The sequence below is a fragment of the Vigna unguiculata genome, chromosome 8, assembly GCF_037176805.1.
Source record: "Vigna unguiculata cultivar grain cowpea cultivar isolate G323 ecotype 2 chromosome 8, ASM3717680v1, whole genome shotgun sequence".
Taxonomy (NCBI): Eukaryota; Viridiplantae; Streptophyta; class Magnoliopsida; order Fabales; family Fabaceae; genus Vigna; species Vigna unguiculata.
In genome coordinates this window covers 7,790,158-7,862,246 of record NC_140799.1, presented here as the reverse complement: position 1 = coordinate 7,862,246, position 72,089 = coordinate 7,790,158, and the positions used below count along the sequence as shown (strand labels likewise).

The window sequence follows — 72,089 nt, the reverse complement described above, 5'->3', positions numbered from 1 at the left end:
CTAAAACTCACATCTGGGAAGACTTTGGCCTTGAGTGATGTGCTACATGTGCCCTCTATCAAAGTTAATCTAATCTCTGTAGTACTACTGGGAAAAGTGGGGGTTAAAGTGTCATTCGTATCTGACAAGATTGTAATGACAAAAAATAATGTTTTGTGGGCGTCGCGATTTAGGTTGCAATCAAGGTCTCTTTGTACTCAATATTTTAGAAATTATAAATGAATCATGTTCTTCTGCTTATATCGTTGACTCATATGATATGTGTCATGCTAGATTAGGACATGTAAACTCCTCGTATGTTATGAAATTGCAATGACTTGGATTAATTAATATGCATGATAAACAAAGTGGTAAATGTGATGTATGTGTAAAATCCAAAATAACTAAGAAAACATGTTATCCCGTAGAACGTCAAACAAAATTGTTAGGGTTAATTCATACTAATCTAGCTGATTTAAAACAAACCATGTCTAGAGGTGGTAAAAATTATTTTGTAACCTTTATAGATGATTATTCTAGATACACCAAAGTGTACTTAATCAAACATAAGGATGAAGCCTTTGATTTGTTTTTAACTTATAAAGCAGAAGTAGAAAATCAATTGAATAAGAAAATTAAGAGGATTAGATCAGATAGAGGTGGTGAATATGTTTTATTTAATGACTTTTGCATAAAAGAAGGTATTATCCATGAAGTAACCTCACCATATTCACCTGAGTCTAATGGAGTAGCTGAAAGGAAATATAGAACTCTTAAGGAAATGATGAATGCTATGCTTATTAGTTCTAATGCACCTGATAACCTTTGGGGAGAAGCCATTCTTACTGCATGTTTTTAACAAAATAGGATACCTCATAAGAAAACGTGTAAAACTCCCTATGAGTTATGGAGAGGGTATCAACCTAATCTTAAATATCTGAGAGTGTGGGGGTGCATAGCTAAAGTAATGTTACCTGATCCTAAGAAAAGGAAAATAGGCTTTAAAACCTCTGATTGTATGTTCTTGGGTTATGCTGAACATAGTGTTGCCTATAGGTTTCTTGTTCTTAAAATTGATGTGATTGAACATAATACTATTGTGGAGGCAAAAAATGTTGAGTTTTTTGAACATATATTTCCTTTAAAGGTTAGTGATACATCTAAACAACCTATAGATACTTATAGTAATGCCATGAGTGAGGGTTTAAGAAGAAGTAAAAGGCAAAGGAAAGAAACTTCTTTTGGAGATGACTTTTATACTTATCTAGTTGAAAATGATCAAACAAGTTTTTTAGAGGCTACTAGTGCTCTTGATGCAAAACAATGGAATAAGGCTATTAAGACTGAAATTGAATCAATTGAGAAAAATAATACTTGGACCTTAGTAGATTTGCCTAAAGGAGCAAAACCCATTGGTTATAAGTGGATCTTTAAGAAAAAGTATCACCCTGATGGATCCATAGATAAATATAAGGCAATATTAGTAGCGAAAGGTTTTACTCAGAAACCCAACATAGATTATTTTGATACCTCTGTCCCTATGACTAGGATTTCCTCTATTCAAGTTTTGTTAGCTCTAGCGGCTACCCATAAGCTAGTGATACATCAGATGGATGTTAAGACTGCTTTTCTGAATGGTGAATTAGAGGAGGAAATTTATATGACTCAACCTGAAGGGTGTGTTGTCCCTGGTCAAGAAAATAGGGTGTGCAAAATTTTAAAACCTTTGTATGGGTTAAAACAAGCACCAAAACAATGGCATGAAAAACTAGATAATGATACTTTAAAGGTTAGTGATACATTTGAACAACCTATGGATACTTATAGTTATGCCATGAGTGAGGGTTTAAGAAGAAGTAAAAGTCAAAGGAAAGAAACTTCTTTTGGAGATGACTTTTATACTTATCTAGTTCAAAATGATCCAACAAGGTTTTTAGAGGCTACTAGTGCTCTTGATGCCAAAAAAATGGAATAAGGCTATTAAGACTGAAATTGAATCAATTGAGAAAAATTATACTTGGACCTTAGTAGATTTTCCTAAAGGAGCAAAACCCATTGGTTGTAAGTGGATCTTTAAGAAAAAGTATCACCCTGATGGATCCATAGATAAATATAAGGCAAGGTTAGTAGCGAAAGATTTTACTCAGAAACCCAACATAGATTATTTTGATACCTTTGCCCTTGTGACTAGGATTTCCTCTATTCGAGTTTTGTTAGCTCTAGCGGCTACCCATAAGCTAGTGATACATCAGATGGATGTTAAGACTGCTTTTCTGAATGGTGAATTAGAGGAGGAAATTTATATGACTCAACCTGAAGGGTGTGTTGTCCCTGGTCAAGAAAATAAGGTGTGCAAACTTTAAAATCTTTGTATGAGTTAAAATAAGCACCAAAATAGTGGCATGAAAAACTAGATAATGTGTTACTTTGTGATGGGTTTTCACCTAATGATGCTGATAAATGTGTGTACTCTAAATCTGAAAATGGTGAATGTGTCATTATATGTTTGTATGTGGATGACATGTTAATTTTTGGTACATGCATTGATATAGTCTCTAGAACTAAATTGTTTCTAGGATCTAAGTTTGAAATGAAAGACATGGGTGAAGCCAATGTGATTTTAGGTGTTAGAATCATAAGGAATGGAGATAGTATATTACTATCCCAGGAACAATACATTGAGAAACTTCTTAGGAAGTTTGGATATTATGACTCTAAACCAATGAGTACCCCTTATGATGCTAACTCTAAATTAATGAAAAATAGAGGAGAATCTATTTCTCAACCTCAGTATGCCCAGATAAATGGGAGCTTACTGCACTTAATGAGCTTTTCAAGACCTTATATTGCTTATGCAGTAGGTAGACTAAGTAGATACACTCAATGTCCTAATAAAGAGCATTGTGATGCACTTGGAAGGCTTATGAGATACTTAAGAGGTTCAATGGATTATGTCATTGAATATAGTGGATTTCACGCTGTACTAGAAGGGTACAGTGATGCTAACTGGATCTTTGATTCAAATGAGACAAAGTCCACTAGTGATTATGTATTCACACTTGGGGGTGGTGCGATTACATGGAGATCAGCCAGGCAAACAATTATTGCAAGATCAACAATGGAAACTGACTTTGTTGCTCTCGAAATGGCTGGTAGTGAGGCTGAGTGGTTAAAAAAGTTCATAGCAAACATTCCTTTAGGAATGAAACCAACCCCATCTGTATCTATACATTGTGATTGCCAATCGACAATAGATATAGCTAAAAACAAAAACTATAATGGAAAGAATAGACATATACAATTGAGACATAATCTGGTTAAGCAGCTGCTAAAGAGTGGAACTATTTCCATTGATTATGTGAAGTCAGAACGAAATCTAGCAGATCCCCTGACAAAACCCTAGGAAGAAATATGATTTTAGAAACATCGCGGGGAGTGGGACTTAAGCCACTTGCAAACAAACAAGTGATGGTAACCCAACCTTTGTGATTGGAGATCCCATGAATAAGGTTCATATGGGTAAAAAACAAGTCATTTGTTAGTTCTGATAGCACTAAATTGATTTTTAAATCAATTATGTTCATTCCTATGGTGTATGTGAAAGTGCTAGAGACTGCATTATTGAGAGGTTAAACTTTGTAAATTAAAATTCGTTGTGGTATAAGAAGTTTTAGTTTAAACAAAGTTTTAATGATTTTCTTATCCCTTACGGGTGGTGTATGATTTGCAGCATACACTTGATGAAATCACCTATATGAGTGTCAAGTGGGGCCGCTTGTATGAGATCTTGGCATGATCTCTAGAGCACTCATGAACACCGGGCACGCGCATGGCCTAGTAAGTGCAACACAGCGTTAACAGCAAGGATTATGGGGGTGTATTGTGATTGATAAACCACTAACACACATCAAGTGTCTTTGGTTCATATAGCTTGTTATACCAACTACACTGTGTTAAGTTTATCTGTCTAGGACTGGTTCATATAGCTTGCTATACCAGCTCCGATGCATTTAAGTCTTATGAGACCCAAAATTTCTTCTTTCTTTCTTTTCTTATCTTTTGCAATATGTGGGGGGTTGTTATAAAATAATTTGTTTATTGCAAAGATTATAAACGTTGCATGCCATAATTATCTCAGCTACAGTTTCAAGTTTATGATAGAGCTGCATCTGTTTTGATTCTTAAACTTGAAAGCTAGGCTGCCAATTGTGTACGTTGCAGGGAAATTATTTTACCGTTGTCGTGCATTGAATTTCTCTCCATAAATGCTATGGATTTCAGCCCTTCACTTTTCATCACTCACACCTATAAATAGGTGGTTTTGGTGCTCTCTAAAACACACCATCTCTCAATCTTTTCCTTCATTCTTCTAGCTCTCTTCTCTCTCATATTTCTTTCTTCTACTATCTGGGTTATTTACTCTTTTAAGAGTACTTTCTTGCTAGTTCTGAGATCCTCGGAAGATCCGAGAAGTTTCTGTTGTATCCTGGGGGCTTGCGCAACACACCGCGGATAAGTCCTTAAGAGTAGTGAATATACACGCCTCAGGAAGTGCTTTTTTGTTTGTGTTTTTGTCAGTTCTTTACAACACTTTCAAGAGTATTTTCTTGCTAGTTCTGAGATCCTCGAAATATCAAGGAAGTTCATGTTATATCTTTGGGGGCTTTCGCAACATATTGCGGATAAGTCCTTAAGGACAATGAATATACACGCCTCAAGAAGTGCTCTAATGTTCGTGTTTTATCAGCTTCTACAACAATCTTAAGGACTTATGGTTGACATCAACAACAACTATACTTCGGAGAATCGAAAGATTTCAAGAACTCATACTGTCTTTGCGAAACCATTTCCAGATGTATAAAAAATCGAGGTATTCTCTGGATAGAACTTCCAACACTAGCAAGAACGTGTGTGTACTCTTTTAGACATGTATGGAGTAGCTACGACTCTCTCAACTTTAAAACCTGATGAATCCAGTACTTTTGCCAAACAAATTGAAGATTTGATGCAAACAAGGTATGCCGACACACCTTACTTAGCACCTTGTCTAATGATTTGTTCGATGTGTGCTGCTCATATAAGGAAGCGAAAGAAATTTGGGATTCATTGATTCTCAAATATACTACTAAGGACGTCGTCCGACAAAGGTTCGTCATAGGAAATTACTACCGGTGAGAGATGATCGAAGATAAAGACATCAAGATACAAATCAACGAATATCACAAGCTACTTAAAAATATCAAAGCAGAGAACATACTTCTACTTGATCAGTTTGTCTCGGAACTTTTGATCAAGAAATTGTCGTCATTCTGGACTACCTATAAACAACAGTTGAAACACAGGCACAAGTAAATGACACTTCAAGAGCTCATTACACACACTAATAGAAGATACCAACAGGAAGGAGAGTATTACTGCAAGGGCCAAAGCATTCATCTACAAAGGCAAACGTGGTAGAAGACAAACCTGCTTCAAAAAGGTACGAGAACAAACCTGATCATAGAAGAAAAAACAACTTTTGAAATTCCCTTCCTAGTGATCTAACCCCACCTTTAAGAAAAAGGGCAATTGTTTCATATGTGGGAAGTCAGGCCATCATACACCTTAGTGCAAGCGTAGAGCAAGAAACGACAATCCTCCTAGGGCAAATGTAGCCCAAGGGAAAGATACTATAGTTAAGGTCGTTTCACAAGTAAATTTGATGACCAATATGAGCAAGTGGGTGGTAGACTCTAGTACTACCAAGCACATTTGCACAAACATAAGAGCTTTTACCTCCTACACTAGTGTAAGGGATGGAAAAGAACATGTTTATCTTGGTAATTATAGGACAATTCCAGTCCTAGGAAAGGGAAAGGTTCTTCTAAAACTCACATCTGGGAAGACTTTGGCCTTGAGTGATGTGCTACATGTGCCCTCTATCAGAGTTAATCTAATCTTTGTAGCACTGTTGGGAAAAGTGAGGGTTAAAGTGTAATTCGAGTCTGACATGATTGTAATGACAAAAAATAATAGTTTTGTGGGGAAGGGATATTGTAATCAAGGTCTCTTTGTACTCAATATTTCAGAAATTATAAACCAATCATGTTCTTCAGCTTATATCGTTGACTCATATGATATCTGACATGCTAGATTAGGACATGTGAACTCCTCGTATGTTATGAAATTGCAACGACTTGGATTAATTAATATGCATGATAAACAAAGTGGTAAATGTGATGTATGTGTAGAATCCAAAATAACTAAGAAAACATGTTATCCCGTAGAACGTCAAACAGAATTGTTAGGGTTAATTCATACTAATCTAGCTGATTTAAAACAAACCATGTTTAGAGGTGGTAAAAATTATTTTGTAACCTTTATAGATTATTATTCTAGATACACCAAAGTGTATTTAATCAAACGTAAGGATGAAGCCTTTGATGTGTTTTTAACCTATAAAACAGAAGTAGAAAATCAATTGAATAAGAAAATTAAGAGGATCAGATAAGATAGAGGTGGTGAATATGTTTTATTTAATGACTTTTGTATAAATAAGGTATTATCCATGAAGTAACCCCACCATATTCACCTAAGTCTAATGGAGTAGCTGAAAGGAAAAATAAAACTCTTAAGGAAATGATGAATGTCATGCTTATTAGTTCTAATACACCTGATAACCTTTGGGGAAAAGACCTTCTTACTGCATGCTTTTTACTAAATAGGATACCTCATAAGAAAACGGGTAAAACTCCCTATGAGTTGTGGAGAGGGTATGAACCTAATCTTCAATATCTAAGAGTGTAGGGGTGCCGAACTAAAGTAATGTTACTCGATCCAAGAAAAGGAAAATAGGCTCTAAAACCTCTGATTGTATGTTCTTAGGCTATATTGAACATAGTGTTGCCTATAGGTTTCTTGTTCTTAAAAATGATGTGATTGAACATAATACTATTGTAGAGACAAAAAATGTTGAGTTTTTTGAACATATATTTCCTTTAAAGATTCGTGATACATTTGAACAACCTATAGATAATAATAATGATGTCATATGTGAGGGTTTAGAAGTAAAAGACAAAGGAAGGAAACTTCTTTTGGAGATGACTTTTATCCTATCTAGTTGAAAATTATCCAACAAGTTTTTTAGAGGCTACTAGTGCTCCTAATGCAAAACAGTGGGATAAGGGTATTAGGACTGAAATTGAATCAATTGAGAAAAATAATACTTGGATCTTAGTAGATTTGCCTAAATGAGCAAAACCCATTAGTTGTAAGTGGATCTTTAAGAAAAAGTATCATCCTGATGGATCCATAGATAAATATAAGGCAAGATTAGTAGCAAAAGGTTTTACTCAAAAACTCAACATAGATTACTTTGATACCTTTGCCCTTGTGACTAGGATTTCCTCTATTCGAGTTTTGTTAGCTCTAGCAGCTACCCATAAGCTAGTGATACACTAGATAGATGTTAAGACTTTTTCTTTTGAATGGTGAATTAGAGGAGGATATTTATATGACTCAACCTGAAGGGTGTGTTGTCGATGGTCAAGAAAATAAGGTGTGCAAACTTTTAAAATCTTTGTATGGGTTAAAATAAGCACCAAAATAGTGGCATGAAAAAACTAGATAATGTGTTACTTTGTGATGATTTTTCACCTAATGATGCTGATAAATGTGTGTACCCTAAATCTGAAAATGGTGAATGTGTCGTTATATGTTTGTATGTGGATGACATGTTAATATTTGGTACATGCATTGATATAGTCTCTAGAACTAAATTTTTTCTAGGATGTAAATTTGAAATGAAAGACATGGGTGAAGCCAATGTGATTTTAGGTGTTAGAATCATAAGGAAGGGAGATAGTATATTACTATCTCAAGAACAATGCATTGAGAAACTTCTTAGGAAGTTTGGATATTATGACTTTAAACTAGTGAGTACCCCTTATGATGCTAACTCTAAATTAATGAAAAATATAGGAGAATTTGTTTCTCAACCTTAGTATGCCCAGATAATTGGGAGCTTACTACACTTAATAAGCTTTTCAAGACCTGATATTGCTTATGTAGTAGGTAGACTGAGTAGATACACTCAATGTCTTAATCAAGAACATTGGGATGCACTCGCGAGACTTATGAGATACTTAAGAGATTCAATGGATTATGCCATTGAATATAGTGGATTTCCCACTGTACTATAAGGGTACAATCATGCTAACTGGATCTCTGATTCAGATGAGACAAATTCCACTAGTGGTTATGTATTCACACTTGGGGGTGGTGCGATTACATGGAGATCAATCCGGCAAACAATTATTTCAAGATTAACAATGGAATCTGAGTTTGTTGCTCTCGAAATGGTTGGTAGTAAGGTTGAGTGGTTGAAAAACTTCTTAGGAAACATTCCTTTAGGAATAAAACCAACCTCGTATGTATCTATACATTGTGATTTCCAATCGGCAATAGCTATAGCGAAACAAAATCTATAATGGAAAGAATAGACATATACAATTGAGACATAATCTGATTAAGTAGATGCTAAAGAGTGGAACTATTTCCATTGATTATGTGAGTCAGAACGGAATGTATCCTTTGACCAAACCCTTGGGAAGAAATATGATTTTAGCGACATCGAGTGGAATGAGACTTAAGCCACTTGCAAACAAACAAGTGATGGCAACCCAACCTTTGTGATTGGAGATCCCATGAATAAGGTTCATAGGGTAAAAAATGTCACTTGTTAGTTCTGATAGAACTAAATTAATTTTAAATCAATTATGTTCATTCCTATGGTGCATGAAAGTGCTAGACGCTGCATTATTGAGAGGTTTAACTTTGTAAATTAAAATTTTATATGGTGTAAGAATTTTAGTTTAAACAAAGTTTTAATGATTTTCATATCCCTTAGGGGTGGTGTATGATTTGCAGCATACACTTGATGAAATCACCTAAATGAGTGTAAAGTGGAGCCGCTTGTATGAGATATTGGAATGATCTCTAGAGCACTCATGAATATCGGCCACGCGCATGGCCTAGTAAGCGCAACACAGCGTTAACAACAAGAATTGTGCGGGGGGTGTTGTGATTGATAAACCACTAACATACATCAAGTGTCTTTGGTTCATATAGCTTGTTATACCAAGTACACAGTGTGTTAAGTTTCTCAGTCTAGGACTAGTTCATATAGCTAGCTATACCAGCTCTGACGCATTACATCTTATATGAGACCCAGGATTTTCTTCTTTCAATTTTTCTTATCTTTTACAATATGTGAGGGATTGTTATAGAACAAGCATTTATTGCAAAACATTTGAATGTTGCCTCCAACCTTTATTTCTCCGCTGTAGTTTTTATTTTGATGCAATGATGGCATCCGTTTGGATTTCACTTTAAATGCAAGATTTTTGAACGTTGGTGGACTATTGATTTCAGCCCATTCCTTCACACCTATAAATAGGTGGCTTTGGTGCTTTCCTAAACATACAACACTTCTCATTCTTTTCTCTTCTTTCAAGCTCTCTTCTCTCTCAAAATTTTTCTTCTATCTGGATTATTGGGTTACTTACTCTTTCAATAGTGTTTTTTTGCTAGTTCTGATATCCTCGAAAAATCTGGGAAGTTCCTATTGTATCCTAGGGGGCTTACGCAACATATTGTAGATAAGTCCTTAAGGACAGTGAATATAGACGCCTTAGGAAGTGCTCCATTGTTCGTGTTTTGTCAACTTCTACAACATTTTTTTCATAGTAGGAAAATATGCCTCCTTTATTACGAAAATAGGCAGACTTTAAAAAAATTACGAAAATAGGCAAATCGTATAGCCCCACATGTTTTCTTAATGAAGAAATCATCCACTCCAATGACATTCCTTGATTTCAGATGGTCAAACGGTCAAATGAAGAAATCATGTGGGAGCACACGTTTTTGGACCTGAAGTCGTGTGGGAGGAAGACTTTTTTCTTGTGTAATCGTTTACGATGTGTTGTAATCGATTGCTAACGTTTTTCGCAGCTATTATCCAAGTATCTATATTATTGTCTTAGTGGCAAGTTTTTACCCAATTGCCTCATGGTTTTTTGAACAATGAAACAGTGATCCTCCAAATTCCAAGTTTCAGGGTTGCATCAGGTTTGGTGACATCAAAGCCAAGTGGAATGAGTTTGAGTCAAACGAATTTAGTTTCTCGTTCAACCAATCAGTCTAGGCCTAGTTTTAAAACACAAGATAGAACAGTACTTTCATCGAGTTTACATTTGTGACAAGATTAACAATAAAAGCCTCTAAATATGATGGTCCGCCTTCAATTTTTTCATACCAAGACAAAAAATTGTATGCTTTTTTCTATCAAACTTCATATATGGATAAGAAAGAGCAGGGCTGAATTAGGCAACTACCAAGAGCCAATATAAAACCTTTTTGAATCTTTTATATATGGAACAAACAAAAAATCAATTACAATTGTAGAATAACATCTAAAACCATACGAAAATAATATTTAATAGAAGATGTTGTTCAATATAAATTTATTGAAAAATTGATAGTTCATAAAATCCATTCATGACTAAAACATGTAACAAACTTACCTAGTACTAGTAAGATACGATTTAATGTTGTCGGACAGAGAAGCACACATCACTATAATCATATGAATAACAATACACTTGTTTAACAAGTCACTCACTTGTTTTGATTGATTACTAAATAGGTGTAATCGATTACAAAAACTCGGAATTACAAAATACACATTAGTAATCGATTACAACACATTGTAATTGATTACACAAGCAAAAACGTCTTTCCTTCACACGACTTCAAGATCAAAAACGTGTGCCCCCACATGATTTCTTCATTTGACCCTTTGACCATCTGAAATCAAAGAAAACGTCATAGGATGGACGATTTCTTCATAAAAAGTGTTAGAACTACACGATTTGCCTACTTTCATATTTTTTTTAAATCTGTTTATTTTCGTAATAAAAAAGACAGATTTACTTACTATGAAAAAAAAAACACAAAGACTAAGTTATTTTTACTTCGAATAATTAAAAAAGAAGTGAAATGAAAAGTTCCATCATAAAATAATTTTATTTCTAATAATAAATGTTTCTATAATGCTTAAAATATGTCAATTATTTAAAAATCTTAAGGAAATATAATATTTTTTTTAAAATTATATTGAGTAGTATAATTGTTACCCAACATAGATATTTGTTTAGATATTTGTTGACTAGTCTTATGGATTCTACTAAATATATATATATATATATATATATATATATATATATATATATATATATATATATATATATATATATATATATATATATATATATATATATATATATATATCAATCACTCGTATTTATTATTTTTCAATTCTCCATGAAATTGAGAACACTGTTCTTTATTGTTACTTCACACAATGAATTTAATTATTTGAAACTTTGGTCAAACAAATATGTTGTTAACTAAACAAAATTCGAATACTGAAGGTTGTATTTCCTCCATCGGTCTTCAAGTGTAAATATAGATACAATACAAGTATATTTGAACAAAATATATTTGATTGGATTTGTTTATATTTTTCAAAATCATGTATTTTCTTGTTAGGAAGATAACTCATTGAATGTCACCCCACCCCACCCCACCCCCACCCCCCAAAAAAAAAAAAAACATTGAGATTAATACAACTTCTTAAGGAACAATTGTAGAAGTTGTTGATAAAGGTTGGTTTTTTCTTTTACTAGAATTAGATTATAACTTGCTTATTCAAGATTTTACGTATTCAAACTTGGTTCATTGGTACCTTCAAAATCGTTGGTTGAACTATATTCATTCTACAATTTCTTTCAATTTTAGACTTACTCACATTTATTGTGAAGGTAATTCCTACACAAGCTACCATTTTTTTTTTTTTTTGTGTGTACATAATCATCATTAAATTAGATTAATATGCTCATTTAAATCATGGTCAAGAAAGGGGACCAATCAATAAACAATCATTAAAAAAAAGGAAAGAACAAACAGGTATTATACACAAAAATCTAAGTTCAATTATATAATATCTCTAATATGAAATATATCATGTGCACTCACAATCTTAAGGACCATTTAAAATCTAACTTAACATAGTATGAGAAGGGTGAGAGAGGAAAAAGAAACAACATAATTATTATATGTGAGGAATTAAGAAGATAATAAGAGAATTGTCAATCTAATGAAACATGAAGATGTGTTCTGGGTTTGGTATCATCTCATTATGTTTAATCAATTAATTATATTCTTTATATTGTATTTAAACATTATAATTTTCTTATATGTTTATAATTTACTTTTAGTATATTATTTTATACTAATTATAATATTTCAAAAGATATCACAAAATTATTCTATCTTTAAAATGATTGATATATATATATATATATATGAGAATATTTTCAGATAAAAATAATAATCAGTACTCACTTTTTTCTCAACATCAACTGACATCATGATTCCTCATGTAGCTCCCCATCTAATATCATCTTTTGTTCCAAACTTCAAATCACTGCAAAACATTCTTAGTTGGTCATGTCTTCAAATCCATGCTTTGGACATTTTCTAAGCAAAAATTTGAATCACTATGAGAGACTTCACAAAATGGTTCATATAGTCTTTGCCTAAACGTGGGTGGAGATATAACATTTTGCACTAATATATGTAGATGGAGGAAAGAAATTGTTAAAGAAATTTTTTTTCTTAAACAATGCTTCAGTTAATAAATCTCTGATATAGGTGAGATTGTAACTAGACTTCGACTTTCCCAGTGAGAAAAAATGGAAAAGGCCTAATATATACAACTTCACCAAGTGGAATTCCCATTGTACACATAGCCCATTGAATGTTGACAAATATATGTAAGGGTATTCATTACCTTTTCTAACAGATTGATGAGCACTAATTATGCTAAGAAAAGCATGTTTCATCTTCATTGTCTTAGTAATGGGAGGAGCAACAATGTTGGAGAAGTTTTGGATTGTTGTGTGGCATAATCTCCCAAGGTCTATCTGGTTGGATTTTTCTTTTTGCATTGTTATTTTCTTTAAGTGTAAGTTTGATGCAACTCTAGTTTTTTTTCCTTTCCTGTCTTTGCACGTTTTTCCTAGTTGTCTTTTCTATTTCCAGGTTACAAAGTAAAACTCAGTTTGTTTTGGTTTCCCATATAATGTTCTACAGTTGTAAGATTAGAAGTAATAACAAGAATTTTCAAATTTGACAATTCATAAACAAGTATACAAAGTGGCATTGTAGTTGCCGATAATGACACTAGAAAACTTGACGAGATTGTGGTATAAATAATCCTTTTGCTTAACTAGTGTACCAAGATCTTATAGTTTTCAAAACATTAAGTAGAATATAGTATATACAAGGAATTACTAATCAATTTCTATAATGGTAAACTTCTAATTGAATAATGTGTTTTCCAGTATTTATAATCACAGATTTGAGCAGTGGCAGTGGTAAAAACTGAATGGAAGGATCAATTGAGGAACACACACTACTCCACTATTATCTCAAACCTATGAAAGAAACAGTACTATTCGCAATTCAAACTGGTGTTGTATTATTGGCCGATTTCTATTTTTATCTTGAATGTTTGAAACTGAGACGAGGGAGGGAATCTGTACAAATATAGGTAGACAGTCAAAAATTCATAGACCTGTTCACCATGCAGATCAGTGCTACAGTTATTCTCTGAACTGAGCTCATCTCAAGCTGGACAAAAGTTTCTAGTAGACAGAGGGAGTTGCAGCATGCAACAACAACAGAATCTCCCCCTCACTGAACCCGATTCTCGTGAATTTGAGTTCTCTATTGAACACCCGAATAATGGAAAGAAGGCCAGAACTCTTGACCAAGTAAAACCAAAGGCCAAATGATTTGCTAGATTAGTACTCCGAAGCTTCTTTCATTTCACTAAGTGAGTCCAAAGAAGCATTCATTGCTTCTGCAATCATTAGAGCTGTAATGGCCTTGTGAATTGCTACATCTGCTTTATACAGCAATCTTTTAGCCCTATCTCTCTTCAACTTAGCCACGTGCCGTTTAAAACGAGCCTCAGCCACGGCATCTCGTAGCCTTAACTCCTCAAGGACAGAAGCATCCAACTGTTCAATCCCTTGCCTCTTAGGGCCAGCAAGCAGGTGATGCCTGTTATGAGGCGCATCATATCTAGACTGGTGAAATTTTGGGACATGATTTCTGTATTTCAAGCTGCCAGCATCACGTGGTACGAACATCCTTGGTGAGGTCAGAGGCAATGGTGATTCATCAAAAGAATCGTAATAATGGCCTTGGTATAGGAACTTTTCATCGCCAAAAGGTAAGGCATTATGTCTTCTTCCTGAGATCACAACAATTAGATGTTAAGCTGAATGTTAATATTTTGTTTAAAAAATGTAGAAACAAGCTTGTAAATCAAATACTCACGGAAGCCATCCTGATACAGATTACTGTTTGCGTGCCCAGATACTGAAATCTTCTTTTGGGATCGATGCTTCAATCCCTTGTTCACTGATTCCAGACCCCTAGGCTTCAAACAAAAAGCAAACATGGCCGGCTTCTCCAAACACGCATTGGAAGGGGTATTGTTCTTAGTCATGGCTACCTCCCACTCTCTCACTTGTTTTTGATACCTTTCCCATAGAGGGGGCTGAAAAGTACATAAAAATTCAGTGATGAAATTTCAGAAATGTTGTAAAAGTTCATTCCCTCCTAACATGTTTCATTATGTGGCAGCATTAATACAGCATAAGTGATGTTTATATTTTCTGTTAAGTTAGTACTTGTCAGAATCAAAAAACTTACCCAATATATTTTAAGTGTAAAAAAGTAATAGATCAATCCATTACAATATATATTACTCCTCTCCAACTATTATATCAGCAAAACCATCATGTCTTTCATATAAATTTATCAAACATACGGAGACATATTCCCAAAATCAAAAATAATTACAATAAACCCAAGAAACGTGATTTGAACATTACCTGAAATTGCCGTATTAAAGCCATTCCACTCTTCTTCCTTCTCTCCTGCCAACGATCATATATGATTTTGACAATACTCAAAGGCCCAACATCAACCGTGAGTTCCTCTATCTCATTACAAGTAAACTGGTCACGCTTCTTAGTATATGCCACCTTTTCAAACATGTCCATTGTCTTCTCAAACATCTCCTCTGAAATCCAACTCAAGTCACTGTTGTCTTTTACAGAGTTTTGAGCATTTGCAATCCACTGCTCATCTTCGCTATCCATGTCATACAAAACACGGGATGGATCCAGAGCCATCTCAACATCTGTTTCAACCTGTTCGAAGTACATAAAGCTCCGAACAAAGGTTGCCTCACATCCATTATCATCATTTTCTTCTATCAAACGAACACCAGGAATAGGTATATTTTTAACTGAAGCAGCACGGATGTTACGGTTGTAGCATTCCTCATGCATCTCCTTGAAAATAGCCCACTGACTCCTATCAGGAAATTCCAAGATCCAATCTTTCCCTCCTTTCCACATCATTGCATGTGTGTACCGATTTGTTGATCCAGGCTGCAGAAACTGATGTGCTTTGTATGAATACCGAGTAATTCCTAAAAGTTTCACAGAAAGTCTCCACTCATTGTGGTCAAAAAGCTCTAGTACAATATGGGCCCCAGATTCTCTCCAACCCTTATCACCAAGAGTAATCAAGACATTTGCACCACAAGATAAGCATTCAAAATTCTTCTCAGTGACCCTAGCAACATCTGATGACTTCTTCTCACTGGCCTTTCTAATTCGTTTGTGAGGAAGCCCTTTCTGATGATGGTTTCTCTGCCTTGAACTGAATTCATAACCAGCAGAAGGCACCGAGTACGATACTTGTGTGCGTGGTCTCTTAGGTCCACTGCTAAAATCATTGTAAAGTGAATCAGCCTTTCCATCAGACCACACATGAGACTGAAATCCCAATGATGAGGAACTATTCTGGTTCCGATACCAAGAACTTCTACGAGCAGCTGGATTAGAGCTTGGCATGATGCCTCCATTCCAAGAGATATCAGGAGAGTGTTCAGCATCACGTAAATCACCATCACAACCAGGATTCTCAAATTGATCAACTGCAGGAATTTGGATACTAAGATCACCAATAAAAGAATGAGAACCATCATCGTCCTTATCTTGACGAGTTAAAGAACTCAAAGGTAAAGAGCCTAACTCTTGCTCCATATGGTGTGATTGCCATTCGGGTAAGTGAGTTGTGCCAAGCCTCTCAGAATGATGGGAAATAGAAGTACCAGAACTGTTAGGACCAATGTTCTGGTACTTTTGAGAGAGAATTTGATAACTGAAGGTAGAATGATGACCTGAGTGATTACAAGACCCTCCATCACCTGCAGCACCATTTGACAAAATATCATTATCTTTCCTCGGGATAATTTCAGAATTCCTGTTTGAGCAACCATCGGTGCTGGTACATCCATTGGTTCCCAAACTAGGGTCTTCCTGATCAAATTCCGGTGTGTGATCACAAAAGCTAATATGAGTTGCAGACTGCTCCATCAGTGACTTGAGATGGAAACAAAGAAAAAATGTAGGTGCTGCAGCAAAAGAAAGAGTAAATGGAGGAAGCTTCCTCTCACCAACATCAGAATATTGATGAATATCAGCTTGAGTAGACACTTTGGAAATACCCATGATGTTAATACCTGGCCTACCCCTTCGCATGACCTGTTCATGCAGAAGTTGCATGATTGATTCACAACAAACCCAACATAAGCTAATTTGCAGTGACTTTTGGAAGATTTGACATACAATACTGAATTACAGTAACAAGCATTAAACATGACAAATAGATCTTAAAATAAGGGTTAAAGATACCCATCAAGATATATAGGAAAAAGCGGAGCAAGTACCTTGGCTGAGGAGGACCCACTGACAGAAGTTATGGACAACTCACTTGATCCATTTTGAAGTGCCTGGATGTTATCATATGTGCATTCAGAAAGAAGGAGCTTCTTACTCAGAAGGCAATGCCTCTTAAGCTTTGAATCTAAGACCGTCCACTTAGAATTCTTCACTCCAGAGAAATTATAGAACTCAAAAACAAGCGGCTTCTTATTCACATGAAGACCAGAAAACTTGAATCCAATAGATGTACATGGAAATTGCAAGTCAACATACTTCCCTCGGCAGGCAGGTTGATGAAATACCCTAAGGACAAAAAAGACAAAGGCTACAGCCATGTTCAAGCAGCCTTCAAATAATAAAAATCTCAACCCAACCACATTATCAACAAAAAGCATCTCCAAACAAACTCTAGGCCACTTGGTCATAACTGTACCATACCGGAGCAAAAAAAGCGGATAAAGCAACCCCAAATTTTCAGATTCAAAATGATTATTCAACATGAAACACATTGGAAAATTTAACCCAAATCTGAACAATACTGATTCCATGTCCCAAAAAACTTTTGATACTCCTGCCTTGTAAGTGAAGCACAATGGGCCCTCAACTTCATCCATGTCATCACTTGAATTCTTCATATTCTCAACCCCAAACATATGGTCAAGGGAAACAGAATCAGATGCACTTCTAGTAGCATGCTTTTCTTCACAGATATGAGGGGGTATTAGAGCAGGCTTTCGAATCCGCCTTCTGAAATAGACAATAGGCTGTTTTACATCTTTATTGCAAGTGGCACTTTGCAATGACGACTTCATCCTAAAATCATCACTTAATTTATCCTGTGATGATAAATTATTTTCAACACCCTTCAGAAAACTCTTCGATAAGTGTCCCTTTGTTGTGACAGGTTTATCATATAAGAATGATGACATTGTACTTGGAAGTGTAACAGAAGTTTTCTGTTTCTTAATGCCTTGAAAAGAAGATACAAACCGATGAGAAGATCGAGCCAACCATGTAATTATAGGTTCTGAGTCCATACTGCTCCCACCACGGTGATCATTCTCAGTATTGCCTTCTGTTCTTTGCCTTTCTTTTCTGGATTTGCTACCCTTCTGTTCATCAGAACTTCTACGTTTTGCAAAAGCTCTTTCACCTTTTGCATTTCCTGGAACTTCACTACGAAGTAACAAGAGTTTGAATCTCTCAGTATGTAGATTAACCCATTCTACATCCCGATCATCATATTTGATATGGTAAAGCTTGTTTCCTTCATCGTAGTCATCCACAAGGCCATAATACCATCTCTGGTCTAAAGGCCAAAAAATTTTAATTCTCCGGTTCAGTACCCAGTATACATCTACATCACCTAAAAGAATTTCATAAAAATGGCGCCTCTTCCTCGAATTACCTTTGCTTTTATATTGTTTCCTAGGCCTCAAAACTCTGCCATCAGCATCAGCTGATGCAGATTCTGAACCTGATTGAAACTTCAAATCACGGTTAACAATACTTTGACTAGAAGATTGAAAAAATGACAAACCATTTGAACCTTTGGTCGAAAATCCAGTACAGCTTGGATCAAATCTTGAAGATAGCATCCTAGCTGCATTCTCCTCAAGATTTTCCTCTTCATCTTCTTGCAAATCATCAGATATTTTACAACTCAAAACCAAAGGTTCAACCTCCTTCGAAACCTTAGCTGTATCTAAAGCTGAAGTCTTCCGTTTCCTATTCTTCCTTCGTGATTTTGTCAAAGAAGAATCTCCACCATCAATATTTACAACAGAATGAGATGCACAATCCCCATTCTCCTTAAAATTTTGAACTGAATTTGAATCACTATTCCTATTTTCCTTATTAAATTCATCAAATTCTTTCTTATGCTTAGTCTTCAAAGATTCAACCCCAGTAGCCAAATCATCACTACCTAACTTTGGCACAGGATGGACATAACCACTACTACAATCGGGATGCTCCACCAAATTTGATGCTTGACCAGGCTCTGATTTTTTCTTCCGCATAAAACTCCTCTTCCTCTTGGGAATGTGAAAATCATCACCACAAACTCCAAATGAAACTGTATTTGACACACTACTATTCAATCTCTGACTGACCCCTAACTTCAACTCACTGCTACCATCACCATTTTCTAAGCTACTTAAAGAGACTTCTCTTTTAGCCTTCTTTCTAACCCTCTTCTCATCACCATCCCCACTACTACTGTTAATCCTTTTTATATTCTTCTTTGAAGTTTTTAGTGACAAATTTGATTTATATAGACTTTTAAGATCCAGAGATTTTGATTTCTTGGGAACTGTAGTGCCATTGGATTTCTCTGTTCTGCTTTCCATGGCAAATCAACATAACAAACGCCCAAACCAAAATTCCCCTAATTGTCACATGTCATCATACATATCCGGCCCTTTTCCTTGGATCTGAAACGCCAAAACCACAAAAATATCACAAAAAATCACACAACCAACACAAACCTAAATTCAATATACCAAACTCCCCCATGCATTGCGTTATTGTTTAAAAAGAAACACCCAGAAAAATCATGGAAAGTTTTGACACCGAAAAAATACAATTATCAAAAAATTTACTAACCTGACCCCGAATGCCACGAAACAATCGATTCTTCCCACAGACATAGAAGATCACCAGAGCGAATTGGCAGATTAGGGTTTGAGAATGACTTATGGATTCGAAACCCTAATAGAATCCCCGAAATTGAAATTCCCAATAATTTCGATTTTTATTTTTCTGTTTATTTTTTTCTTTTGTTTTTTAACCGCTAGGGGACTAGGGTTTCATTAGGAGGTAAAGGTTTAAATTGAAAATTCCTCCAACTTCAAATAAAAAATAAAAGTGCAAAACAATTTCAAATCGACACGTGTAACGTCATCCCACGTGTGATCGAAATCTTTTTAACTTACTACCGTTGTAGCGACCATCTGCGGCCGAGTGTATAGTAAGCAGGTGCTTATCAAATCTTTGGCTTCTGATTCATGTTTTTGGAGAAAACAAATTTAGAAACAACGGAACATTTTGAAATGTGTGGTTTGGATTTTGACCATAGTTTTTCCTAAAAATTCCGAAATGCCACAGATTTTTTGTTTTCTTTTGGACTCTACTATACAGTGTTTGCATTGTGTAACTTCTATTTCTATTGTTTCTGATCTTCAACAATTACTAACTATACTTTTATTTATAATAAATAAATATTTCTTTAACAATTAAATTTTTATAATTTGACGTGACATTATTTAAATAGTTTTAAAATATAAAAAATATTAAAATAAAAAAAATTGAAATGTGACATCTTTTAAATCATTTTAAAATATAAAAAAAATGAAAAATCATTTAAAAAATAACATTTTAAATTATAAAAAAAAATTATCAAATTTCATTATTAAAATATCGTTATACTTTATGATAAGAGAAAAAACATAAATATAGTAAGGTCCATTTATTCTGCTCCCTTATTTTAAGGGTTGTCCTAAAAAAGTTGGGTCTAAAGGCTGGTCCATAGGATAAAAGCCATTTGTGTTGCCCTAATTCACACTTCTACTCTTTTTTCAGAAACCTAGATCTGTGTCGTCTCCCTCTGTTGCCATAAAGAGCTCTACTAGTGTTACACTTTCCCGATCGAACAAAGCTCAAACCCGTTCCCATATTCTACGTAAGTATCCCTCCAACTGTGCTCATTGTTCTGCTACTGTTACGCTGGGCAACTCATCCCATGTTTCTCATTTCTTTCCAGCACCTTGAATCGCTTTTTGAGTTGACGTTCCCTGTTGTTTAGGGTCGAGATCTCGTGCTTGCCATTTTTCCAGGTAGGGAAGCTAAGACCTTGCTCATATGTCCTATTTTCCTCGTGCTTTGGCTGTCATTTCGAGTTTGTATAGTTGGTGTGATGCTATACTGGGAAACATGTATATAATGGAGTATTATGTAGGCGTGGCATGATTCATGGACCGTAGATGATGGGTTGGGTGTGAAATTGGCATGTGAACTAAATGAGTTAGTTATTGTTAAAGTGGCATGATAACGAGATGAGTTGAGATCCCATGAGCATGGATGAGTTATGATGAGCAGGAATGTGTTGGACTTGGAAACATGAAAGTTGTGGGCCTTAAAGGGTGACATAATGAATATATTCTTGCATGGCGAATACTTTTTGACTGTGTGATCATGTTTTGTCTGTGTCAGTGCATAATTCATTGGGGTCTCTAGGTGAGACTTTCAAGGTTGCGCTTCAGTGGTCGGGACGTAATTTCATGGCCCTTGTTAGTGGGTGTCCATGGTGGTGCCTCATCTGTATAACTAGGTAAGAATTCAAGGTAAGGTTGCATCCTGACACTCTAAGGAGTCAGTTAGTCTCACCTAGAGCAGACTGACTCATGTGGTGAGAGTAGTAAGAGGCCTGAAATTCTCTAATGACTAACCTTGTGGTGAGGGAAATTGATTTACTGTAACACTGTAACACATAGCTCGGGGGTGAGCAGAGGTATCTACCACAAGTGCAAGCATTCGCTGAATACGACCAAGTTATATGTATCCGGATGAGTCGAGTTGTGTCGTAGTGTATTGTCTGAGAAGTCATAACATGCTTGGTTGATATGAATGTATGATTGTGCAAATATAACTAAACTTATGGATGAAATCTTTTGTGCTCTAGCTTACCCTACTTTTATTGTTGTGTGTTCTGCTGTGTGGTACTCTCTTTTGCGATGATCATCAACTTGTTGGTGTGAGCAGATGCGAGGAACACCCATGGACAATAGGGAGGTGGTGATTCCGCTGCATAGTCTGTGTGAACTGGTTCATAATTTCCTTTATGAGTTTCTTTAGGGCTATGACCCATGTATTTTGTTCGTCCTTAGATTTACATACTTTTGGTTGAACTCTTTATCGAGTTTTCTTTTGGGCATTATGGTGTGCCTTAGGTTGTAAGGAGTGAGTTTAAAACTCCCGGACTGCGCTATTACGTTATCTTTTGTGTGACGTTTCTTTTAATTTCGCTTAATAATTAAATGGGACGTTATAAATATTATTTACTTTAGCACATTATCATTGATCTCGTTGTTATTACCATTATTATCACAACCATTGTTGTAGAATATGAGACAGTATATTATGAAATATCCATTCCAAAATAGTGTTCATGCGTTTCGAAAATTTTGTTACAAAAATCACATTTCAAAAATCTCATTTCATAAATTCTACTAGGGAAATTAAGTTTTGTAAATCTTGTTTCGAAATTTCTGAAAAAAGAGAATTTCCAAAATGTATAATTCAAAAATCACTTTGCTAAAGGCTAAAATGGTCATTTTAAAAATTGAAAGAAGCACACGAAGAAATTGTATCAGAGTGCGGAAAGTAAAAGCCGGGTTTTATTATACTCACTCCGTGCCTTATTAACTTCAATTCCATAATCATAAAAGAAAAAGGTGTTTTTAAAGCATATCAAATATATCAAAACGTTTTTTAAAGAATATTTTAATAACAAAAAATATTATTCTAATACAAAATAAATATAAATTGAATAAAAATATTTTTTATAATTTTAAATCATTTATATTTATAAATGTCATATTAAAATAATATTTGATTAATAGGTATACGTAAAAGAAAGATATGATGTGTGGTAACTACCAAAAAAAATGGTATATTTTCAAAAACTTGTAAGAATTTAGACGAAGTTTATATTTAGAGTTTAATTTAATATACTTTAGTCATTTTTGTTTTGTTTTTATTAATTATAAATTTCTTGATACAAATTTATAGAAAAAAAGTAATATTTTTTTATTATAAAATGAAAAATTGTAAGGACATATTCAACTATTTAAAAGTAAAAGTAGTATAGTGATATGAAATATGAATATTTATTATTTAAGTACAAAACTTATAAATAGAAAAAACTAATTATTCAAACATCATTTCAGAAAAATCATCATCTATCAAACAAATTTGTATTTACCCCTTATATGTTTTCTTTCTATTCATCCTTTCATAAATTAAAGCTTGTCTTAGTGATTTTAATAGATACTAGAACAATATGCCTTTTCAAATTTTGTTTTAGAGGAAGATTCTTTTTGTACATTTTTTCCAGGTTAGTTTATGTTAAGAAATATATTTTAAGTCAAACTCAACTTTGCAAAGCTAACTTGTAAGTATAAAGTTTCCAACACACCTTCCTCACATCGAAGTATATACATTTCATGTATGGAATTAGACAATAAAGGTGGTCTGATAACGATCCAATAACAGGTGAAACAATAAATCCACCAAATAACAAACTTTGATAGGATAGATTCCAACTATAACTTTGATACCATGTTAAAAAGTAAACTTTAAACCCAACTCAACCTTACAAAATTGGTTTGTAAGGTGAGGTTTGCACCTACTCATATATTATAAATTGGCATTATTTATAGTCGATGTGAGACTTCTAAGCATCATTTCAAAAAAACCAACATTTATTTAACACTCTTTCTATTTACCTTATATATTTTCTCCCTAGACTTTTGTTCATCCTTTCATAGATCAAAACTTGTCTTAGTGATTATGATAAAAATAGAGCAAATGTGTCTGATAAAAATTTGTTTTAAAGGAAGTTTCTCTTTATACATTTTCTTAGGTTGGTTTTGGATGTTTTGCATGCATGTGGGGCCTACGGGTCTTATATGCAGTCCTTTTATAGTAAAGATAAATATTTGTTAGTTCATGATCATAAGGTTATATATAAATCATTGATTAAAATTTTCTATGTTCAAGTTTAGCTTTCATGTGTTATAAGAGAAGTTTGAAGTTTGAATTTAAACAAACAAGTTTTAACAATGGAAGTTATTTATGTTTTTCATGAAACCTTATGATAGATGATTTGAACGTGAAGTGCACTTGGTCAAAGATTTTGGTTTCTATGTTGGTGATTGTGTTTTGTTTGGAAAATTGTTTGAATATATGAAATTGAGTGTTTTTTGAATTTTAGTTAATAGATGAATATTTCATAAAGTTTTGAATTGGATATTATAGTTGATAAATTGATATAGTGGATAGATTATTCATCTTAAGATATAAAGTTTCTCAAATTGAGTGTCATTCAACAAAAAATTTGTTTCATTATTTTCCTTTTCACACAACAAAGACTAAGAAAATTTTTTTGAATCCAATTATATAACTTGTCAAAATGTTTTTCCATTGACACTTCTTTGGATTATGCTTTCACTTTACACTATTTTTTTATAATAAAATATTGGGTTAAGTATGTTTTTAGTCCCTAAATTTATATGTGAAATTGGAATGTTTCCCTTTAGAAAAGTTCATATAAAATTAATCCTTATACTTTAGTAATGCATGGAATACTCCTCTAGAACTAGAATAAAAAAAGGTAAAAGAAAAGAAAAATAAATAAGAAAAAAAGACCTTTTTTAAAAAAAATTACATGTGTCAATCACGTGGCATAGTCATATCTTCAAACTTTTTAATCCAGTCAGCATGCTCGTTAGACACATCACCTAAAAGTTAACATCGTTGGTTCTGGGGGACGTAGTTCATACATTACTAAAATATAAGAATGAATTTTATGAACTTTGAGAGAGAAGATTTCTAATATCATATGCACTACAAAAATTCTTGAAATTACCAATAGAATTTTACATATGGAAATAAATTCGTTGGTAAATTTGAATTACAAACAAATCTTACCGATGAATTTTAAAAGTTATATTACTAGTGGATTTTATTTATAGATTTATTTATGTCAATAAATTCATTAGTAATATAGATTTCAATTATCGATAGATTTTTTTGTCTAAAAATCCGCTGGTAATACAAATTTTAATTATCGATAGATTTTTTCGTTGATAAAATTTGTCAATAATTACATACTTTAAAATTCATTGCTAAAAAAGTGGCAAATTTTTCGCCCATATTTAACATCTTCACCTTCAACTTTTCATAATTATTTTGTTCCTTTAATTTTTGTTTTCTCACAGACAGTGTTTTCCCAAAAAATATATCTTCTACAAGAATCATAACAAAACACAAGTGAGTTTCCAAATTACTAGAGCATGTTAGTTTAGGGTTTTCGATGTGAGAGCATGGCAATGGAGGAGGACAAGATGTGGTAGTGATACCGAGAGGAGAAACGATTGGGCTAAGGTGACAGCGACACGCGATGACCCACTCCGACGAGGGTAGCGAACGTCAACGACAACAAGAGCAGTCATAACAAACTGTGGTGAGTTTAGAGGCGCTCCTGGTGGCGGATACAACGAATAGGGTTCACAATAAGGAAGACCCAACCAAGTGAGGGTCTAGCGGCAACACGGGAGAGTATTGGCGGAACTTCAGACAAAATTTAACGGGTGCCAAGATAAAGGCTTAAGTATGTTTTTATCCATAAACCTTAACGCGATATTGGAATTTGTCACTATCTGAAACTTTGATATATTTTGGTTCTTAAACTTTACAAATGAATTAATATAGTCTTTTCAATCCAATTACATTATTTTTTTATGTGTCGAACATGTTTCAAGCTAGCATTTGATTTGTTTATCTGATACGTTCCTGCTTGATGTGTTTAATGAGTTTCCTAACATATATTGAAACAGAAACGTGTCAGACAATGTAAATAACTCAAATGCTAGCATGAGACACCTGTAGAAAACTAACGTAATTAAGTTAAAAGGACTATATCCATTCATTTTTAAATTTTAAAGTATAAAATGTATTAAAGTTTCAGACACGGATGAAATGTTCAAAGACTAGAATCATACTTAAAAACGTCAAAAGTCAAAAATTAATAAAACCATTACCTTCCAAATTCAATCAAGTGTGTTCGTCCTATAACCAAGTCCAACTTTCCAGTCTTCAGCCTTCGCAACCCTCAGAAAATGCAAGAGACTAACAAAAAAAAAAAACTAAACTCCATAGGTGTGGACATATCAGGAAGAGATCCATTAGATGCAAACTCAAAAGTAAGAATACGGGAGCTTCCAATGAAGCAATATCCAAGCAACTGAACATAATTTTCATGCTTCAACATTGCATCACATGTACAAACCCAAAAAGGCTTAAATTCATGAAATATGTTCGTATGAAATAGGATAGAAAAAAAATACCTTGTCGCCACTGGATCTAGAAATGCCCCGAATGAAGATTTCAACTTCATATACATGACAACAATGATAATAGTTAATAAAATAATAAGGATTGACTTATAACTTCAAACCTCGAAAAAAAAATGTGGTGGGATTTGGATTCAATTGGCTTGGAATGAGTAAACAGTACCTTGCGACTAAGATACCCATCAAGCCAATATGTGATTGATGCAGGTCAAATATTAGTACCCAAGTCAAGAAAATATGAACCTCAAAGATTAGTACACAACCTGACCAAAATATCAAACTTTGGGATAGTTGTCAACAATTTAGAAAATCAATTACGAAAATCAATTTTGTAAGCAACCATCCAAAGCACACTTGCAACTATTTTACAAACCCATAAGTCTATCATCAATTGTTACACAAGGAAATTCAAACTTTCCATGGCAAAACAATTCCATTCACACTTCCATTAATCGATAACCATTCACAAACAAATTCAAATCACATGAACTAAATTTCTGAAAAATCACGCCTTTTAAGTATATAGAGAAAACGTAGTTGTAAATACTTGAGAACACAAGACACTTCCATATAACAATTAAAAGTAACAAATCAATATTTTAAAAGATGTGAGTATAAATTATATACCAACTAAAATTGATGATAAAAATTAAAAGCATAAAAGAAACTAAGAAAATAAAACTTCAAATGCTAAGAACATACCTTTTCACTAACACCATACCAATGTATTATTATTTGATGAATAAAAGTCCTGCACTAAAAAAAAAACTGACGAAAAGAAGCAATAATAGATTAAAACCCTAAAAAATATACTGACAAATCCTTGAATATTAATAACAACATTAACAAAAGAAAAATAAAAATGAAGGAAAATTAAAAAGAGGAAAACCCTAAAATCAAATAAAGTTAATAACTTTGGATTGGAAAGATAGAATGAAAGAGGATTTCGTAAATAAAGAATAACATTAACTATTAGAAATAAAATATTAAAAAAAATTAATTATAACAATTTAATAAATAATTTTATATAAAAAAATTCAAAAAATAAATTTTAAATAAAATACTTAATTTTTTAAGTTTGTTTAGGTCTTCCCAAATTCTTAGGTCGTCTTTTTAAAAAGGGTTAAATATGTTTTTGGTCTCTCAAGTTTGAGCGAAATTTGGGTTTAGTCTCTCATCAAAACTTTTGACCAATTTAGTCTTTCATCTTCCAAAATGCGTGAATTTAGTCCTTTTAACCAAATTTTGTTAAGTTTATTTGACATTTCAAGCGCATTTCATGATAGTATTTAAATTATTTATACTGTTTGACACATTTTTGCTTCAATGTTAACTTAAATACTATCATGAAATGCGCTCGAAACGTCAGATAAACTTAACAAAATTTGGTTAAAAGGACTAAATACGATGAAGGACTAAATTGGTCAAAAGTTTTGATGAGAGACTAATTCCAAATTTTGCTGAAACTTGAGGGACCAAAAACATATTTAACCCTTTTAAAAATGTATTTCAGTAACTAATAAATAACATGAACATCTAATACAATGAATAATTTTATTAAATTATTAAATATTGATTCTCAATCATATACATCCCTTGTCAATAATATGATTCATGTAAAAATAGTGGTACACATCTCACTAGGGGGGACGTGAATTTATGATTGAAAATCACCGCATATTTATTGTCTGCAATGTGAAAAAATAAGAGAAATTTTCAAAACCTACAACTATTTTCGTCTAACAAGTTTACTGTAGCAATTCAAAATGAACAAGTTTTAGTTTTCCGAAGATAAAAATCAAATAAAATACTATTTTGAATAGGAAGGTAAAATACTTACATTTTAGAGAAAACAAGGGTAAAACTCATTACAATAAAAACATAATCTAATAGGGTTTGCTACATAGTTTTGCATTAAACTAAGCTACATATTAAATTTGACACATTTTAAGAAAAAACATAAAATTTTTTGTTTAGGGGAGTTTTGAAGAGACTGAAATTGTGTTTTACTTTAAAATCTGTGAGGATCTTCACATAATTGTAGGAATTATAGCCATGTAAACTCACTTTCTTTCTTGTTCATAACAACCCGTTTGTGGGCTAAAAGTGAAACCCAATTTTCACCTTTCTACCTCCAAACAGAGCCAAACAATTTCAACCCTTCTCCCAATCGAAACCATCTAGAGAGAGTACCGTAGCCATTACCAAAACGCAACACAACACAAACCAAGATTCTCAGACTCCATACTCGCTTCGTTTTTCACACTTCCACAACGTGCCCCTCAAAATTAAACGCGCTGGTGATGAAGGGAGTCGAAATTTGTGTCCATCTTCAACGATTCTTCTGAGATGAGACCCCATAATGAGTCTGAAAAACCACACCTTGTTTCTGGGAACAAGTCTTCATGGCTCTTTGGAAAGTGGCACCAGCAAGAGGAACCCTTTTCGTTTGGAGAGAAGGAAGTTGCCGCAGAAGGGTCTTTGCAATTGCACGTGCTGCGTGTCCCCGAAACGGTGCCGTTTGGTAAGCCAAGCGTTACGGCTTTCAGCTTTTTCTGGGCAAAACGCGGGGTTATTGGGAAAAGACTTGATTTTGAGAAGTGGGTCGAGGTTAGAATGTGCCAGGGAACCTTATTTTAGGAGTGAGGCTTTGGGTAGTTATTTGACACCGTTGTGGAAGGAGGGTCTTCTTTTGATAAGGGCTTCTGTTTGCACTGCTGTTGTATCTGGAGTGTGCATGCTGGTGTGGTATGGCCAGAATAAAGCAAAGGGTTTCATTGAGGCCAATTTGTTGCCTTCTGTTTGTTCAGTAATCAGTGAGCAAATTCAGCGTGACCTTGTGTTTGGTAAGGTTCGGCGAATTTCGCCGTTGAGCATTACTTTGGAATCTTGCTCATTTGGGCCTCACAAGGAGGAGTTTTCGTGTGGCGAGGCTCCCACGGTGAAACTTCGCCTCCGCCCCTTTGTGAGTTTGAGGAGGGGAAAGTTGGTGATTGATGCGGTTTTGTCGCATCCAAGTCTCTTGGTAGCACAGAAGAAGGACTTTACTTGGTTTGGAATACCCTTCAATGAAGGAAGCAGGGACAGAAGTTTCTCGGCTGAAGAAGGCATAGATTATCGTACAAGAACAAGGAGGCTTGCACGAGAGGAAGCCTTGGCTCATTGGGAAAGAGAAAGAGATGATGCGGCTAAGGAAGCTGCTGAGGTGGGGTACTTTGTTTCTGAGAGGAGTTGTGGTGTGTCCCAAGGTGATGATGGTTTAAAGGAGATGGAAACTCGTTTCATGGAGTCAACTGCATCTGCGCCCTTTTTTTGCATGAATGATGGTAAGCACGATCATAGGTTGATGGACAAAGGTGTTAATTATGATACGAAGCATGCAGCTCTGGAAAAATCATTTGGGGTGAGACTTCCTGCATCGGGACTTCGATTTTGGTCTAGAGTAATATCCGGGCCTCGGAAGTACAAGTTTAAGAGGAAGGCTAATGGGGGTAGCATCTTTGCATCTGATGTTGCTATCAAAAAGAGAATGTTTGAACGTAGTGCAGCAGCTGCTCATGCATACTTTTGTAATCAATCACAATGGAAATTTGGGGAGCCTTTGTCGCCTTCTGAATGTTATCATTTTATGAGTCATGATATGCATTTGGTGAAAAGTGAGGTTGACAGAAATGCCAAACCTGTTGTTGGTGATGAAAAAAGAAGTGATGATAACCAAAGTGTAACACAATTAAAAGATCTGGCATTGCCTCCCTCAGTAAATGAAAATATTGGCATTCAATCGGATTACTTAAAGTTAGTTTGTGATCCAACTTTACACACAAGAGAGGGTGAATTTGAAAATTTGCAATCTAGTGATGATGTTGCAGAACCGGCAAATCCAAATGGTATAACAGAGAAAAATGAGGAGTTTGTACCATATGTTGCTGCCAATCATATGGACGATAATGACAGCTCTTCAGAGGGCCAACGAGGTTTGACATCTGAAAATTTGGGTTTTGTGAAGCCTAACTCTCAATTGGAAACCTATTTTCAAAATCCATTTGAGCTCTTGCTTGTGAAATTTGACTTAACATCAATTGTAAGAAATATGGAAGAGTTGACATCTTGGTTTCTTTCTGGTCCCGTTGCAAAGTTGAAGTCTGTTGTGGGTCTGACTGTTGAAGATATTGTTTCCGAACATGTTGATGGGATAGATTTTGTGCAGTCCGAAGCTGTTACGAAGGTTCTGCCTATTACATTGGATTCAGTTCATTTCAAAGGTGCAACACTGATGCTGCTTGCATATGGTGACAAGGAAGTTAGGTGAGAGTTGATCTTATCATTATCTCTTAATTTAAAATCAGTCTACAGCTGAAGTAATGAACACACCAGTTCATGAGTCCATGGTTTTAATATTGTGTACATCATTAGAAATGTTATGTTGGGCGTTCTTCCAGAACTGTATCATCTTGATAGTTAACTTGCTTATACTAAATAATACTTCAGTTTTTTAAGTAGTATGACAATGACAATCATAGTAGCAACATTTTTTAAGTAGCTGGACAGTATATCGAACCAGGGAAGGCATGGTTTCAAGGTTCAAAGGTTCTACTAAAGTCGAACAGGTCTCCATAAAATACTATTATTTTAATTTTTATAATATATAAATATAATATAAGAGGCAAAATTGACAAAAATAAATTAGTACACATAAATTTATAAAATTATAATTATAATTTCGCTTAAAATGGTCATAAGTCATACATATAATAAAAGTAATTCATATATGAAGGTAAACAAATCTAATACATCATATTCAAGTTCAGATCTCTTAAAAAACCAACTAAAAACTCTTAAAAGAACTAACTACAACAAAAAAGCACATACCCTTTTTAGCCAATTGGTTGAACCCTTCAACCTACCAGTTTTCCTGGGTCATGGCCAGTTTGATTGAAATCCAGTTTTTGGAAGATTTGGACCACTTCTCTGTTCTACCGGTTGAACTGGCCGGTCCTGCCCAATTTTGACAAGTATTAGTAGTGGGATCTCTATTTGGCATATTTAATTAGCCATCTTTGTTTTCAGAAATCTAGAAGAATGAAGAATTAGTGTTTTGTATTGGACAGAACATCCTTTAAGTGCTAATCATTGGATGTTCAAAGTCTCTAATACAAGTTGTTGTAGGTCTCTATTCCAGTTACTTCTGTGTTTCTTTCATGCATTTATTAATTATATAATTTTAGTTTCCTTTTACCTTCTTCTGTGTGTCAATCAAACAAGTGCATATTTCTATATTCTGAGCTATGAAGCTTGGATATGCCTCATAAATGGTGTGTCCCGTGTCCGTATCAGACACCGACACTTGTATGATACTCATACGACATACTATGTCCAATTTGAAAGACATTTTTTGTCTTTGACATGATCTTGACATGACTCCAACACTATGTTAATAACCACAAATCTAATGATTTCCTAAAAGAACAAAAGACTTGTAGACTTATTACATAAGTTTCTATTATGATGATTAAAATAAGGAACAAATCTTAAACGATCACTACTTTTTGTTTTTTGGATATTAAATAGATAGATTAGATTAATTTTTTGTGTTAGTTGACAATGTGTTAGTTGATAGTTTCAAACTAATATGTATATACACTCTGTGTCCCGTGTCCTATACTTTTTTAATTTAGCCATATCTTCCTGTTCATGTCGTATCGGTGTTCGTATCTGGGCAACATAGATTCTAAGGATGCTGAAGAATATAATATAATTTTGCTTTTTCCTATCGAGATCTATAAAATAAACATGCTGCCATTAATATGTTATCTAAAGTCTTAATATTTGTTTTTATCAATTAAGTATGGTTGATTATTGTTTTTAGCTTATTCGTTGAAGTCGAGTTTTGCCATTTTAGTTTCTTGAGCTTTGACATAATTGTAATTTGTAAAACCAATTTCTTTCTTTGGTGTATCCTTGAAACTTGAAAATTTTGGATTTAGTTTCTAAAAGAGTAAGTTTATAGTCATTTAAAAGGATTTTATTTATATTTATTTTCTGGATACAACAGAAAGTATATTTTAGATGTCTTTTTTCAATATTGAGGGATTAGATCGAAGTTCGCCTCTGTTGCAGGACCATATTTATAATCCTTATATCATTTGTTGTTTGCTTCTTTTGTAAGGTGTTGTGATTAATGTAAAAAAAATTAAAGCAATAAAAGTCATTTGTTGTTTTACATTAACTGCAATATTGTTTTATTAATTACAAAACTTCACATTTCTCAACATGTGAACATAAGAAAGCAAGATGTTTGAGACAAAATAACAATCACATCACCCAACTAATGATAAAAATTAAACGCAATGAACTTAATTGAAAAGTATAAAAATTGAGTATCCAATAGGCAAAAAAGTTTAATAGGGACTCAATTGAAAAGACATAAATTTATGAGAGATTTAAAACTTAATTAAGTCTTATTTAACATTCTATAAGAGTAATGTTAATCTTGGTTTTTTAGAAAAAACATGTTTGTTTCGATTTGGATATTTTCAGTAGAATGTTTTAGATTATTTTGCATAAATTTGTTGTGAGATGAGTGCTTGTAACATGAATTAGACTTAAAACAGAGAGAAAAGCACAGGAGATGAGCGGAAACATGCTTGGGAGAGTCTCCCAGCTTTTCATACGTATATATCTGTGATAGAGTTGTACAAGAGTTATAATGAATTAATCAATTGTTCTAACCCAATTTCAGTCTTCAATTCATTAAATCTCAATACAATCTTTTTATAATCTCATCTCTTGTATACAATATAAATGATGCTTTTATATTGTAACCAAATAGTGATGGTCTGTGAATTGAAGATTTTATACTATTGTTTTTAGGGAGATGGAGAATGTCAATGGACATGTAAAGTTCCAAAATCACTATAGTCGCATACATGTGGATCTGAGTGGAAATTGTAATACTTGGAGATCAGATCTTATATCTGAAGATGGAGGCTGGTTGTCTGCCAATGTTTTTGTCGACACTATTGAGCAGAATTGGCATGCTAATTTAAAAATTGATAATCTTTTTGTCCCGGTAACATTTATAATAGTTAATGGTCCAACATTTCTGGATTTTCCATTTAATTTCTACAATTTGCTTATGTAGTTTGTTTGGCTTGAGTTTGATGCAGCTGTTTGAAAGGATACTTGAAATTCCAATTATTTGGTCTAAAGGGAGGGCTAGTGGCGAGGTGTTTTTCTAACTCAAGTTCATTTACCTTTCTATTCTATTTGATACTTGAGGAAGATTTTTCTTTTGAGTTAAACACTAATTTTTCTACATATCATGTTAAATATCAAAGTCAACATCTACATAGATATATTTGTTATGTATAGTACTTGTGACTAGTTTAGTGGTTATATAGACCTAACCTAGATATACATGATTAGAATGACAGCCACAATGGTTTCTCATGGATTTCACAACGTGATGGCTTATTTTTTGAAACCAACAATAGTTGCTATTAACAACATTGTCTAAAATCGTGAGTTTAATGAGGTACATTAGTTTGAATAGGCCACATTCAATTTTAGAAGAAATCTGCCTTAGATTTGCCTTGGAATTGTTATCTTACATGTTTGAATGCAACTAAAGTTCCACTATCCCAAAATTACTCTTCAGTTGTTTAAGTTCCTTTGTCTCGGATTGAACGCATACCATTCGGTAAAATTGATAGCAAATAGTCAAGGTGCAATTATTTTTACATAAGAGTGTAGTAGCCTAAGTACTACAATTCGATTGTAATTTGACCTAAGCTGAGTGTCTATTATTTGGGGACCCTATTGAGTCAGTGTTAGAATACCCAACAATTTGAGTATTTCTCTTATCATCGTAAATGAGGTCTTTTCTAGGAGCTTTTTAATATACTTTAGGATTCGTATGACTGAATCCGAACAATTGTAACAAATAGAGTTTAAAAATTGACTTACTATGCTTATTGCAAGGGTGATCGGTGGACAAGTCACAACAAGGTAATTTAGTTTACTAACTCATTTTTTGTATTATTTAGGATTAGAATATGGTTTTCCTTGGTCAAGTGCAATTTTGACACTGGGATCCATGTGTGTCCACTAGCTTAACATTTATCATCCTTGTTAACGTCAAGAGCATATTTTCTTTGAGATATGACTAAACCATCCTTGAATTGTACCACTTATATACGAAGGAAATACCTTAGATGTATAAAATATTTTTATATGGAACTCTTAATTAAAAGTCAATAGTAGTGTTATCAATATCGGATAACGGAAAATATTTGGGGCCCCAAAAATCCTTTACGAAATTATAACAGAAACCATAACGGGTTATAGTGAAAGCATTGTGGTAAAACAAATACAATATATGCGAGGCAGCTATCGACAACAAAATGGCAGTGAGTGGTGGCGAGTAGTGATATTAGTGCAAGCGGTAGTGGCACTGAAGAAGGAGAGGCATGGGTAGGGTATTAGGCTAAAATATAATGTTTTTATTGGGCTGGTTATGGCCCAATTTTTAACAAAGTTGTCATTTGGACTTTTAACCCAACAAAAAGGCAAAGAAAAGAGACAACAAATATCTTGTGCTCTCCAACTAGGGTTTTTTCCCTATGCTGTGGCCTCTGCTCGCTCGGTTTTTCTTCTCCTTTGCCATTGCCACTACAAACTAGCGTTTTCATCTCCTCCTTTTCTGCCATCTCCATTCTACGTGAGCTAACCGTGAAGCAAAATGGAGCCGCCATGGGAAACTCACATTGCCATCGCCATGTTGTGGTGGTAAGCTTCAAAATCACCACTGATTTCTGCCATGGTGCCACCATAATTGATTTTCGATAACACTAGCCAATAATAGCAGTATGCTCTATTTGCATGCCATACAAGCCCAAGGTCAAAGAACACATTATGGTTTTCAAGTTCCTTCACATTTGTAGATGGTGGAAAATCATGTAAGGCAGCACGAAGCTGCAAAGATTAGCATACATACGACCTTTGAAATGTTACGGGGGCAAGGAGTGTTAAGAGATCTTGTAGATCTTGGTACACACCTTATAGGAGTGTTAAGAGATCTTGGTACACGCCTTACAAGTCAATGGTATAAGTGGCACAAACATCCCACCAAATTGATGCGCACGTCCCTTGGGTACAAAAATTGGTTTAATTGAGGTGTGAATAGTTGATTTATTAACATTACAAAGCTGTGGCAAGCAATACAAGCCCAAGATTATAATGAAGTAGTTTTCATTTTCCTTCTTCACATATGTAGGCGGTGGAAGGAGGTCTTTAAAATCGTGTAAGCTAGCAAAATCGTGTGGCAAGAAGTGTTAAGAGATCTTGGCACATGCACACACATTGTGCATTATTGGTATATAGGGTACATACTTCTCACCAAATATAATGAATGCGTCTCTTGGTAACGAAAAATAGGTTTAAGTGAGGTGTGAATAGTGGATTTAATTACACGACAAAGTTGAACATTAATCTTTGTCCATTGTTCTTGATTTATGTAGGAAGGAATTGAACACTGGTAGGTAGATGGGATTTGTAGCCCAACTCACTTAACCATAACTTGATTTTCAAAGCCCAAGTGGAATAGTTAGACCTGTCTATGTTGTAAATACTAACCATATGGTCAGAAAAGATGGGAGAATCTATTCTGGAGGTTGATGTGGTATTGGAAGACTTGTTTTGTGGAAATATTAAAAAGCAAAAACCTAAGGAGAGGGAAAAGTAGATTGGACAACTAAACTCTGATGGAGCAGCTATTACAAGGGTATGAGGACAAGGGAGGCATCCTGGCGAATATTGGTTAGAGAAAAATGAGTTCGCTAGAGGTGGTGCTAGAACAGTGAATGTGAACTTGGGAGAAAGGCTGGCAAAAGAAAACATGGTTTTGAGAAAGGCTCTAGATACCATGTTCAACTCTAGGAAAGAAAAAAACATTTAGTTGAAACCTTGTGTTTCTAAGACAACGTGGGTACTATATTTATGTTGAGAAAATTGAATCAATATAATAAATAGATTAGATTTGATATAATCTAATAACAAAGATGTAATATCGTTATAAAAAAATTCTTTAAACATACATTTATAATCAAGATATTCTTGATTATATGGGATCAGTTTCTTGTTTCTATAATTATAAATAAGACAAATGGTGCATACCCACAACATTTGTTGTAATGTTCATATTTGCTTTTAGTAATTTGAAAGTCTATTTCCATGTATCTTTGACATATATTTCCATTTGTGGATATTACTTTGGATGTCTAAATAGGATCTCCTTTTCTACCTGTTTTATTGATTCAATTGTTTAATTTTAACATAGGCTTAATTATAATTTGTCTTTGAAATTGGCGATAATTCTGATTTTGGTCCCCTAAAATTAAAAAATATATATTTTAGTCTCTCAAAATAAAAAATAATTTTCGCCCCTAGACTCTAAATTTGAGGAGCTCAACTAAATTTTTAAATACTGTTTTAGTCCCTCAAATTTAGGATTAAGGGACTTAAACCGTATTTTTACTAAATTCAAGGTACTGAAACACTTTTTTTTAATCGAGGGACTGATAACTTATTTAACTCAAATTTTAGGGTCTGAAATATAAATAAACCTTTATTATTTGATGAACTAGCATTTTATTTCATAGGTACAAACAAGTCCTATAATTTTTGGTTCAGATTCTGCTGTGGAACTTTATTTGTCATGTTATCGCAAGTTCTTCACCCTTATAATTATCTATGTATGATGCTATGTTCTCTTATAGATATATATTTTTTTGTTACCTTATGTTTAGGTTCACTTGTGCATGTCCAAGGGGGAGACATTTCCAAATTTTCATGGACAACTTGATGTGATAGGGTTGGATTTCCAGCCATTGGATGCACCATCATCTTTTTCTGTACAACTTTCTATACCCTTCTCTTAGGACACTTGAAGTTTTTTCTTTTCTATATTTGGTATTCCTTATTCAATGTGATTGGGCACTGTGTTATTAGAAAGTACCACAAGTGTTGCATTTTATATTGTTGACTCAGCATATGCTTTGATGTCATATGAAAATTTTAAAATGTGCTATTTATTGGTTAAGTACCATTAGAATACTAAGATTAGAAGAATGATATGATGGACCACATATCTATCGTGGACCATTATTTACAGCCTATAGATTAATGTAAGCTGGATAATGTTGTTAAATATATAATTAAATGGCCTATAAATAGGAAAATATGTATAGCTATTAGTAGATACACTATAGTTAACATATATAGTTTTCAAATGTGTTGTATAACTTCTTATTTTCTTTGTACAAAGGTAGATTTACCTGTAAACTATGTTACTACTGTGTCCAACTATCAGTTCTTATGACTGCTAGTAGTAAGCTACATCTATATAATGTTATACTGTGTCATCAACTGCTAGCGTATCCTTTTTTTACTTCTAGTTTTCTTTTTCTACCTAAGGTATATCTTTTCTTCTCAATTTACGTGGTTAACACTTCCTTGGTACTCATGATAATTTTTGTTTTGCTTAATATAATTTAGTAAATGATCATACTGAGTGCTTCTTTTTTATCTGGTTTTTTACAGGTTTGCAATCTTATTATTTTTTCTTCTCTTTTTTAAGAGTTATACTTTGAAATATCTTTTTGAAGGAGATTCCCTTACAGATATCATAATTCAGAAGGGGCTGGGGCTGAGTAGCTTTGCTCAGTAGTGATATTTACTTATATTTGTATTCTCACTTTTGAGAAGTATCTTTTATCCTTTGTATTTATCTTAATGAAATAATTCTTTTACCATTATGGATTGCATTGGTATAACTTTTGATGACTTCTGTACCTTTTATAACACATGTGAAGTATTTAGGCATATTGATATGTAAACGGGCTGAGTATTTTTCATGCCATGAACTGAAATTTGTTTTCGCCCCTTTTGTTCTATTTTTTGTATGTCATTGAAGAACATATCAGGGAGTTTATGTTTTCGTGGTCAAAGAATATTTTTACACAATGCAAGTGGCTGGTTTGGCAGTGTTCCTTTAGAAGCATCAGGAGACTTTGGCATTCATCCTGAAGAAGGAGAGTTTCATCTTATGTGTCAGGTACTTTCGTCTCATGCATGCTCACAAACACAAATTGTAGCTTAGTCAAATATAATTTTTGTTTTGTATAAGAGTTCATTTGGATAAGTTGATCTTTTATTTTCTACATGTTATCCTTTGAAATAGCCAAGCATTTTTCATCGGTGATTGTACAATTCTATAATCTGCACTCATACTAGTATTATTTCCAATTGAGTTTATTTTGCCAATAATTAACTTTTTAGTTATTCTTTGATATGCACCTAACACCAAAGCTAACACAAAAGTCCTTTGGGCTTGAATTGTGGATTGAGCATAGACCCACCTCATTTTGTGCTAAAGGAATTTTGTTTTGTGTAATTATAAAAGTGGTACCCTTGACCACCTTCAGATGCTTCTATAGCATGCCACTGCCATGGAACCAACTATAGTTAAAATTTATGCATTCTCAAATTTAGTTTAGAAATTTGAAAGTATGTATTTCCAGTCCAATTCGGTAAGTCCTTCATATTCCACTCCGTTGTGGTAGTACTCACAGCATACCTAATTAGTCTTGCTGCTACTCTAGCCATAGTCCATTAAGCCCAGTGGTATCCAAAGTGTACAACTCTTGGGGAATAAGAAAATTTTGTTTGTAAATGGGAGAATTTCCAGAGTGCTCTCTGTACAGTTACACACACATACATAATGAGATATGATGAACACAATGATTCTGTATAGTGAGTTTATTTGTCATATTTATACCTTATTTAATTTGATGATAGATAGTTGTGCTTCTTTTCATCTGTTCATTAATGTTTTGTCTGGTAATATATACAGGTTCCTGGTGTTGAAGTGAATGCTTTAATGAGAACCTTTAAGATGAAACCTCTTCTCTTCCCGGTACATTTCTTTAGTTCGGTGCACTAATTTTAGTACTTTAAAGTTTTAATATGCTGGAATTGATAGAGTAAAATAAAAAATATTATTTTGGAATAATCTGCATTTGTATTCAACATTATGGCAACAAGCACTATCTACAAATTCAACAATTTATCTTGTGAAAATAGTGAAAAGTAGGTATAGGATTAACTGCCGTGTTGAAAACACACATAGGGTAATTTATTTATAATGAAGAATAGTATAGGAAAATATGGCTAACCCAATTATGATATTGTAACTAACATAAGATATTGTAACTAACAGTATCTAGTAATATCTTAACAATATCTAACATACCCCAGTAGGTGAGGTTGGCTACATGCATCATCGATGTTATTGGGCTGAATCTAAATGTTATCTGCTCTGCTTGCCAGTGGTATGCTTTCATATGTTCAAATCTTCTTGACCTAAACTTTTGTTAATCTCTTCTCAATGTCACACCAATACGTCTTTGTAAATTTATATAGATCGTTATTGTCAGAAAATTTGTTTCTAGTATTATTCATAGAGGAGCTATTACCTGTTATTTGTTTCTAGTGTTATTAGAGTAAGTCTACATAATTTATTTCTTCTAACATACACCTTTAATACTCTATCATTACTCCCCCCGGCTTAACAACCTTGTCCTCTAGGTTGAAGTCAGGAAACTACGGTTGGATTGTTGTGACATCTTCCCAAGTAGCTGCTTCTACCCCTTTATCCTTCCATTGAATCAGGACCGAGGTCTTGTATCTTTTGTCCCTGGTAGAGGTCCCAATCTGCTATCCAATATCTTCTCTGGGGAACCAATTAGAGATCCTGCCCTACAATTCCTCTGGAAGGTCTTTCTCAACTTGATGGGTGCCCACTGCCTTCTTCAATTGGGAAACATGAAACACTGGGTGGATCCTGACTGTGTCTGGAAGTTGTAGTCCAAAGGCAACTGGTCCTACCTGTCTTAGCACCACAAAAGGGACTGTAATATCTAGCAGATAGCTTTGGGTGCAGCCTGGTTGGCATTGAGACCTGTCTATGGGGCGAATTTTCAGAAAAACCCAGTCCCCTACTTGGATGGAGGACTGTTTCCTGTGCTTATTCACATATTTAGACATATGCTCTTGGGCTCTTGTGAGGTGGAACTTGAGAAAGCTTCATCTCTAGTCATTAGCGAAGACAAAATTCCCCCTCACAGGATTTGTCAGGATTGCTGTTTACACTCTATAAAAGTCAAAAGATCAGCCCTTTACAACACTGCCCCCCTTTTATTTATACTCTTCCTAAAACAAGACTTTCATCCCCAACTACCCACTAACAACCTGACCTCTCTAACTGACTAATGGTCAGTCTTTTTATTTCTTCTAACATACACCTTTAATACTGTTAAGATATCTTTAATATCTTATTTTTTGTTTTTATTGTTATTATTCTTCATATGTATTTTGGGCTTAGCCCATATATTCTTTATTATAAATACAGCCCCTACGTGTATTTTCTACACAAGGGAGATTAATCTCAATCCCTACTTTCTCTATATTCAATATGGTATCTAGAGCTTAAGGATTTTTTTCCTACCTCGGTCTTTGGTCACTGCTAGCACTGTCCACTGTCGCCGGCAACCGCCCACCGCCAGCAACTGTTGCCGGCCACCGTCACCGTCGCTGTCGCCGGAAGTTCAGTTTTGACCGGCGATCGCACGTTTGATCTCGCCTCGACCTCGACATTCCAGATCTAGGCTTCGTGTTTCCATTGGGGCACTTTTAGTTTTTCGGTTTTATTTCTCTTCTCCATGGCGTCTTCCGCTGCTGCTTCGTCCACTTCCGTCGCCTCCATGTCTGATTCGTCCATTTTTCTCCCAAATGTTAATATGCACTTGCCCATTGATAAGTTAAATGGCAAGAATTGTTCGACATGGGCGGCCGACGTTAAACTTTGGCTTGAGAGTCAGTGGTATTTTGATCATCTTACCCTTAAAGTGACTGATGTTGATACCACTGAGTTTCCTCGTTGGAAGAGAATTGATGGTCACTTATGCATGGTTCTCAAGAATACAATTCATGCTTCTTTGAAACCACTGTTTCGTGCCTACGACACCTCTTATGAAGTCTGGTAACAGGCCAAATTACTGTACACCAATGACACTCAACGTTTATATGGTGTCTGTCAAGATCTGCTTAATGTGGTTGCTTCTCGTACTCAAGACCCTGTTGCAGATTATGTTGGTAAGGTGACTGAACTTTTTCATGAATTTAATGAAGTTTTACCTCCTGCCTCTACTCCTGCTCAGGAAATCGAGCTACGATCACGCTTCTTCATGGTTGTGATGTTACACGGGCTTGTTGATAAATATTCCCATATCCCGTGATCAGATTTTCGGTTCTACTATTATACCCAATTTTACCTCTACTTGTTCCACCCTTTTGCGTGTGCCTTGTCAACCTTCCGCTGATCCACCTGTCCGTGCCAATGATTCCTCTGCTTTGGTATCTCACTGTGATGATCGTCAGCGCTCACGCAAGCCGGAGAAAGGGCGTCATAAGTGTGATCATTGTGGCAAATTCGGCCACAGAATGGATCGGTGTTATGCCTTACATGGTCGTCCTCCTCGATCTGCTGCTGTTGCACACACTGATCCTTCGTCACAACCATCTTCTGCAGATCCTCATTCATCTGTTTCTGCCACCGACCAATCTGCTCTCTTCAATGAATTTCTCAAATGGAGTGAGGATCGTAAGCTTTCTAGTTCCACAACTTCTGTTGCCCACACAGGTACATCTTTTGCTGGTCTGACTCAATCTTCGTCTGTTGGTCCTTGGGTGTTCGGCTCAGGTGCCACCGATCACATTACTGGTAACAAATCTTTGTTTTCCTCTTTGTCCTCTCCAGATAATTTACCCTCTGTTACAATGGCTAATGGGTCTCGTGTTTCAGCTCATGGTGTTGGGACTGTCGATCTTTTTCCCTTTTTATCCATTGATAATGTTCTTTATGTTTCTGGGTCTCCTTTTAACTTATTATCCATTAGTCGTCTAACTCGATCTCTTGATTGTGTTATTTCCTTTACCCAATCGTCTGTTTGTTTACAAGACCCGAGTTTAAGACAGGTGATTGGCACCGGATGTGAGTCCCATGGTCTTTATCATCTCCGCCCTTCTTCTCATGTTGGCGCAGTTATGGAGTCTCCACCTCTTCTTCATGCTCAGTTAGGCCATCCTAGTCTTGCCAAGTTGTAACACCTTGTTCCTGGCTTCTCTAAGTTGTCCAAGTTGGTGTGTGAGTCATGTCAGTTAGGCAAGCATAGTCGTAGTTCTTTTCCTCATAGTGTCGCACACAGTGCTTCGTCCCCTTTTGCCTTAGTTCACTCTGACATTTGGGGACCTAGTCGTGCTGCATCTAGTTTAGGTTTTCAATACTTTGTTACTTTTATTGATGATTATTCCCGTTGTACTTGGTTATTTTTAATGAAGAGTCGTTCTTAATTATTTCATATCTTTCAATCTTTTTTCCATGAAATTCAACTTCAATTTGGTGTTCCTATTAAAATTTTGAGAAGTGATAATGGTAGTGAATATCTTTCCAATTCTTTTAAACAATTTATGGTTTCGCGTGGCATTCTGCATCAAACTTCTTGTGCATATACACCTCAACAAAATGGGGTGGCTGAACGGAAAAATAGACACCTTATTTAAACCGCTCGCACTCTTTTAATTCATGATGAGGTTCCTCATTCTTTTTGGGGTGATGCTGTTCTTACTGCTTGTTATCTTATTAATTGCATGCCTTCTTCGGTTTTAAATAATAAAATACCTCATTCCATTTTATTTCCTCATGAACCTCTTCATCCCTTACCTCTCAAGGTTTTTGGGTCTACATGTTTTGTGCACAATTTTAGTCCTGAGCTTGATAAATTATCTCCTCGATCACACAAATGTGTTTTTTTAGGGTTTATGCGATCCCAAAAAGGATACAAGTGTTTTTTTCCTTCTCTTAACCGCTATTTTGTTTGTGTAGATGTCACCTTCAATGAGTCTTCCTTTTATTATAAAAGTTCTTCTCCTTCCATTGAGTCTCCATCTAATACCGTTGATTTTCCTAGTCCTGTCAATATTCCTATGATCTGTGATCTTCCAGGTGTGTCGTGTACGCCGTCCGTTTCTGTTCGACCACCTCTTCAGGTTTATAGTCGTCGTCCTCGTCCTCCAGAACCAACGAGTGACTCACCTCAAGTGCCAACTACTGTGTCTCCTCCGGCTCCGACAACTGAGTCTCCCTTTCCACAGAGTTACCTTCCCATCGCCATCAGAAAAGGTATCCGTTCTACACATAATCTTTCTCATTATATTGCTTTATGTTGAGAATAAAGAAAATAGGGATTGAGATTAATCTCCCTTGTGTATAAACCACACATAGGGTAATTTATTTATAATAGAGAGGTACAAGTAAAAAGACTAACTGAAAATAAGAAGATTAAATAGAAGATATTGTTTGATATTGTGGTTATCAATATCTAACAATATCTTAATAATATCAAACAATATCTAACAGTCCCCCTCAAGCTGGAGCATATAAATCGTATGTGCCAAGCTTGTTACAAATATAATCAATTCTAGGCCCTCATAAAGACTTAGTAAAAATATCTGCTAACTGATCACTTGAGTTAACAGACTCAGTTTTGATGTCTCTAGACATAACCTTTTCCCGAACGAAATGACAATTAATCTCAATGTGTTTGGTCCTCTCATAAAAGACAGGATTAGAGCTAATATGAAGAGCAACCTGATTGTTACACACAAGTGTCATTTGAGTAACATCTCCAAATTGTAACTCTTGAAGCAATTGCTTGAGCCAAACAAGTTCACAGGAAGCTAAGGCCATAGCTCTATATTCTGCTTCTGCACTGGATCTTGCTACAACACTCTGTTTCTTACTTTTCCACGAGATCAAGTTACCACCAATGGAGAGACAATACCCAGATGTAGATCTTCTATCAGAAGGAGATCCTGCTCAATCAGCATCTGAATAGCAAACAACTCTTGTATGGTTATTAGAACCATATAACAATCCTTTTCCAGGAGATTTTTTAATATACTTCAAGATGCGAATGACTGCATTCCAATGATCTTCACATGGAGAATTAAGAAATTGGCTTACCACACTGACTGCAAAGGAAATGTCAGGACGAGTTACGGTAAGATAATTCAATTTTCCAACCAATCGTCTATACTGCTCAGGATCAGATATAGGCTCCTCCTGATTTGGTAGAAGTTTAGTATTGGGATCCCTGGGTGTATCAACAGACTTTGAACTCATCAACCCAGTTTCCTCCAGAATATCCATGGCATACTTTCTCTGAGATATAACAATACCATCATTAGACTGTGCCACCTCAATACCCAAGAAATATCTGAGTTTGCCAAGATCTTTGGTCTGAAAATGGTGACAAATATGTTGTTTCAACTGAGAGATGCCATGGTTGTTACTCCCTGTAAGAACGATGTCATCAACATATACTATCAAGTAAACACATCCAACACTCGAGTGTTGATAAAAGACAGAATGATCTGCTTCACACCGAGTCATACCAAATTGCTGAACAACATTGTTAAACTTTCCAAACCAAGCCCTAGGAGATTGTTTTAGGCCATATAGGGATTTGCGAAGACGACATATCATCCCAAAAGACTCCTCCTAAGCAACAAATCCAGGAGGTCCATAACCCACAGGTCCCAAGATCGGAACCTGGCTCTGATACCATGTTAGAAGTGGGTTTAAGCCTAACTCAACCCCACAAAACCGGCTTGTAAGGTGAGGTTTGCACCTCACTTATATATTGTGAATTGGCCTTATCTCTAGTCGATGTGGGACTTCCAACACACCTCTTCATGCCGAGGTATATTCATCTCGTGCATGGGACAAGAAATTAGTGGGTGGTCCGTTAGCGGCCCGATATCGGGTAGAACAAAATGTTCAAGAAAGTTCATTAGAAGAGGCTCTAATTTGGCTCTGATACCATGTTGAGAATAAAGAAAGTAGGGATTGAGATTAATCTCCCTTGTGTATAAACCACACATAGGGTAATCTATTTATAATAGAGAGAGGTACAAGTAAAAAGACTAATTGAAAATAAGAAGATTAAATAGAAGATATTGTTTGATATTGTGATTATTAATATCTAACAATATCTTAATAATATCAAACAATATCTAACACTTTAAGTTACCATAGATTGTCTTCACCTTTTTATGTCTGTCTTTCGTCTATTTCTTCTGTGACCATCCCAAAATCTGTTCGTGATGCCTTAGCCCATCTTGGTTGGCGTTAGGCCATGCTCGATGAACTAAGTGCTCTTCATAATAGTGGAACTTGGGAGCTTGTCCCATTACTGTCTGGGAAATCTGTTTTTGGTTGCAGGTGGGTGTTTGCTATTAAAGTTGGACCTTATGGTACTATTGATTGTCTCAAAGCACGTCTTGTGGCCAAAAGTTACACCCAAATCTTTGGGTTGGATTATGGTGATACTTTTTCTCCAGTGACGAAGATGGCTTCTGTTCGTTTATTTATTGCCATGGCGGCTCTTCAAAAGTGGCCTCTTTATCAATTGGACGTTAAAAATGCTTTCCTCAATGGCGATTTGCAAGAAGAGATTTATATGGAGCAACCTCCTGGGTTTGTTGCTCAGGGGGAGTCTTCTGGGTTGGTATGTCGTCTTCGCAAATCTTTATATGTTCTAAAACAGTCTCCAAGGGCCTGGTTTGGAAAATTTAGCAATGTTGTTCAACAATTTGGTATGACTCGGTGTGAGGCAGATCATTCAGGTTTTGATCGTCACTCAAGTGCTGGATGTTTCTACTTGATAGTGTATGTTGATGATATTGTTCTTACTGGTAGTGATAACCATGGCACCTCTCAGATGAAACAACATCTTTGTGATCATTTTTTGATCAAAGATCTTGGAAAACTCAGATATTTCTTGGGTATTGAGGTGGCGCAGTTCGACAAAGACGATATTGTTATTTCTCAACGAAAGTATGCACTGGATATTTTGGAAGAAATTGGGTTGATGAATTCAAAATCTGTTGACACACCTATGGATCCCAATACTAAACTCTCTCAAATCAGGGGAAGCCTATGTCAGATCCCGAACAATATAGAAGATTAGTTGGGAAATTGAATTATCTTACAGTGACTCATCCTGACATTTCTTTTGCAGTCACTATGGTAAGCCAATTTCTTAATTCTCCGTGCGAAGATCATTGGAATGCAGTCATTCGTATACTGAAGTATATTAAAGGATCTCCTGGTAAAGGATTGTTATATGGTTCTAATAACCATACAAGAGTTGTTTGTTATTCAGATGCTGATTGGACATGATCTCCTTCTAATAAAAGGTCTACATCCAGATATTGTGTCTCTATTGGAGGTAACTTGATATCTTGGAAAAGCAAGAAGCAAAGTGTTGTAGCAAGATCTAGTGCAGAAGTAGAATATAGAGCCATGACTTCAGTCACTTGTGAGCTTGTTTGGCTTAAGCAGTTGCTCAAAGAGTTAGAGTTTGGAGACGTTAATCAAATGACACTTATATGTGATAATCAAGCTGCTCTTCATATCAGTTCTAATCCTGTCTTTCATGAGAGGACTAAACATATTGAGATTGATTGTCATTTCATTCGAGAAAAGATTATGTCCGGAGACATCAAGACTGAATTTGTTAACTCAAGTGATCAGTTAGCAGATATTTTCACTAAGTCTTTACGAGGACCAAGAATTAGTTATATTTGGAACAAGCTTGGTACATACGATTTGTATGCACCAACTTGAGGGGAGTGTTAAGATATCTTTAATATCTTATTTTTTGTTTTTATTGTTATTATTCTTCATATGTATTTTAGGCTTAGCCCATATATTCTTTATTTTAAATATAACCCCATAACAAGCTTGGTACATACGATTTGTATGCACCAACTTGAGGGGGAGTGTTAAGATATCTTTAATATCTTATTTTTTGTTTTTATTGTTATTATTCTTCATATGTATTTTAGGCTTAGCCCATATATTCTTTATTTTAAATATAACCCCAACGTGTATTTTCTATACAAGGGAGATTAATCTCAATCCCTACTTTCTCTATATTCAATAAATACTCTATCATTACTCCCCCCGGCATAACAACCTAGTCCTCAAGGTTGAAGTCAAGAAATTGCTGTTGGATTGTTGTGACATCTTCCCAAGTAGCTGCTTCTACCCCTTTATCCTTCACTTGAGATTAAAGAGAATTTAGAGTGAATTTGAGAGAGAGTGAGTTCTCTCCTCTTAGGATTTCTTATTTATAGTAGTTTGAGATACATCAGATACAATGGATGAGAGGAAAGAAGAGAACTCTAGAAGATGCTCCAAGGAACTATGTGTAAAGCATGTTCCTAGGTACTAGGTCCAACACACAGTACAATGAGTCATATTCAAGACTGTTTATTCTAACACCTTCCACTGAAAGAAACCTAACATATCTTGTTCCTTATTGTGTGTCCACACACCCATCTTGACATTTTCACTTATACTCTGGCTTACATAGTATAGGCCTGGAAGGCAAATTGTGTCACTAGTAGTGAGGGAAGAGAAAAGATAACGATTACTAGATACATGATCAATTGCAACCTCAAGGGTGGTGATTTAATCTTAAAAGTTATATCAATTAGAGAAATGACTTAAATATGTAGCTATTGAAGCTTAGATAATCCTAACTTTACGAATTGGTTTTGGGAGTTGAAGTTACACCTTAGACCAAGCTCAGACGGTGAACCACCTTGAAGGACTTCTATATCAATATTAATATTGCCAATGCGAAATTTAATCAGACACTCCTCAACTAGCTTCTTTACCCACATCTATCCAGAAAATTGAGAACCTTTTGCCATTTAACACTGCATTCAAGCACCAATGCAGTGACTCTAGCCCATTGAACACTACTGTACTTAACGACCTACGTCAGCATTATAAATATCATTGGTTAGGAGTTGGAACCAGCTGTGGGAACATAGTTTGAGCTGTATTATAACCAATAATTACATTAATTATGAACACAGCCAATGTGGGACTGATGAAGTTATGCTAAAAGTGGTGATACCAATGAAGGGTACTAACAATAGTTCCAGACCAGATTGCACAGGGAATTTTTCAGCCAACTGTAAAACGTGTTTGTGTGTGTTTGAGGTGGGGCGGGGAGTGGATGATGTGGGGAGATGTTATTATGTGCATGTTCTTGCAATTTTTAATTATAAATATGAAGAACCAATTTTATGCACATAACTTTTACACATTTGAAGATCCTTTATATTGTTACTATTGCATTTTCGTAAATTCAGTTCCATGTAAATGATTGGTATAACTATAAATTCACAAAGTTATTCCAGACTTATTTAAGTAGAAATGTAGATTTTAAAAATTGTAAGTCATCAGAGAAAACCCTAAGATCAATTTTAACTTTTTCCTCTTCTCGTCTCAAAGTCTTATTTTTTAATTACAGCTAGCAGGATCAGTAACTGCTCTGTTTAACTGTCAAGGCCCACTGGATACTCCTGTATTTGTTGGCACTGGAATGGTTTCTAGGACGTTCTCTTATTTGCAAACTGATACCACTGCATCTGTAGCATCTGAAGCACTTGCTACAAGTAAGGAAGCTGGAGCGCTGGCAGCATTTGATCGTGTACCATTTTCATATGTATCTGCTAATTTCACTTTCAACACTGATAACTGTGTAAGTTGTCAGGGATAATAATTTAGCATGGGTGTACTTAGATTAGTGCTTTATTATTAGAGTTTTGCTATACTATGGTAGCACTTACTCTGCATTTTGTAGGTTGCTGATTTATATGGAATTAGGGCATGCCTTGTAGATGGTGGTGAAATTCGAGGGGCTGGGAATGCATGGATTTGCCCAGAGGTACACAAAGAGACCTGTTAGATAGCCTTTCTCTTTTTGTATTTTTTTATTGTCATTTTTTAATTTTTTTTTAAATATGCTGTATTTTAAACAACTTGGAAGCATAGCATCACTTATATACACGCACTTTTTGACAATTTTAGTTTATTTTTCTAGGGTGGTGGGGTGTGTTAGATCAAGAGAGAGAGAAAGAAGAGACATGTTTAACTGAACAGATTTTATTTAATTGAACTCTCTTACAAAGTTTCTGTACATATATATATATATATATATATATATATATATATATATTTATATTAGAAGATGCAGAGTACAACTGTACAATATGGTCAACTATTGACTATAGTTGACCATTGACCATAGCATAGTTGACCCCTAACTATTAGATGTAACCAACAACTATTAACTGTACACTAACAACCCCTCTCAAACTTAAGGTGAAGATTTATCAAAAGAGAAATTCTTCACATTGAGTTTGGCAAGTAGTAAAGTAAACCAAGTGGAGAAAGGGGTTTGGTCAAAACATCTGCCCACTGATCAAGGGCAAGAATATGACAAATAAGCAGTTGCTTGGCCAGGACTTTACCTCTAACAAAATGAAAATAAACACAGAAAGTAATAGAAGATTTGGTTTATTCAATACAGATGAATGTACAAAAATAGGAGTCGTATTAAGAGACTTTGTGAAATAAGTTATGCTACCCAAATATAACGATTGAAATAAACAACCGTGACAAACATAACCACCTTATAACTGTAAAATAATTGTAAAATAACTGAAATGAAATTGCAACTAAATCTGAAAATGTACATAATATTCATGGGACAAGACTAATAGGAATTAGATTATAGAGCTATGGTCTTATCTACTTTTGATCTTATTTGTCTTAAACAATTATTTAAAGAATTGCAATTTGGAGATGGCTTTCAAACGACATTTATATGTGCAACCAAGCTTTTCTTCGTATTAGCTCAAATCCCGTCTCTCATGAAAGGACCAAATATATATATGGAAATTGATTGTTATTTTATTCGAGAAAAGATTGTATCTTAAGAAATCAAGATTAAGTTTGTGAATTCTAGTGATCAACTAACATACGTGTTTATTAATTCATTCCGAGGACATAGAAATGAATATGTAGCAGTTTGAGGGAAGTGTTAAATGTAACATGCTTAGGCCCATCTCTTTGTATTTTTCTAGTTTTAAATGCATAACCCTATGTGCTCTATGCATGTTGGGGATTCAGCCTGTGTCGTTCTTTCTTTTATTTCAACCGTTATAATGTTAGATTTTCCTAATTTTTTTAAAATCTTGTACACCACATGTACATATTGGTGAAATATTCCAAAGTATCAAATATAGGATAAGTGACGCAAATGAAAGTATTGTTATTTCATCATACTAATATGGAAATTAGGTTTTTTTATTTTGTTTAAAGCTAGTGTGTAGATATCTGTGCTATATTTTACTTTCCCATAGGTAAATATATTTGGTCTCTAGAATTTCTATCAACTACTTCTACTAATATGTAATCTTTGGTTCTCAGGGTGAGGAGGATGAGACAGCAATAGACGTCAATTTTTCTGGAAGTTTGGCCTTTGATAACATCGTGCTTCGTTATATACCAAGTTATTATCATCAGATGCCCCTTAAATTAGGAGTATTAAATGGAGAAACAAAACTTTCAGGATCCCTTTTACGACCGTAAGATGAACCATTCCAGTGTTCTAATAATTTCTCCAGATTTTTTGTAATTCGTTTCATCAGCTAAAATTTGGCATTGTTGTTGCTTGTGATAATAACTGATATCATCTACTTGGGAGGTTGCACGTTGCAAGTTGGGAAATCTTAGCATGAAAACAAACCTCTAAAGCCTTAGGTATAGTAATGATAGGACCAAAATGTATGCAATACCTGAGGGAAGTGATTTCTGTCTCTGTGGGGAGCATCTGTAGTATTTGTGATGGTAGAGGATGGTCTGTCTTCAAGGAAGGTGGCATTTCTGATGTTATAGAACTGATCTAGTTTCTCGAAGGTATTGAGGCATGGTTTCTGCATTTTGTCGGGTTTTTTTTCTCTCACCACACATTATTATACATAATGGTAACTAAGGAGGAGGACTAAGAAATAAGACTTTACGAACTAGGAGGCATAGTCAATTAGATTGTCATTATCTTGATTTGTAGGAAATTTTACTTGATAGTATATTCCTATTTGGTGATTTGTGATCGTATCATTAATTATTTTATTTTGTCTGTCTGTTTGCATTGTTTTCTCTCTGATGCAGTTGCACGAGTTTGTTATACTTGATAATTTTTATATGCTATATAATGTTTCAATTATGCTTGTTATTTAGTTTTGCTATTCTCACCTATTTTGATAACAGATTTTCTGCTTTCCTCAATGGGCTAGCATTCACCATTAATAACACTTGGTGCCAATTCTGTTATTCTTACACGATTTCTCTTAAATTTAAAAAAAAAAAAATAATGCAGAAGGTTTGATATAAAGTGGACTGCACCTACAGCTGAAGGGTCTTTCAGTGATGCTCGAGGAGACATAATAATCTCACATGATTTTATTACTGTGAATTCTGCTTCAGCTGCATTTGATCTGTATACACGAGTTCAAACATCTTATCCTGATGATTTTCATCATAAAAAAGAGTTCAATATTCCAAGAGCCATCCCATTTACCATTGATGGAGTTGAATTGGATTTACGTATGCGTGGGTTTGAATTCTTCAGCTTGGTTTCTGCATACACTATGGATTCCCCAAGGCCTTTGCATTTGAAAGCGGCTGGAAGAATTAAGTTTCAGGGAAAGGTTTTAAAACCAAATGGCAATATTACAGAACAAAATTCAGAGATGACAAGGCAGAATGTGCAAATGTTAGATAAAGGAATTGTAGATAGTCTTGTTGGTGATGTTTCAATCTCTGGTCTCAAATTGAATCAACTTATGCTTGCCCCTCAGTTGTCTGGGTTGTTAAGAGTTTCTCCCAAGCGTATTAAGGTGATGCTTAAAATTTTCTCTTACAGAAAAACTTTTAATTGTGAGCTATTGTGGATTTATTGAAGTTTATCCTCACTGCTCAGCCATATCGCATCACATTGTTATCATTGTTCATGGACATGATTTCTAGTGAAGATATTTGAAAATCACGAAAAAAAGAATTATTAGTAAAACATTCCTTGTTCAATGATAATTAATCACTCAATTGGTGGTTGTTTTCAAAGAATTGATTTTGAACAATCACTTATTTACATAATTGACCTCCTGAACAGGTCTATTTGTTTATTTCATGAAATCCTTTTCATAATTTCCTCTATACTATTATAATGTGACATCTTTTAACGTTGGTCATGTTTCTGTCAAGCACCTGATAGCTGGCATTTCTTTGTAGCCAGGGTCAAACTGTTAAAATTCATTGTGTTAGACTAGTTTATATTATCTTCTGAGCAAAAGCTGTTTTGTGTTGTATCTATCTGTAACCTAGAATTGTAGAGGTAAACTCTATTATGTTTATCTTTCTCTTTCCTTAAGCCACTGTTCCTTATATATACCGATGTATGTAAATATATATCTATTTCTACACAAACACACATATAGATAGATAAATATAGATACGAATATGGATATAGATATAAATATATGAATCTGAATCAATTAAGAGATCAAAGTTAAGATCTCTCTTTGTGGGCCGTTCATCCCATTATGACATTGCTTGAGTATTGAGTTGATTCATCCACTTGTGGATCTTGTTATATGATCATCACTCCTTTGTACAATGTATATAGTTCAATCCAAAACAAGTAGAACCGATCCCCTCTCCCAGCAGATAATATAACTAGCTATTCATTTCAGTTTTTTTACACGAGACAGGCTTCTTTATGTTGTCAGTCTTTTTGCTGTGCTTCTATCTGATGGTCCAGATTATCTATCTCAATATAATATATAGTGGTTGTAACTGTCAATTATTTGTGAAATACAGTTGGATGCATCTGGTAGACCTGATGAAAGTCTTGCCGTGGAGTTTGTTGGGCCGCTGCAGCCCAGTAGTGAAGATGGTCTGCAAAGTGGGAAATTGTTGTCCATTTCCCTTCAGAAAGGGCAATTGAGGGCTAACATTTGTTTTCAACCATTTCATTCTGCCAACTTGGAGGTAACTAAATTTAAATTTGAGGACCATTATTTGATTCTAGATCTGTTTGTATGTCTGCTTGAAAGATTTAGGTCAATTAATAATTAGACCAAAAGTTGGTATTGAAACTTTATCTTGAATATTTTCAAATTAGTTGGAGCTGACTTGTAGGTACGGCATTTTCCACTTGATGAATTGGAGCTTGCTTCTCTTAGGGGAACCATACAGAGGGTAAGTCATCATACCTGCATGTTTTGAATTGTTTTTCAGCATCTTCCTTGCTCTTTGTTGTACTTCTATTTGACATATCTGGATCCTTACAAAGTTGATCCAATTATACCGGGGAGAATATCTGCGTGAACAATCCATCCTGACATTTGAACCCTTATTCCAATTTTTGAGAAACAAATTCTGTTGATGAAAAAAATGGCGTATGATTACTGATTTTAGTTGTTGTTTGGTTAATCATTTACCATACCTGAACAAGGGTTGTCCATGATTTCCAACTTTGGTTAATTTTTCATAAATTGGGACTACATTTGTGAAGATTTCCTAAATTGTTACTTCTATGCTTTTGTTTGTGTCTCATATTCTTAGAATTTGGATTTGAGACCTAACTTGATTCTACATAGTATAGTAGTTGATAGGAACTTGGGTATTATGAGATACCTAAGTCTGAAATCAAGTAGTATGAGGTATTATTCCTTCATTTATTGTCCCAATTTTTTCCAGGTCTACTTGAACGCTAACTTGCTTGAGGTATTATTTAATGGTCATGCCACAGAAACAAGTGTGAATTGTCTGCTTCTTTGATATCAGGCAGAAATCCAGCTTAATCTTCAAAAAAGAAGAGGACATGGGGTCCTGTCTGTACTTCGGCCAAAATTCAGTGGTGTGCTTGGTGAAGCCCTAGATGTGGCAGCTAGGTGGAGTGGAGACGTTGTGAGTGTGTTAAACCATCTTCATATATGTTTGCACATAAATTTCTGTTACATGCTAGTTTACTTATTGCTATCCGGGTAAAATAAAATCATCTGATATCTGGTGTGGAGTTAATTTTAAGTATGCGGGGTAATGCTCATTACTTTAGTTCTGTAAGTTCATGGGCATTTTTTTTTTTAATTTAAAATATGACTTAGACAAAGTTAAATCTAAAGTAGTTTCTCTTTATGCTTTCCCTTGGTGATTCAGTAATAGATCAATATCCTTTTAACATATAAAAAATACAGGTTTTCAGTTGATTATCTGATTAAAATGTGTATAGGCAATTTGTTGAGTGAGGGCTATTTTTATGAGAGCGTGATGAACAAATCTCAACCATATATTCACCATCCATCAATGAGGATTAAAAAGTTACTTAACACCACCATCATATCATGTTGCTACAAACAAATTACCGATCACATTTAGATTAAGGATAGTTATCCTATCCTATTCTGTCATATCTTGTCCAGCCATTGGAGTCTAAGGATTCTGTTTTGTTACCTTGGAATTCATAGAGCATCATCTATTGAATCCAATGCTTATTCTTTTTTGTAATACTAATACCCCAATTGGTGCATTATTATTCAGATCACTATTGAAAAAACTGTTTTGCAACAAAACTACAGTTATTATGAACTTCAAGGTGAATATGTGTTGCCTGGCACCCGAGATCGTACTTCTGTTGACAGAGAAGGTGGCCTTATAAAAAGGCTAATGTCTGGTCATATTGGCAATGCTATATCCTCTATGGGCAGGTGGAGAATGAAACTTGAAGTTCCTAGAGCAGAGGTTGCCGAGATGCTTCCCCTTGCAAGGCTTCTTTCTCGAAGTTTGGATCCTGCTGTTCGTTCAAGATCTAAGGTTGTATCACTATCACTGTTTATGCATTTGAAGTTATATTCATTATCAACCATCTAAATATAGCATATTAATATGCTTTGCTAATGCCGTAATTTTGGTAACTTCTGGAAATGTATATCATATATCTAGATTCTGTGTGTCTAGGCTTTTTTAGTTGTGTAAATATACTAATTTTTAATTTATTGTGTTCACTATATATATATATATATATATATTATGATGTTCATTGTGCATGTATTTTACCACACGTGCTTGTTTATTTTCTCTCTGCCTATTGGCCTGCGCATAAAGAGAGGAAAATCAAAACCAGGCATGGCTGATGGACCCATTGTTGACTTTTATTGCCAACTGGTTTGTTGACCTGTATGCTGTATCAGTTTCCAGTGGATAATTTTAGAAATTAGTATTGAAAAAAATGATTTCACAGATTTATGCTAAGAATACATCAGTCATATACACAATGCTGGAAAGCTAATTGAGGAAATAACAACACTAATTTAATCAAATCCCTATGATTCAGGATATTTTCCTTTTTCATTTTAATTGTGATTTGCTAAATAAGGAAATAATAATTGCAGTTGCTTGCAGAAAACTCCCTCTGCCCACTGTCAAAACCTTTGTTTGCTTGGTCATTCACTAGAGACCCAGCCGCTGTGCCACAACAAGCTCTTGACATACCCAAGTTTTTGTATCTCCTCCACTGTATCACTGTTACTGTTGCACATTGTAGTGGATCTGGCTGCTAGCGTTACTACTCTCACCTTTATATCCCCTCTTCAGATGTGGCCTCACCTCCATTTGTTTTGTGCCTTGAGTTTTTCAATGCATTTGCTCAGAGCCATTGCAGTTACCTTGAGGGATTAACTTTTTGGATTTTTTGAGCTGAAACATGGCTTTTTGAGATCCAGATATCTCCAGTTGGCTAGGAGTATTGCCAGAATAAGAATACTTCTTATGAGACTTGTGCCCTCTTATGAGTTAGGTCTGGTCCATTTCATTGGCCAAAATAAAAGTTTTTTACATTGGCCATAGCTCTCCCAGCCCAAGCCTAATTTCAGCGTACTGTTTACACACCCTTCTGGCGTATATTCTCTCTCCATACTTACAAACCTTGCCTCTCCCCAATGCTCTGCTGTAGGTTGGCAGGTAGCTATCTCTCTCCTAAAACTGGTCTGGTGCAGCACACCTTTTACCTCTCCTTACATACACTCAATTAATCTTGGGCCTAGGGCTACATCATTCTGACCTCAAATCATGTTGAGAGTGTTTTTAGCAAGTATAATCTGGTTCCTTTACTGTCTCGTTCTCCAAAGTTTACTATTCATCTGTGTATTCTGTTTCTTCTCTAAAGGAAAACTGATTATGTATGTTTGTACATTGTGTATGCAGGATTTCTTCATTCAAAATTTGCAGTCAGTGGGATTATACACTGAAAGCCTTCAACAACTGCTTGAGGTATTATCAAAAGATTTCCATATGTTATTTTCCTTTCTAGAGATGCAATATTTGATTCCTGAATTTGTCATCTAGAGTCTTTTGAATAATTATTTATTGATAATATAATTAGCCGAATAAAATATATTGAACAAATTAATTTTTGTGGCTATTTTCAATGATATACACAACGTGCAGACAGTGAGGGGGCTTCATGCTCCATCAAATGATGTTGTTCTTGAAGATTTAAGTCTGCCTGGTTTATCTGAACTCAAAGGTCACTGGCATGGATCTCTTGATGCTAGCGGTGGGGGAAATGGAGACACCCTGGTAAAATGTTCAGTTTTTTTGTATTCTTGTTAGTTGTATGAATAGTGTATTTTTTAATATTAACATTCTTATTATGTTATTTCAGGCAGAATTTGATTTTCATGGAGAGGACTGGGAGTGGGGAGACTACAAAACTCAGCGTGTGTTGGCAGTGGGTGCTTACAGTAATGATGACGGTATGCACCTGGAGAAAATTCTTATCCAGAAGGATAATGCCACCATCCATGCAGATGGAACATTGCTAGGGCCTAAAACCAACCTCCATTTTGCAGTCTTGAATTTTCCTGTTAGTCTTGTTCCAACTGTAGTTCAGATCATTGAATCTACAGCAATGGATGTTGTTCATTCTCTGCGACAGTTATTGGCACCCATTAAGGGTATATTGCACATGGAAGGAGATCTTAGAGGAAGTTTAGCAAAACCAGAATGTGATGTACAAGTAAGGCTACTTGATGGTTCTGTTGGTGGTATTGATCTTGGAAGAGCTGAAGTTGTTGCCTCTCTAACCTCAACCAGTCGTTTTCTTTTCAATGCAAAATTTGAACCTATAACCCAAAATGGGCATGTACTTGTTCAGGGTAGCATTCCTGTTGCGTTTGTACAAAATAACACATTACAGGAAGATGTAGAATTAGATAAGAGTCAGATTACTTGGGTTCCTGATTGGGTGAAGGAGAAGAGTAGAGGGAACGCTGATGATGCTGGTGACAAAAAGGTTAGTAGAGATAGAAATGAAGAAAGTTGGAATACCCAACTTGCAGAAAGCCTTAAAGGTCTAAATTGGCAAATTTTGGATGTTGGAGAGGTCAGGATTGATGCTGATATAAAAGACGGGGGAATGACATTAGTTACTGCTTTATCTCCTCATGCCAATTGGCTTCATGGAAATGCGGAGTTGAAGCTTGAGGTTGGTAAATGAATATAATTTTTCCCAAATATTTGATATTTAGTTCTCTGAATCTTGTCATATGGCTTGACTTAATAGGTCAGAGGTACAGTTGATCAGCCAGTACTTAATGGACACGCATCATTCCACAGGGCATCTATTTCTTCACCAGTGCTACGAAAACCACTTACTAACTTTGGTGGAAATGTTCACGTGAAATCAAACAGGTTATGCATCGCCTCACTGGAGAGTAGGGTAAGCAGAAAAGGAAAGCTTCTTGTAAAAGGGAATCTGCCACTCAGAGCAAGTGAAGCAGCCCCAGATGACAAGATTGAATTGAAGTGTGAAGTTTTAGAAGTACGGGCACAAAAAATATTAAGGTTACTTTCATAGCTTCTTTGAATTTCTTAAGTTTACTTCTAGGCTTGATAATGGATGCAGAGGGGCTCAAGTGACAACTAAACCATAAATATTATTGATTTTTTGAATTGCATCCTCCACCTCCGGCCTTGTTATATAGTCTCTTTTTAACCTGGTGCTATACTTTTGACAGTGGTCAGGTTGATTCTCAGTTGCAAATAACTGGTTCAATATTGCAACCAAACATATCTGGGAACATAAAAATAAGTCAGGGAGAAGCATATTTGCCACACGATAAAGGTGGTACTCCTGCTTCTAATAGATTTCCATCCAATCAGTCTGGGCTTCCTACTGCTGGTGTCAGTCGCGTGTTTGCTTCAAGATATGTATCACGATTTCTCAACTCAGAATCTGCTTCTTCAAGGACGACAGTGTCTCAATCCTCTGGCTCTGGTATTATTATACATGCCCATCAGTTTAGCCTGAGTTTTTTCTAATAATATGGTGGTGAATGTTCTGAAATCAGAATGGATTCTCTTATTATTAATTCAAACCGAGAGGCTCTTGCTTCCATTTCTACAGAATGATGCTATATTATATGCATTATTTTCCTACCAAGAATTTTTTTTTAAAATAAATTGCAATTATTATGCAAAGGCAACTTGCATGATCATAGCATACGATGCAATGCATAGCAATTAACATACTAGTTTAAATTTGATATAAATTTTGTATAACCTATGTATCTTCAAGTAGTCATATTTTACATATACAACCTCATTGCATACATGAGTTCTGTCCTTTCTGAAGTTCTTTTGATAGACGGAGCTCAATTTATGATTGACCTAAAGTTAGGAAAGAATCAGATGGTCAATTATGAAGTGAACCATTGAATATAAATTAAATCTCTGTTAACTCCCTTTCATATATACTTTGATAAAATATTTGATGAAGACATGAAAGAAATACGGTTCTCATAGACTAACCCTTTTCAGGTGACCCATTAATTTCTCTCAGAATTCAAACCAAAGCAACTTAATGACTATCACAAGGAGAACTAAGAAATTGACATACAACACTTACCACAAAGAAAATATCTGCTCTTGTGGGTATTAGAGTACTGTATACTCTTGAGACTAGTATGGTTGTGGTATTAGAGTTTGTTAGTTTATTATGAATTCAGCTAAGGTCTTAGTTTGTAGCAGTACTTGGTATAGCTAGTTACGATTTTGTTGAGGATACCTGTGGCTTCCAACTGCAATTGATCCAAAGATGGTTCTGAGCTCTTAACAGATGCTACTCTGTATTGATCCATTGTTGGACCACTTCAATATGCTACAGTCTCTTACCTAAGATCAGTTTCTCAGTTAATAAAGCCTATCGGTTCGTGTCTAATCCCCTAGACACTCACCGGTCTGTAGTTAAATGCCTTTTACAATATTTTATAGGAACTACCTTCTACGGGCTTCGTTTTAATCAAGTATTTCCAACTTGTGTTACTGATTGTTACATTTTGAGGAGAGAAGTGAACATAAACATATGAAAATTAATGGAACATCTGGTTTATTCAACACTTGTGAATTGTACAGAAACGTGAGTCTTGTTAAGAGACTTTGGAAAAAATGAATTCCACTAGACTCTCACAACCCAAATACAAAGCCAAATATAAAGATTGAAATAAAGACAAGTGACAAACATAACCACCTAATATCTGTAAAATATCTCAATCTGAAATTGTACAGAATGTTCAACACTTAGACAAGGCTAATACCCCTCAAACGCAAGGTGAGGGTTGTGAAATAACAAAATCCTGAACTTTGAGTTTGGACCGAAGAAGCTGAAAGTGTGTAGGAGAGTGAGGCTTGGTAAGAGTATAAGCCCGTTGGTCCAAACTGAGAATGTGGTGAACTTCAAGTTGGTGAGACAAGACTTGATCCCGAACGCAAAAAACATAAATTTCCGTATGTTTCATTCTGAAGTGAAAGACACGATTGTGAAAATAGGTTTAGGATTAATCTCCCTTGTGTTTAAAATACACATAGGGTACTCTATTTATAATAGAGGAAGTATGGGCTAAGCCCAAAATACACGTAAAGAATAATGACAAATAAACTGAAGATAGAGATAAAGATAAGATATCTAATGATATATCTAACAGTGAGCAATGGCAACAACACTTAGATTGTCACACAACATAACCAGAGTGAAGAAGAAAATAAGCAGTTCTTTCAAAAGAGCTTGAATCCATAATATTTCAGCAAAAGCTTGCGCTAACCCCAATATTCAACTTCAATGCTAGAACGAGCAATGACATGCTGTTTACGAGACCACCATGAAATAAGATTGGGACCTCGAAAAATAGTCGAGTTGGAGATGGATTTTTTATCATCAACATTAGAAACCCGGTCCACATCACACATAACTCTTAGAGAAAAGGGCATAGAGGCATTGGCAGGATGTACATGAAGGCAAAAGGAAATAGTACGTCTAAGATACCGTAAAATTCGTTTAACAACAATCCAATGTGAATATAACGGATTAGCCATAAACTAATAAACCTTATTTACAGCATAGTTGATATCAGGGCGAGTGAAAGTATCATACTATTATTCTACAACAACTAATCAATAAAGAGTTGGAGCAGAAAAATATGTGATCCAGTTTTAGACAGTTTGCATAAGGAAACCATAGGAGAAGGAACAAAATGAGCTTCATCCAATTTGGTTTTCTTTAAAATATCCCGAATGTACTTGAACTAAGTCAAAACCAAAGACTTACCAAATTGATAATTGATTTCAATGCCCAAAAAATAGTCAAGTTTGCCTAGTTGCTTGAGAGAGAAGTGAGAATGCAAACTGTGAGTTATTTGACGGAGGAGAGGAATAAATGAACCTATAATGATAATGTCATCAACATAACCTAAGATGTAAACAATGTGAGAATCATGACCATAGAAAAATAGAGACAAATCAGCTTTGTCGGGACAAAATTCGAGCTTAAAGAGGTTAGTTTGAAGCTTATCAAAGCACTACCTTGGAGCATGTTTAAGACCATAGATGGCTTCATTGAGTCAACAAACCAGAGTTTTATCTACAGATTCAAATCAGCGAAGCTATACCATCCAAACAGTTTCATCAAGACTCCCATTCAAAAGGGCATTGTTAACATCAAAATGAAACAAATCCCAGTTACTAGTTAAGGGAACTGTGAGGATGATTCTAATAGTAATAGGTTTGAAAACTGGGAGAAAGTTTCATGAAAATCAAGCCCTAGAATCTGATTGAAGCCTTTGGCAACCAGCTGAGCTTTATATTTATTAACAGAACCATCAACGTTCAATACCTAATAAATATCTGAGTTTGCTAGGATCTTTGGTCTAAAAATGGTGACAGAGATGTTGTTTCAACTGAGACATGTTATGGTTGTTACTTCTTGTAAGAACGATGTTATCAACATATACTATCAAGTAAACACATCCAGCACTCGAGTGTTGATAAAAGATAGGATGATCTGGTTTACACCGAATCATACCAAATTGTTGAACAACATTGCTAAACTTTACAAACCAGGCCCTAGGAAACTGTTTTAGGCCATATAGGGATTTGCGAAGACGACATACCATCCCAGAAGACTCCACTTGAGCAACAAATCCAGGAGGTTGCTCCATATAGATTTCTTCTTGCAAATCACAATTGAGGAAAACATTTTTAACATCCAGTTGATAAAGAGGCCATTGTTGAAGAGTAGCTATGGCGATAAATAAACGAACACAAGTCATCTTTTTCTTGAGAGAAAAGGTATCTCCATAATCCAACCCAAAAGTTTGAGTATAACCTTTTGCCACAAGATGAGCTTTGATGCGATCAATAGTACCATCAGGTCCAACTTTGATTGCAAACACCCACCTACAACCAACAAGGTTCCCAGATGGTAACGGGACCAGTTCCCAAGTTCTACTGTTATTGTTGGAAGTCCCACATCGACTAGAGATAAGGCCATTTCATAGTATATAAGTGAGGTTCAAACCTCACCTTACAAGCCGGTTTTGTAGGGTTGAGTTAGACTTAAAGCCCACTTCTAACATGGTATCAGAGCCAAGTTAGAGCCTATCCTAGCGAGCTTTCTTGGACATTCTATTCCGCCCGATATCGGGCCGCTAACGGACCACCCACTAATTTCTTGTCCCACGCATGAGATGAATATACCTCAGTGTGAGGGGCTGTGTTGGAAGTCCCACATCGACTAGAGATAAGGCCATTTCATAGTATATAAGTGAGGTGCAAACCTCACCTTACAAGCCGGTTTTGTAGGGTTGAGTTAGGCTTAAAGCCCACTTCTAACAGTTATGAAGAGCACTTAGTTCATTTGTCATGGCCTGACGCCAACCAGGATAGGCTAAAGCTTCACAGACAGTTTTTGGAATGGTCACAGAAGAAAGAGAGGAAAGACATGTATAAAAAGGTAATGACAATCGATGATAACTCAAAGCAATATAATGGGGAGAGGGATTACGGGTAGAACACATACCTTTTCGAAGGGCAATGGGAAGGTCAGACTCAGGTGTCAGAGCCGGAGGAGACAAAGTAGTTAGCACTTGAGTGGAGTCACATGCTGGTGGTTTGGTTTCGGTGATTAAAGCCATTGTTTAAAAAGCCAATCCTAGTGAGATTTCTTGGACATTTTGTTCCATCCGCTATCGGGCCGCTAATAGACCACCCATTAATTTCTAGTTCCACACACGAGATGTATATATCTCGGCGTGACGGGGTGTGTTGGAAGTTCCATATAGACTAGAGATAAGGCAATTTCATAATATATAATTGGGGTGTAAACCTCACCTTACAAGCCAATTTTGTAGGGTTGAGTTAGGCTTTAAGTTCACTTTTCTAAGAAAAACAATAAGAATCAAATGTAAAACTGCCTAAAATATCAATCAGCACAAAATCATTATTGATGCAACAAATCAAATGTGCTAATCATATGTATTGCTGAGTGAGCCGAACCATGACAATGGTTAAATAATTTACAAATGGCATTTTACACATTTTACCATCTCACATTTCATAATTTGTATTAGGAGATACCTCGATCAATAATTTGATTCCTTGATCTTCTACTTTTGTTTATGATATTCATAGTTTAGTTTCGTTTATTATGTTATATTATTCACAATGGCGGTTAGTACATGTATTGATACCTTCCTTTCCTTCAAAAACAACAGTGACGGCGAACAAGTCAGCTCAGGTCGAAAAGCAAATGGAGCAAGTGCAGATTAAACCAAATGTAGAAATCTGTCTCAATGATTTGAAGCTTGTTCTTGGACCAGAGTTGAAGATAGTTTATCCTTTGATTCTTAATTTCGGTGTAAGTGGAGAGCTTGAGTTAAATGGCCGGGCCCATCCCAAATGGATAAAACCTAGAGGCATACTAACATTTGAGAACGGTGAAGTCGATCTTGTTGCAACACAGGTATATGTAACATTTTCTTTTTGCAACTCTTGCAAATTGTGCATTGGGTGTGGTTTCTTTGAGGAGAGTTTTCTTTTGGTTTGTCTTGGGTATTTATTTACACATTCTTCATGTTCATATTATCCTTTTGAAATGCAGGTGAGATTAAATCGAGAACACTTAAACATTGCAAAATTTGAGCCTGAGTATGGACTAGATCCAATGCTTGATTTAGCTTTGGTGGGATCTGAGTGGCAATTTAGAATTCAAGGTAGAGCTAGCAATTGGCAGGACAAACTTGTGGTGACCTCAACGCGTTCTGTGGAACAGGATTCACTCTCACCCACTGAGGTAAACATGCTGTTGTAAATAGCAAACTATTAGGGTAAAAATATCCCCAAGATCTCCATTGTCGTTAGGAGAAAATATTTTAGAATCTTCCAATTCATTCAACATTCTTTTATTTCCTTATTCTAAAGAGTTTGATTGTGACAGATTGGTGTGTTGAGAATGTTATTGGTTGTGATTTTTCTCTATAAAATAATTATTTGTTTCCTTGTATAGTTCAAGTTGGTATCAGAGCCTTCAATCTTTCGAAGGCTCGCGGTTTGCCATTGTTGTTATCACTGTTTGCCATCACCCTTGAGGTAAGAGGTGTGCTAGAAAGGTGCAGCCCACATTGGCAATTGCAACGCCAATAGTTGCGTTATCACACTAAGTCCCACACCACCAATAGTGTTGGTGTGTGCAGCCCATGTGCCTTGCTTCGATGAAGCCCACTTGCTGCCCCCACAACAAATAGTGTTGTTCTTGAGCCATTTCAAGGAGTAGTAGCATCTCATTTGACTTCGATTTGAGTATATTTTAATTTTTTGGTGCTTTTGGAAATCAAATTCTCTGTTACATCTTTGGTTCGTGTCTATTTTTCCATGTTTGGTATGAAATTCTCTGTTAGGTTTAATGAAGATGAATTTCCTTACACTTGTCTTTTCGCCAATACTCCCAATATTGTTAAAAATCTGGATCAATGTTCTGATTTGCATCCCAATCTAAACTCACTCTTTACCCTTCTGTTCTGTCACTTCCTCCAGTGTCTGTTAGCTCATCAAAAAATTCATCTTCTATAGAATCTCTCTCTTTTACTGCACCCATACAGCTAATAATACTGAAGCCTATCAAAATGTTGACATTCATTCCATGCAGACTTGATCTAAGTCTAGTATTGTATAATGCGGAATTTGTCCTCTATTACTTTCTCATTTTGAACCAAGAACTATGAAACACACTAATAAAAGTGTTCACTCGTCTGCTGCAATGCAGCAAGAATATGATGCTCTTATCAAGCAACATACTTGGGATTTAGTTCCTTTACCATTTACCAGACAACCTATTGGGTGTAAGTGGGTGTTTCGAGTCAAGAAAAAGTTTGGTGGCTCCATTAATAAATACCAAGCTAGACTTGTAGCCTAGGGTTTTCATCAAATACATGGTTTTGACTTTCATGGGCCATTCTCTATGGTAGTGAAACCAGTCACCATCAGAGTTGTTATTACTCTTGTTGTTACCTATGGCTAGAAATTGTTTTAGGGGGATGTTAATAATGCCTTTCTAAATGTTTTTCTTGAAGAGACGATTTATACAGTTCAGCCACCTGGTTTTGAAGTGGAGGACAAAACAATTGTTTGTAAACTAAATAAAACTCTATATGGTCTTAAACAAGCCCCTTGTCACTAGTTTCACAGATTATAGCACATGCTTCATCAACTTGGGTTTGTTAGCAGTACCTGTGACCAAGGTTGTCAAACTCGACTCGTAAATTCTTTACGAGTTTATTTCAAATGAAAAAAAGAATTATATAAATTATTTATTCCTGGAGCATTTTTACTTCTACTTTTAATAGATGAAGATGCACTTGGATTGCTCTCAATTAAATTTGAACCATTTCTAGACATCCTGTTTTAATTCCAGTTCACTACAAAATTCCAAAATAAAAAATTATCTGGCACGGACACTTATTTGTCATAAGGGAAGAAAAGGGCTTATAAGATTTTAGTCACAGCTGATAAAATTTAAATCAGGAGTGGGTATAAAATTTGAACGTGCAGACGTGAGGTGCAGAGGTTGCAAAACGAAAAAAAAAAAAACAAAGCGAGGGGCTGCAAAACACAAATCGTAGCAGACGCGACCCACGGACCTTGGGCAATGACAACCACAATTATGACAGTGGCTGACAATGATCGTGAGCGAGCGACACAAAATCAAGAGACAGAGCACAAGAGCGAGAACTAGAATTGCGACAGACCAAGGAAAAAGATGGACTTAAGTCTGAAAGAAGAAGATTACAAAACCCTAATCTGGTGAGTCAGCCCTAAAAACAACTTCATTTTACGTAAAAAAAAAAAAAACTCGTCGAACTCGCCAAATCGGAAGTACACTTGCGAGTTCGACCGAGCCTACTGATTGTACCTTCGATTTTGCGATTCTACTACAAAATCGAGTTTGCTTCTGAGGTAACTTGGAAGCTAGGAGTGAACACGTAAACTCGTCTGAATTAATAAGTTAACTCGCGAGTTTGATAACCATGCATGTGACTCTTTATTTATTTACAGAAAACAATTACAGGTGGTGTATTTTCTGGTTTATGTGGATGATATCATCATCACTAGTACATCTGCTAATCTTATTCTGTCTATTACAATGAAACTTCATGCTGCTTTTTCCTTAAAAGAACCGGGACAACTTGACAAAACAAATGATTGAGGTTCATCCTATTTCTTCTCCAATGATTAGCAATTGCAAGGTCTCTAAACGTGGACCTGCTTTGTTTTCTGATCCAACATTATACAGGTCAGTTGTGGTTGCTCTCCAATATCTCCATGTAACTCGTCCTGAAATTAGTTATATTATGAACAAGGTCTGCCAATTCATGGCCTCCCCTCTTGTGAAGCGTATCTTGCAGTATCTTAAGGATACCATCTTTCATGGCCTACATTTTCAAGTTGCTTCTCCTCACTGCTCCTTTTCTTTAAAAACCTTTTGTGATGCTTGGACTTCTGATGTTAATGATAGAAGATCTACATCTGAGGCAACCATTTTATTTGGTCCAAATCTAATCTCTTGGTGGTCTTAGCAGCAACAAGTTGTAGCACGCTCGAGTAAGGGTGTTGAGTTCAAAAGTTTAGCTCAAACTTCTACTGAGTTGTCCTAGATTTTTTCACTTACATAACTACAGATCTTGTTTTCAACTCCTGATTTGTTGTGTGATAATCAAAGTGCATTCTCCATTGTCATAATCTTGTCTTTCACAACCGTACCAAGTGTATGGAGATTGATGTATTTTTTGTTAGAGACAAAGTCATGGCCAAGTAGATGCACATTTGTCATATTCCGACCCTTGACCAGTGGGCAGATGTTTTGACCAAACCCCTTTCTTCGACTCCGTTTGCTTTACTACGTGCCAAACTCAATGTGAAGAATCTCTCTTCAGACAAATCTTCTCCTTGAGTATGAGGGGGCTGGTTGTGTACAGTTAATAGTTGTTAGTGTACATCTAATAGTTAGTGATCAACTATGCAATGGTCAATGGTCAACCACAGTCAATAGTTGACCATATTGTACAACTGTACTCTCTGCATCTTGCAATATAAATATATTTATGTACAAAACTTGTGTAAGTAAGATTCATTAATTAAAATCAGTTCAGTTAAACATGTCTCTTCTTTCTCTCTCTCTCTCTCTCTTGTGATTCGACACAGATGAAGAGAAAAGAAAAACTGAGATCTACTTTTTAATTGTTGAATACCCATAATTTACAGAGAACCATAGAAGCATACTTATATGGAGTGCTAGAGTTAGTTACATGTAACAAACTTTGTGACAGAGATACAACAACAGTTGCCTGTTAACTAATTACAAACAAAATAACAAACTGTTCTCTATCATACACTAACAATTTAAAAATAATAGCTGAAAATATGAAAACAATTATTTAAATTGAGAACCACAAATGAAATGAAAACATGAAGGACCTACCTCTCAAATGGTTTTATTCACCTATGAAGTTTGTCAGACTCCTTGCTCCTACGCCATCGAATCCTTACTCTTTCTGTTCTAAGTGAATCCTTGCTCATCAGTTCTGAAATAAAAATGTGGTTTCTCTAACATAAATATCAGTAAATCAAATATATTCAACTATAAAAAAACAATTTAATTAATCTCAGCAATTACTAGCAGAATGTAATCATGTAAATGTGTAGGTCATTTTCATGATATTGGAACTAACTTTTGGATATTCAGTCTATTTCACATCTGATCATCTAAGAGAAATACATAATTTGAAATCTTAAAAGTTCATATCCTTATTTGTATTATGTTAGTATTAGATCAGGTCCTTAAGCTGATTAATGTCTCAAAATCTCCTGTTGGAACAGAACACTTGGAACCTAGAACTGTTATGTGGATTGTAATAGATTTGTTAGTGTTAATGTGAATTGTTTCATCTGTGAAAATCAGCATCTTTGTGATTTGATTTTCAAGAAGACTGATTCTATTAATTATTTTTAACTATGCAGGCTGCCAGAAGGTTTGAGAGTCAGCTTGCTGAATCCATTTTGGAAGGCAATGGTCAGCTTGCTTTTGAAAAACTTGCTACTGCAACTCTGGAAAAATTGATGCCACGAATAGAAGGAAAGGGCGAGTTTGGCCAGGCTAGGTGGAGGCTAGTATATGCACCTCAGATACCTAGTTTAGTTTCTGTTGATCCTACAGCAGATCCTCTCAAGTCACTTGCAAGTAATATATCGTTTGGTACAGAAGTTGAAGTTCAGCTTGGTAAACGTCTTCAGGTAATCATAAGAAAACAAGTGGTTAGTTACTCATTAATCACTCTCAACATTGTTAATGCTAAGTGGTTTCTGGAATCACATTGTTGTTTCTAAACTAAATACCTTTCTGTGACATTTATTTTACAATCTAAATACACATTCTAAAGTAGAAGCATATCATTCAAGTTAGGAAGATGTATTTGGTAGTTTCTACATCATATATAAGCATCTATTATTTGTTCTATAGTGAAATTTTAAATACTTTAATTTTCACTGAGAACCTGTGCCAATGTTAAAGCTGAAGGTTCCTGCTATCGTTTTTCTTTCAGGCCACCATTGTTAGGCAAATGAAGGAGTCTGAGATGGCAATGCAATGGACACTGAGCTATCTTCTTACAAGTCGTTTGCGAGTGCTCCTCCAATCTGCTCCATCTAAACGCCTTCTCTTTGAATACTCTGCTACATCCCAAGATTGAGTTGCATCCAAGTAATATTTGCAACTACATCCCCAACCCAACCACACAACTGCATCACTGTTAAAAGTAGAAAACAGGAAATGTGTTCTTAAACTCTTGTTAAAAAAAGCAGCTCAAGCACACTTCAAATTTTTTCCCTTGCATATTATGTTGTGAGGAAAGGGGGTCTTTGGGATGCTTTTTGAATGTGAAAAAAGTAGTATAGATGCATATTTTTTTGCTCAAATTGAGCCTGTTAATATGTAGATGCTTAATTCATGAATATTTCAGCCAGTAGTTTTGTACATAAATTCAACTTTAATGAAAGCATTTATAGCATCATTATTGTTTGACACATGATCCTAAGAAGCATGCTTGTGTTTATTTTCTGTATCAGAATCATCAAACTACCTTGCATCCTTAATTGTCCAATTTAATCTCTCGATTCCAGTAGCTGCTAGATTTGGTTATTTCACAATCTCTCGAGTGTGTGTAAGCAGTGCCAATCTATGCAAGTATTATCGCTATTAGCTTCAATGGTAGGCATGGTAAATGTCCTGTTACTATTGGAGAGTAACATTTAAAGATTTAGTACTATTATTTTGACATCTAACAAATTTTTACATACTTTACATTCACTATTTTACTTTTCAATCTCTCTTTATAAATACAAAAGTTAACTTTTTTAATGATCAAAATACTTCTAAAAGTGAGTTATCAAGCGGTATAGAGATGAAAAAATAGATCATTTTCTTTAAGGATTCTATTAAACAATCCCTAAATATCGGTATTGAACGTAAGGCTTTCCACATCAACAATTGAAGAGATTATGTCTAAAATTTAATCTGTTACTTTCATTATAGCATCTTTTATGGAAAGTTAATGCGTCAGAAATAGTTTTGCAATATGTCGTTTTCTACCAGGTAGAGAAAATAAATTGATTTTATGAGTGAGGTATGAAAAGTAGAATTGAAAAAAAAAAAAAAGAATAAAAGGGAAATTGGTAACTTAGAAGAGAGAGATGAAAAGGACAAATGTGCCAAATGTAAGATTTAAACTAAAAAGTTTGAAAATACATTTTAATATATTTAAATTATTCTTCACTTATAAGGGAAAAAAACTCAATGTTTCGTTTCTGTTCACTCTTTACTTTTAATTAAAAATATCTTTTATCAAACAAAAACTTCATTTTCCCTTAATTTACCCTTTTCTATTGAATATTACAAAAAAGAGAAAAGAAAAATTATAAATGCGATGAAAAATAAAGAGAAAAGAAAATTAAATTTATAAGTTATATTCAAAAGATTTAAAATAGCGGTTACATTAAAATGTCAGTTAACAACAATTATATTATAAAAGATAAACTTAGAATATGAAGTGTGTACAAAAAAAAAGGAGAATATCTATATGTAGGTATATCTATTGGAAGTAACAATAGTGAGAGTACATGAATATTAGTGTAGAATAAAGAATTATATTATAAAGAATAAATTTGAAATATGAAATGTACATGCAAAAGAATTAAATCTTCTTTATACATAGATATAGATAATGTTTTGTTAGTAGATTATAAGAAGGACGGTTTACTGGACGTAAATTATTTGTGCTATTTGATAAAATATTTCGTTTAACAAAGAACATGTAATAAAAAATGGTCAAACTACTATATTTTATACCAAAATGACAATTTATATTGTACAATTTAAATTTGTGAGTGAAAACATAAGGTCTTTTGCTTAATATCTTTTGAAGAAAATGGTTGAGTTTGACATGGAAAGTGTGATTATGCAAGCTTGAGCTTTATGAGAAACTCAAGTGTAGAGTCGGAAGTTTTAAATTAGATAGACGAGTGAAACGAGTAATATATAAAGAAAAAATCTGAAAATTCAATTTTTTAGGTTAGAAGTGTCGTCTCTTATAAAGGTTGACTCATGATGAAGGATTGACCCCAACCAAGGATGGAGGCACATGCTTAAGAAGACTAAGCATGTTTAGAAAGGAAGTTCACTAATCCTTCATCTCTTTCATTTGTGTTTGTTATTTTTGATTCCCTAAGTTGACTTAGTTGAATCAACTTTAGTTAACTTGTTGACTATAGTTGACTTGACTTAAGCTAACATGCTAATTTATGTTTATTTGCTTTGTAGGTTAATTAGGAGTAAGAAATCAATGCTAGGTGGCACATGGTGATTGGGAAGCATAAATGATGTGGAGGAGAGAGTAAAGCAAAGGCATAAAGCATAAAGAAAAAGGCATAAAGCAAGTGTACCTATGTATCTTTGGTCTCCTTTGTTTTTAGCACACTATGGCCAATTTTGGAGACATATGAGACACATTCTTTGTCTCCTTTTGTGCTAGAACGAAATTAGCCTTGCACACACCATAGTTAGCTCTTTTGTCTCTCATTTTTGTAACCTTATTTGACCTAGTTTCTAGAAGCTAGGGTTAGGTTTTTGTAGAGACATCCTTAGGTATCTTTTATTTGCTTCGAGGCCCCTAAACTCTTCTATATAAGGGGTGCTCCTAGACATGTAAAAGGGTTGAACATTTTGAAGTAAAAACACTCTTGTGTCTCAACCATTTGTGAGAGTTTTCTCCCTTGGGAGTGAATACTTTTAAGCCTTATCTTGCATAGCAAGTGGCGGCACACATCCACTCATCTTCAAGGTTGCCATGGCTTCTAGCCTAGCCTTGTAGTGGCGTGCTTCTCACATTTTTACCATTTCTTTCCTTACCATTTTATGTTTTCTTCTTCCTTTAATTGTTTTTGGCTTTCTATGGTTTATGTGTTTTCCATTTCCTTTTTTTTTCGAATCAATCCATCATCTTCTTCTCTTGAGCTTTGTGAAAGGAACCTTCACATCTAGATAGCTTGCTATCTTAATGTACAGTGGGGATTTCGCTTAGCTTTCTTAATCAACTCACACCATATTCAATAATCTTAAAAAGGAACAAGTTAATCCTTCATCAACTCATAACGTATTGAATTCAAATATCTTGAGTTATATATTGATTCTTTTTTATATGTCTATTCAAAAGAATCAACAATAGAGGTCATTGTGGGGATAAGAAAAAAATAGGTTTAATTACTCGGATGATACCTACTTTGGGTGAAGTGTGTCAATTTGGTATCCCGTCTTAAAAAAGTGTCAATTTGGTCTCCAAATAAGTTTAAGTGCATCAATCAAGTCTATTTTCATTGACGCCATTAAAATCATTAACATTGACTTATTAAGGTTGTTCCCTAATGCATTTTTTCGACATGTGCTATTTAATTAATTTCTGACGTGGAATTGCAAAGCAAAAATTGAAAATAATGAAATAAGTATTATTTTCGAAAGGAAATGTTTTGCAATTAGAAGAGTATTAGTCGAGGAAAAGGAGAAAGTGAAGTGAGAAGATGACAGAGGCG

At 35.0% G+C, this 72,089-nt stretch overlaps 2 protein-coding genes across 3 annotated transcripts; one reads left to right on the top strand and one right to left on the bottom strand.

Moving 5' to 3' along the window:
• Positions 1-13,404: 13,404 nt before the first annotated feature.
• On the bottom strand, positions 13,405-19,705 carry LOC114194222 (uncharacterized). 2 transcript variants are annotated; one of them, XM_028084335.2, is made up of 6 exons: positions 19,500-19,705; positions 16,898-19,327; positions 16,625-16,712; positions 14,988-16,375; positions 14,428-14,650; positions 13,405-14,341 (listed from the first exon to the last, which is right to left on the bottom strand). In XM_028084335.2, the coding sequence occupies exons 2-6, from the start codon at positions 19,241-19,243 to the stop codon at positions 13,887-13,889; spliced, it is 4,500 nt and encodes a 1,499-aa protein (XP_027940136.2). In that variant the 5' UTR covers positions 19,244-19,327; positions 19,500-19,705; the 3' UTR covers positions 13,405-13,886. The 2 variants fall into 2 exon arrangements, with proteins under 2 accessions (XP_027940136.2, XP_027940135.2); XM_028084334.2 differs by having other exon boundaries at positions 14,988-16,712.
• Positions 19,706-28,137: 8,432 nt separating this feature from the next.
• Positions 28,138-69,032, top strand: LOC114194467 (protein TIC236, chloroplastic-like). Its single transcript, XM_028084708.2, has 23 exons — positions 28,138-30,331; positions 32,897-33,095; positions 33,193-33,252; positions 36,832-36,936; positions 37,998-38,138; positions 38,937-38,999; positions 48,535-48,765; positions 48,868-48,951; positions 50,499-50,656; positions 51,448-51,967; positions 52,947-53,117; positions 53,268-53,327; positions 53,916-54,038; positions 54,669-54,941; positions 56,331-56,396; positions 56,574-56,705; positions 56,791-57,612; positions 57,691-57,971; positions 58,145-58,404; positions 63,173-63,420; positions 63,559-63,750; positions 67,971-68,243; positions 68,552-69,032. Exons 1-23 carry the CDS (start codon positions 28,389-28,391, stop codon positions 68,696-68,698), a joined length of 6,552 nt encoding a protein of 2,183 aa, XP_027940509.1. The 5' UTR covers positions 28,138-28,388; the 3' UTR covers positions 68,699-69,032.
• The last annotated feature ends 3,057 nt before the right edge of the window (positions 69,033-72,089 follow it).

What these genes read in the sequence shown, in the direction of transcription:
- LOC114194467 (XM_028084708.2), top strand. Translation starts at nt 28,389, where the DNA reads ATGAGTCTGAAAAACCACACCTTGTTTCTGGGAACAAGTCTTCATGGC. An exon ending in TTGATAATCTTTTTGTCCCG is followed by an intron (nt 33,096 to 33,192) that starts GTAACATTTATA and finishes AGTTTGATGCAG; the next exon opens with CTGTTTGAAAGGATACTTGA. An exon ending in GCCTTCAACAACTGCTTGAG is followed by an intron (nt 56,397 to 56,573) that starts GTATTATCAAAA and finishes CACAACGTGCAG; the next exon opens with ACAGTGAGGGGGCTTCATGC.
- LOC114194222 (XM_028084334.2), bottom strand. Translation starts at nt 19,243, where the DNA reads ATGGAAAGCAGAACAGAGAAATCCAATGGCACTACAGTTCCCAAGAAA. An exon ending in CTTTAATACGGCAATTTCAG is followed by an intron (nt 14,651 to 14,987) that starts GTAATGTTCAAA and finishes TGTACTTTTCAG; the next exon opens with CCCCCTCTATGGGAAAGGTA. An exon ending in TCTGTATCAGGATGGCTTCC is followed by an intron (nt 14,342 to 14,427) that starts GTGAGTATTTGA and finishes TTGTGATCTCAG; the next exon opens with GAAGAAGACATAATGCCTTA.